The sequence below is a fragment of the Ipomoea nil genome, unplaced genomic scaffold (assembly GCF_001879475.1).
Source record: "Ipomoea nil cultivar Tokyo-kokei standard unplaced genomic scaffold, Asagao_1.1 scaffold1259, whole genome shotgun sequence".
Classification (NCBI taxonomy): Eukaryota; Viridiplantae; Streptophyta; class Magnoliopsida; order Solanales; family Convolvulaceae; genus Ipomoea; species Ipomoea nil.
Window position 1 is genome coordinate 697440 of NW_017617687.1, and position 72089 is coordinate 769528.

At 37.0% G+C, this 72089-nt stretch overlaps 1 long non-coding RNA gene across 1 annotated transcript; it reads right to left on the reverse strand.

Moving 5' to 3' along the window:
* Positions 1-16551: 16551 nt before the first annotated feature.
* Positions 16552-37144, reverse strand: LOC109184293. Its single transcript, XR_002054740.1, has 3 exons — positions 37134-37144; positions 31701-31704; positions 16552-16648 (listed from the first exon to the last, which is right to left on the reverse strand). It is a non-coding gene; the product is annotated as an uncharacterized LOC109184293 (long non-coding RNA).
* Between the last annotated feature and the right edge of the window lie 34945 nt (positions 37145-72089).

The following is a 72089-nucleotide window of genomic DNA, read 5'->3' on the forward strand; positions in this document are numbered from 1 at the left end:
TGATTTATGAGTATTCCTTCCTTCAGTTGTTTTACTTGCAGTCCAAGGAAGTAGTTTAGCTCTCCCATCATGCTCATTTCAAACTTGTTCTGCATGAGCTTAGAAAATTTCTCACATAACAATTTATTAGTACTTCCAAAAATGATATCATCAACATAAATTTGTACTAATAATATATGATCATTTTCTTGAATTTTAAATAAGGTTTTGTCAACAAGGCCTTTGGTAAACCCACAACTAATTAAGAACATTGATAGGGTATCATACCAAGCTCTCGGTGCTTGTTTTAACCCATATAATGTTTTATTTAGTTTATAGACCTTATCAACATTACCTTTTACCTCGAAACCTGGGGGTTGCTCAACATATACTTCTTCTTCGAGTAGGCCATTTAAGAATGCACTTTTTACGTCGATTTGATAGACTGTAAAATTCTTGTAAGCTGCAAAGGCTAGAAAGATTCTTATTGCCTCCAATCTTGCAACCGGGGCAAATGTCTCATCAAAATCTATTCCTTCTTCTTGTGAATAGCCCTTTGCGACTAGCCTTGCTTTTTTCCTAACAACAATTCCATCTTCATTTGCTTTATTTCTAAAGACCCATTTTGTTCCAATCACGTTGTGATTAGATGGTCTTGAAACAAGCTCCCAAACATCGTTGCGTTCGAACTGATTTAGCTCTTCTTGCATTGCTTCAATCCAACTAGGATCTTTTAAAGCTTCATCTATGTCCTTCGGTTCAACCTGAGAAAGAAAACATGAAAATAAGGTTTCTTGTAATGCGGATCTAGTTCTCACGCCATCATGAATATCTCCAATGATTTGATTTTGTGGATGATTTCTTAGCCACTTCAAATCTGGTTGAAAATTGCTTTGAGAAGTAGAGGGTTCGTGTGAGGTGGAAGGATTTGGATTTGCGGTTTGATCCATTTGTTGATCCTCACTATTAGTTCCAACTCCAACCCTAACACATTCTCTTACTTCTTCCCTTATTTCATCTTCCACATCGGTTTCTGTTCCGGAGCAGTTTAGATTGCTATTTCCCTGCAAAATATCTTCAGAAATTTTATTAGTATTATTTTCATTATTGATACCAACTGTTGGAGATTCCTTGCTTTTTGAGAATTCATCAAATACGACATGAATGGATTCTTCAACCACCATTGTTGATTTATTTAATACTCTGAATGCTCTGCTGGTGGAAGAATATGCTAAGAATATTGCTTCATCTGCACGTTGATCAAATGTTCTTAGATAGATTTTGCCATGATTAAGAACAAAAAATTTGCAACCAACTGAATGAAAATAACTAAGGTTAGGTTTTCTCCCTTTCCACAATTCATAAGGTGTCTTGTCGTGCAGCTTGTAGATTAGACTTCTATTTTGGGTATAGCAAGCAGTATTGATTGCTTCGGCCAAAAGCGTTTAGGTAGCTTGGCTGCAGCTATCATTACTCGTGCGGCTTCTTTAAGCGTTCGATTTCTCCTTTCGGCAACTCCGTTTTGTTGTGGAGTTCTTGTGGCTGATAGTTGATGCATAATTCCTTGAGTATTGCAGTAATTTTGAATTACGCTATTCACAAACCCTGTTCCTCTATCGATACAGATTTTGACAATGTTAACTTCCTTTTCATTTTGAAGTTGTTTGAGAAGTTCTGGTAGCTTCTTCTCTACTTCATTCTTATTGCTGAGAAATATTGTCCATGTGTACCTGGAAAATGCATCAACAACAACAAGAGTATATTTCTTACCACTCATACTTACTGGCTCCACAGGACCAAATAGATCCATATGTAGTAGACTAAGAGGTCTTTGACTTGATTCGTGTGTTTTTGTCTTGAAGGATGATTTAACTTGTTTTCCCTTTTGACATGCATCGCAAATCTGATATTTTCTGTAGGTGATGTTGGGTAGTCCTTTGACTAGATTTCTCGTCACGAGCTTGTTAATGGTTTTGAAGTTGAGATGACTCAACTTTTTGTGTCATTCCCAACCCACATTGTTTGAGTTGTTTGCTACAAGACACACAGAGTCTTTGGTTGTGCTCCAGTCTACAACATACATATTTTTCTTTCTTATTCCTTCGAGAACAATCTCGCCTGTGGATCCGTTCTTCACTTAACACTTGTCTTTGAAAAACTCTACAAGATAGCCTTTATCGCAAAATTGACTTGTGCTCAGCAAGTTGAATTTTAATCCTTCAACATAGGATACGTCTTCTATTTTTAGACCATTGCGGGATACTGTTCTATTCCTTTGGTTGTGCCATATCGATCATTTCCTCCAAACACAACTTTTGGTCCTTCGATATTTTTAAGATCCACAAGACTAGATTTATTTCCAGTCATGTGTCGAGAACATCCACTATCGAAGTACCAAATTTCCTGCAAACAGTTTACGCATTTTTAGGTACCCAACTTAATTTGGGTCCTTGAGTGTTAGTCCTTTTTGGTACCCAAATCCACCTAGTTCTTATTGATCCAAGATTAGGTGATTCGTAACCATTGAAAACATTATAATCATACCTAATTTTCGAAAAAGGTTTTGGTGTCGGGTTTTGGAAATTGACTCGATCTTTTGACACTTGGGAAGAGATTTGTTTGAGCCTATGAAAGGCATTAAATTTGGACTTTGTCCATGGTCTAATTTCATCAAACCAATCTTGTTCTGAGAGATAAAGTCTCCCTGCCCCAATCCTTGGAGTTCTTCCCGTTTTCCTATGAGGACTTTGTGCACTCGACTTATTGGTATATTTCCATTTAGGAACAAACTTTTGCCTATTATTTGACTGCATTGGCGAATTAAATTTTCTTTGAGGCTTCGGCCTTGCAGTAGCATTTTTGGCATTAGCTTGGTAACCAATTCCTTGTCTCATTGTGCTATCTTGACCTTTTACAAATTTTACTACTTGAACTTTATTATTTAAAGCAGTAGTAGAATTGGTCAATTTTTCAGAGGCTTGAGAACACGATGGATCATAACCAAGTCCGGTTTTATCACTTGAGGGCTTTTGCATATTTACCATTTTGTCCATTATTTTGGATGAATGTGTAAACGTTGCTATAACCTCTCTAAGATTGTGTTCTCTCACTTCCCTTGATTTACTCTCTTCTTGAAGTCGAATATTTTCGTCTTTCAAGTCTCGTATCTCAGATAGAGCATTTTGCAATTTTTCATTTAGTTGATCTTTTTCAAGAATCAGTAAATTATTGCGCTCCTTGATTTGCGAGTAAGTGTCCATCATGGTTTGACAATCCTTCATCATATGAAAGATAGACTCTTTAGAGAAAGATGAACTTACAGAATCAAAAGATTTAGAAGTTACCTCATCATCATCTGTTTCGTGTGCCAAAGACATAAATCTTGACTATTTGAATTGCTTGACATGCTCATTCCAAATAGTGCATTATCATCTGTAGAACTATCACTTTCATTGCTAGAAGATTCCTCAGACTCACTTGTTTCTAGTGGGTCACTAATAAGAGCTTTTCTTTTGTCTTTCTTGTGGAATCTCCTATCCTTGACTTTGTTTTCCTCCTGCACGGTGTTAGATTGATTTTTGCTCACCTTGGGATAAGGACATTTGGCCATAAAGTGTTCAGGCTTTCTACAGTTGTAGCATAAATTCGAATTGTCCTCCATGGTTTCCTTTTTATGCCTTCGTGACATGCTTGCTTTAGGAAAACTTTTGTGATTGTTTTTCCTCATGAACCTCTTGAATTTCCTGAGAAACAAAGCAAAGTTCTCGTTATTTAATAATTCACTATTGTCTACTGATCTTGCCGTGGATGGTTGTTCGGCAACTAGTGCATTGTTCTTTTCTCCGTGTTCTTCTTCCATCCTTGACTTCATTTCAAACTCATAGGCTTTTAGATCACTAAAAAGCTTATCAGTTGATAGAGTCTTTAGATCTCTATGATCACGCATGGCAGTGACTTTTATGTCCCAACTTGACGGTAAACCACGTAGGATTTTGAGAGAGATTTCCTTTTGATTAATGTTTTTTCCAAGATCATTAATTTCTCCCAAGATTTTGGCAAATCTTATTTCCATGTCGGTAATATTCTCGCCACTTAGCATTTTGAAATCCTCAAATTTATTTAATGCTATGGTGAGTTTATTATCCTTTTCCTGTTCGTCTCCTTCACCAATTTGGATGAGTGTCTCCCAAACTTCTTTTGCTGATTGGCATTTTCGAACCTTTGGAAATATCGTGTCATCGATAGATTTGAACAAAATATCCTTGGCAATATTATCCAAGTTATTTCGTGTTCTATCTTCACGAGTCCATTCCACTTTGGGCTTTGGAACATATTGTGGAATTTCACTTGTTTGTACGGAAGCAGTGTTCACTTGCAAGATTTCAATTGGACCATTAGTGATTACTTCCCACATCTCATCATGTAGTGCAGATAAATGTACCTGCATGCGAATTTTCCAATCATCAAATTTTTCGAGAGAAAATAATAAATTTTGGGCAAGAGCCATATCTCTTTTCATCATCTTGATTTTTCGAGATCTGTCTAGCAGTCAAAATTGACTCAAATAGACAACCGTTCTGATACCAATTGTTCGTATAAGTCAAAGACTGTTTGACCCACGAGTGTCTCGCACAAAGCTACACTCAACAGGGTAGTGTCTTGCACAACGCTACACTCAACCCTCTTTCTACACACAGTAGAGGTAAGATTTAGAGAAAACAAATTTCTCTTCTAATGACTTGAAGAATCTCTCGTGTAAGCTCAAAATGGATATTTTCGAATTTTGCTTTTGTTGGCTTCTTTGTATTGCCTTGCCTTCTCTTTACTGCTCTCTACTCCATGTCTTCAAGTCTTCTTGGTATATATAGCTGAAGAAGCTATATTACCGTTGTAGCATCAGTTGATCTTGATCGTTCATCTTGATCAGCTACACATTATTGCCAACTTGCATTGCGGTGATTTAATGCAAGAGATGGGCTCTCTACAGTGAGTTTGAAAATCCTCACCTGACAAATCTTAAAAAGTCATACATATCGGCTCATCAGCTGAATCTTCTCCGAAAAATAATTACCTTATCTTGACGGATTCAAAATGATGAAATCTTCCAAAAGATTTTCTGCTGATTCTTGCTTGAATAAAAATTATATCTTCGTCCATTTCTTTTTCTGAAGTGATATGAAATTCATAGCAAGAGATTTAAATGAGAAAGAAGATGTGTAGAAGAATTCACGTGCATCTTCCTTATCATGTCCACAAGCTTCCAAACTTGTAGTCAACTTAGCCTTACATGTGTCCACATTGTAGCATGCACTCAACAAGTGTCATCTTTAAAATATATACTTCCAATGGGATTTGAACACAAGTCCAATCAAATCTATCTCCCAAGCTTGTACCACTACGCCATATTAACTCTTTGGTTAATATTTCTGGATTTAATCTTTATTCCCAGAATGGCTTTAGTAGCATTTTAGATTAATTCGTAAATTAATCCGAGTCTGCCTCTTGGTCGTCCCCTTCCTTATCTCTTACACAAAAATGTAAAGATTGAGTCTTGAACCCATGACCTCTAACTTTAGCAACTTTGTTCCTTATCCACTTCACCACTTCATCCTTTAGTATTTTCTAAGGTAAATAAATCTCAAATAGTAACATTCTGGATAAGTATATTTTTCTGAGAATTCGTAGACTTTGTGGCTTGACTTGGGACTTAGGCTAATAGACAACTAGACTCAAAATAAAATATGGGGGTTCTAAAAATACAAATTTGGCTCCTCAAAACTATTACACTTTATTCCTAATAGAGCTTCTAGTACAACACGATAATTATGCTCAAAGGACTATCTTAAGTCAAACTTCTCGTTATACAATCTCTTACGATGCTCTATTCGCATGCAATCACGTATAATATTATGATCATACTTCTTATGCAATCCAATGCAATATAATATATTCATACTCATATGCAATCTCGTGCAATTATATAATCATACTCTTATGCAATCTAGTGCAACAATATACTCATACTTATATGCAATCTAGTGCAACAATATACTCATACTTATATGCAATCTAGTGCAACAATGTGATCATACTCTTATGCAATCTAGTGCAACAATATACTCATACTCATATGCAATCTAGTGCAATAATATAATCATACTCTTATGTAATCTAGTGCAACAATATCCTCATACTCATATGCAATCTAGTGCAATATTATACTCATACACTCTTTTATAAATTAGAGTACTTTCTGTGGAGGTCTCTTTGTTACTTTTTCGAGTCTCTCTTGACTCTCTTTCTTCCTCTCGAGTCTTTATTGACTCTCTTTCTTGAGTCTTTGTTGACTCTCTTTCTTGAGTCTCTGTTGACTCTCTTTCTTTCCCTTATACTCGTAGATGGCTTAGGGTTTCACAGAAGTGTGAATTACCCCATCGGGAACGGCATAATTCCAATCCAATATCTCCTACCGTCTACAGAACCAATCTCGTGGTTCAACTCTGTGGAATCAGGTATCGAACTATTAGTGTGCACGCCCCTAACCAGGATTCCAAGTCAGGCGGGAAGTTTCCAACCTCGTAACGTGGGAATATGCCGCGTTACATATACTGGGACCGCAATGTCCATAAAAATATCTCCCGAGAGGAACATAGTCCAAACGGTATCCTCCAAAACCTCACCGATATAGATAATACATAAATATATCTCTCCTACATCAATCTCATGCATGCAAACAACTCTTCCACTTCTCAATGCATCAAAGAATGATATAGCACATGCTTATGGTTTTTGAAAGTATTCTTGGGCTCACGTTGGCCCCTTATGCATTTTTGAAATATGACTCATGTGAAATGTCAAAATGCTCTATAACATGCTTCTAACCCATATATAAACTAACATGAAGTATTCAAGAATATATCATCATGCTCGGTTTGCAACATTGCACTTTCTATACATTTTACTCAACAAATATGCTTCTATTCTCATTGATCAAATAACACAATTTAATCATGCTTTCATAATAAATCATAATCTCAAAGAATTATGCTTCGATACTCAACACAAAAATATCATCATAACACATAGTCAAGTATTTCTCATACACAGTGAACTAATAAATATACACTCTGTGTAACAATTCTTCACAAATTCCTTCATATCTTACTCATTTTTAATCCAAATTCAACGAAGTCAAAGCCAAAACGTGTGTCGAGACGATCCCGGAAAGCGGAGCCACAAAGGCCCGTAACACTCGGTCCGAAACGATACGTAGCTGAGCCACAAGGGCCCGGCCACTGCACAAAATCCTTCACAGAACAAACTCAGCTGGGACCTGGGGCGGGACTCCTCATGGTCCGCCCCATGAGCCCCAATAAAGCACCGGGACTAGGCAACGGCCTTCCTCTAGGGCCGTGCCCTAGTCCCATGCCACTATGGCTCTAGCCGGCGGCCCTCTTGATGGGCCGCGGCTAGGGCCGCCCTTCTGATCTGGTGCACACTGTGTTGTGCACTAGATGATGTTTCTCCTGCAAAAACTCATCCAAACAAGTCCAAAACAATCTCAACAACTCACAAACAAATACTAAATCACTTCTAAGCATGAACACATCAAAAACACATAGTTTCTACTCATTTATACTCATAACTAAGGCTTCACAGAGGATAAAATTAAAGAGGAATCCATGGGGTCATACCTCTTGTAGTCTATTCTTCTTGCTTGGATTTCAGCCCCACTTCACTCAAGGATCTCTACTTCTTTCACCACCTAAACATCTCAAACAACCACACAAGGCCTAAGTCTCAAACCTTAAGAAGAGATGATATGTAGAGAAACTTAGAGAAGGAGGAAATGAATGGAGAAGAAGCTTACTACTATGGTGTTGGCAGCCAAGGAAGAGATCAGGAGAAAAATGAGGCCAACACTATTCTATTTATAAGGGTTCAAAACCCTAGGATGATTCACAACGATTGGTTGAGGGCAAAGGGGTAATTCCACAATCTAAAAGATGAATTAGGAAGGGATTTTTGGATCTCTTGTGGTCCACCATGCAACATGAACCACATGCTAGAAATGCTATCTTTTATTACTTTGGGGTTGAAAGTGAATTTTTTCCAAATAGGCTAGAAATGCTATTTGGATGAACACTTGTTTAAAATCCTTTTTGAATTCTCCCGGTCTCACTCGGATAAAATTCTCGATTTAAATCTTGGTACGCGAAGTACCCGAAAACTTAGAAATTTTCAAATAGAATCTACTTTTCAGTGCCGAATTAATTTAAAATGCGACGAAATTATTTTATTTAAACACCGATTGATCGCAAAAATTTTTAATGGAGTGAAAAAGCTATTTTGGGATTTCTTAATATCGGATTTATAAAAATGAAATTTTGGGTTGTTACAGAACCACTCTTTTGGTTCTTTATCTTTCTTTCTTGCTTGCTTTCTCTGTGGAATCAGGTTTCGTACTTTTAGTGTGCACACCCCTTAATCAGGATTCCAAGCCTGGCGGGCAATCTCCAACCTCGTAACGTAGGAATACACCGCGTTACATGATAAATCTGTCAGATCGCAATATCCGTTACTTTCTCTTTTACTCCGAAAGGACATAGTCCCAACGGGTCCTCCAAAACCTCACATATATAGATAGATAATATATGTATATCTCTCATGCACCAAACTTATGCATGTCACATCTCAACAACTACTCAATGCAACAAGGTATTGACATACCACATGCTCATGAATTTTGGAAAATGATACTTAGCCTCACGTTGGCTATTTATGCACTTATAAAACATGATATGCTCGAAATGTAAGATTACTGTACACTCATACTTCAATTCTATATATCACTGTGAAATCTCAATAATTCAATAAATCATGCTTGTAAGTCATAACTTGACAAATCTCCCCAACTAACACTTAGCAAGTATTTAACATGCCATTGGAACTCAAAATGCTCGAGGTAACCTCATTCATAGTATAACAATACTCAAGGAAATCATGCTCAGTACATCTTGGTGATTCAAAACAAGGGCAGACAACTCAAATAAACATACTAGACATTTTAGTCATGCTTCTTCTAGCAAAACTTAGCACATAGGGCTCATGCTTTTCTATTTAACAAGTCAGTAATATCATGCTCAACATATAGAGGATCAAAGTCTGATAAACACATCATCTCATTTATTGGACATGCTTCTGCAACATTTTCTTATACAAAAACATTCATAACTAGCTCAAAACTTAACCAAATCCAACGAAATCAAAGCCAAAACGTGCGTCAAGACGGCCCCGAGGTACCGAGTCGCAAGGGCCCGTGACACCTGGTCCGAAACGACACGTAGCTGAGCCGCAAGGGCCCGAACACTGCACAGGGAACAACTCAAGGACCTTGGGGCGGCGCTCAGCTAGGCACGCACCTCGAACCGCCATTTCGCCGGCTCTAGGCAATGGCCCTCTCCTATGGCCATTCCCTAGGCTCGGCTAGCCACGACTCTAGCCAACAGTCCCCTTGTTGGGTCATTGGCTGGGGCTGGTGAATCTACTGGTGCACACTGCCTGTGCACCAGATGATTCCTTCCCATCTGCAAAACATTCTCAGGCAATTCTAGCACATCCAAAACATCAACAAAACATCATAGACAAGTAATAGATCACTTAATAGCTCAAACACTTCAAAAATCTAGCATTTCTACTCATTTCTACCTATGAAACAATGGCTTCACAGAGCCAAAACTTAAGATGGGAGTCCATGGGGTTATACCTCAGCTTCTTTTTCCTCTTCTTTGTGTGGTTACCTTTCCTTCCTCAGATGACACTTCCTAGACTCATCATACAACCATTCAAACCAAGCCTAGAGAGAGAACTTCAGAGATTTAAGCAAAGGAAGATGAAACCTTAAGGGAAAGATGAATGGAATGAATGGTTGAGGATGAAGGTGGAATACTTACTGTGATTTCTCCCATCTACCAATCTGATCTCTAAAGCTTTGGAGTGAAGAGGCACAATAGAGAAATTAGGAGAAGAAGGCAATAGAATGGTATCTATTTATATAGGTTCAAAACCCTAGGTTGCAACCCAATGATTGGTTGAGGGCAAAAGGGTAAATTGTTGGCTCTTTAAAATCATCAGACAAAGGCAAAGGTTTGGGGTCCACCAAGCATTGTGGATCAAGGTCTAGAAATGAGATTTTTAAATAGTTTGGGGGTAAAAATATATTTTCCCAAAAATACCTTCTAGACAACCACTTAGTTTAGGTTTCTCCCGGTTTCACTCAGATTGACTTTTGAATCTAAAACTTGATACGCAATGTACCAAAAAATTTAGGATTTTTGAATTAAAATAAGTTCCGGTGTTGAATTTATTTAAAAGTGGTTCAAAATAATTTATTCAAACACCGATTTTATCGTAAAAATTTTTATAGAGTAAAAAATGGCTATTTTAAAATTTCTTAAAACCGAATTTATAAAATAAAATTTTGGGTTGTCACATTCTGCTCTTTTAATAGCCCAACAATGATATTTGTTTGAGTTTGGTTAGTTAATAAGTTAGCCAGTTATGGTTTGGCTTCTTAAGCTTAGATTCGTGTTTGAACTCAATTTTGAATTGGTGGATTATTGAGCTAGTATTAACTCTCTGAGCATGTATAATACAAGTACTAAAATAACCTTTCAAGCATAACTTTTAGAGTGGATTATATTACTAATAGTTTTTGTAGATAAACCTCAAGGCCTTGAGGCCAGAACCCTTGTTCATAGGTTTGAACCTCACTAAGAGTAATTCTAGATTGCTAGTAGGTTATGTGGGTTATTTGTCTTTTGTTTCTTGAGGTTTATTTATTACGGAGTATTATTTTTGTTGAGAGGAGAAAAGGTCATATGAACATAAAAAGTATTACATATATAATTAACAGTTATGTTTGTCAATATGGAAAATATCTGCTCACAGCTACAATACTAAACCGTAACTTGAGATTCTCCAAGATATTAGGTTTGTTCAGTAAATGAGTCTTTGAATTTGGCTTTCTCCTATTAAACTTGGCAGTAGAGACTTGATCTGAGTTTATCCAAGCCAAGCTGAAGAGGATTCTCAAACATCTTGATTCTTAACAACTTAACATGTTAGCCACCTTTGTCAAGGTTAACATATTCTTGTAAGAAATTTTCCATGAAGTTTTAAGATTATCCTCTTTTGTTTACAGGGAAGCTTTTCTTTGTTGAAATGGCTGTCTATTGTTCTTGCTACTGGGATTTTTCTAGTTGCTGCCAATGTGCTGCAACTGCGTTTTCTGCCATATTTGCCAAATAGGAAGAACCCTCAATGTCAAGAAATTCATTCCCTTCTTTCTTATGACACAAACTACATTCAGAGCTGTTTTATGGAATCTAGCAAGGTATGCCAGAGTTACTAATGTCGTAATTCATAATGTCATACTTTTCTGTTGTTAACTTGCTTTATGGAGGGCATTTTTTATTATTATTATTATTATTATTTTTTTTTTTTTGCATTTTATGGATCATAACTCCGCTGATATAAGAACTCTAAAATTCCAAAATTCTTCTCATAAACATGCTTCACTTCTCTTTCTCATTTCTGTGGTCTATGCATGACTTGTCGATGGAAGACAAAATGGGTCGATAAATGTAAAGGTTCAAAATTAATTGTGTTGGTCAGTAGCCACAAGTGCCATGTATTCCTCTATAGTTGATGACATGAGGTTACATCAATCATGTCATATCCGTTTGCATAATGCATTGTTCAGTACTTCAGTTGAATGTTAATATTGACTGGATAAAGTTACATTTTAAGAATTTGTGTTTTACATTTACATTTTTAGATATATTTATTTATTTTTCTGTTATTGTGAATAGTATTATTATTATGTGAACTGAATGAAAGACTTTCTCTAATCGTTATTAAGTACTCTATCGTAAAGTTTTTTTTTTTTTTTTTTTTTTTTTTTTTTTTTTTGACTTTGCTTAGATCCTTACCTTTTGTACATACAGTTTACTTTGCAGTTGATATTTTGTTTAATAATATCATATGTGAGATATAAGTACCCCAGAAAAAAAAAATCTCATATAGAGATATATTTATTTTCTTAACAAATTATAAAACTAGTTGACTTTCCATGGATCGATCCTTATATTTTGTTTTGTACAGGTCAATTCTGAGTTAATAATTTGCTTAACCATGTACTTTATAACTGTGAACTTTATTTATTTTCTTCTTAAGAAATTGTAAAGAAATTATATATTTTTTGGATACTTACCTTTCTTTTGTGCAATGTAATTTTGATAGTTGTTTACTATTTCTATTTGCATTATGCTTACTACCTTATCATTGTTTATTTGATTTATTTCTATGTTACATGGAGATTCATCTTGTTGGCAAGAACTTTAAATGAGTCTTGACAGACCATAGCATTGGTCTGATTGGGGAAATATGAACCTGCCCAACAGGTCCCTATTGTATGAATAAATAAATAAAAATTATAATACGTGTCCAAAGTTCAGACTTTGGACGCCTATTGTATTTTTTTAAAAAAATAAAACTTTACGGGTCCAAATTTCTTGAACTTTGGACGCTTAAAGTTGTTTTTTTTTTTAAAATACAATACGCGTCCAAAGTTCCCGAACTAAGATTGCCCGTATATTTCTCCTACACCACTCATTGTTCGATTAGCCGACAGGACCGTAAGGTACCCAAGAGGGGTAGCGGAGGTTGTGCTTGTGAAAATAGGTGAAAACATTGTACCTGTTGACTTTTTGGTCATCAACGTTGGAGAGGATATATATGTACCTTTAATTTTTGGTAGACCTTTTTTGGCTACTTGTCGTGCTCTAATAGATGTGAGCATGGGCAAGTTGACTTTGTGGATAAATGATGAAGAACTCAATGAGATGCCAAAAGGTGCAAAAAGAGAATGTTTGTGCAGTGAAAAAGAAGGTCAAGGCGAAAGCCAAGATCAAACCATGGTAGGAGATTGAGAAAGTATCTTGGATACCTAAGTGCTTTAAGACCAATGGCTTTGAAGGATCGTGAAAGAGGAAACAATTCTGTCTAGCCAACTACGGTAAATGTGGCGCTACTTGGGAGGCAACCCAAGCTATATTTTTGATTGTGTTGTTTGCTTTGTTTGAATAAAGTTGCAATTGTAGAACGTGTCTATAGTTTTTGTCTTTGTTTGGTACCATGGAAGCTATGGTTGGACACGACATGGAAAACTGGGCAAAGTGGAGAGGAAACGAAGAAAAGAGCACAAAAAGAAAGAAGGAGGGGAGTCCACCAACACAACCCTCCCACGCACGTTGAAGTGGCATGGGAGTGAGTCAGAAACTTCAACGCACAGTAGGGGCATCTCTAACGCACGTTGGTGATGCATTAGAGAGAACTAGAAGGTTCAACGCACCACTCCGATGCACGTTGGAGTGGCGTTGGTAGAATCCAGAAACTCCAACGCAAAGCTCTAACGCGCGTTGGAGCTACCTTGGAGACTTCCAGAAACTCCAATGCACTGTCCAACGTGTGTTGGCCGAGCAGCAGGGGAATGCGGAAATAAAACCCCTCCTAAACCCTTTTTCTCCCATTCTTCTCCCACTCTACGCAAGATAGCCTTTCTCCAACGTAAGGTACACCACTCTTCTTATTTTTCCTCCATTATTGAAGTTCCAAAAATCAATTACTCTCAAGATGTCTCAAGCTCCAAGAGGTAACCATTCTAATCTTCAATGCTCCATTAATGAGTGTTTAAGCTTTCTCTCTCTAGAATGGAAAATCCTAGTCTACATTCTTGTGTGTATATTGATGGTTGATATCAAGCTTATTAAGGCGACGCCTAGGCGTCTGGGCGGTCAAGGCCGCCCGCCTAGTCCGCTCGCCTCGCCTAAAATTGGCGAGCCGAGCTTGGGCGTCGCCTAATCGTCGAGGCGACGCCCTGAGACGCCTATGTCGGCTTCGACCCGGGTCGAACCGGGTTTATGTTAAAACAAAAAAAAAAAACAAAGAGATGGGCTGAAATTAAACCCCTAAGAGTAAGACCTAGTCTCAGCTTCGCATCTCTTTCGCAAATAGCAACTTCAACGTCTCTTTCACAAATAGCAACTTCAACGTCTCTTTCACAAATAGCAACTTCAACGTCTCTTTCGCGACTTCAAACTGACTGACCGGCGACGACTGAGGGACCGGCGACCTCCTCCTGCTGCAACTTCAGGCGACCTCACAGGTAAACTTTCTTCCTTTTTTTTTTCTCTTCTTTTCTTCTCTTGTGTCTCTTGCTCTGTAGTCGTGTGTGTATAAGTGTATAACTGAATATATATTTTAAATATAAGGCAGTGTGTGTACAGTGTGGCAGTGTGGGTGTGTGACACATGTTTTATTTATTTATTTTTTTTCTTCATATTCATATGCTGTGTTTCATTATTTTCATATACTTTGGATGTGTGGTAGTTTGGCAGTTGCACTTTGGCAGTGTGGGTGTGTGAGATGTTGTTTTTTTTTGTTTTTTTTTTTTCATATTGGTATGCTTGGCAGTGTGGCTGTGAGGCTGTGTTTCTGTTTTATATATGTTGTTTATTTTTTATTTGTCAGGTTATGGAGGACGAAAGTACTTATGATCCATCAATGGATCCTAAAAGAAAAGCTAAGTCTAAAGACCCCGGTTGGAAGTATGGCTTTTGGCCAGATTTAAGTAGAAAAGAATTGATCGAATGTACGTTGTGTGGAAGACAAATTAGCCAAGGCATTAACGGCCCGTTTGGTTCACGAAATAGGCCGGGAATGGCATAGCATTCTCAGTAATAGGCATATTCCTTTGTTTGGTAACCATGTCTATTACTAGGCTTAATATTCCTAATAATAGCCTATTACCTCAAATAAGGTAATAGCTATTACCAGGCCTGGTAATAACTTATTCCTGAGTCCTCAGGAATAGAATTTTTTTTTTATTTTAACCTTTATCATTTTCTGTCCCCCATCTAAGATTCCTTCCCCGATTCTTTTCATCATCAGTATTAATCAAACAATTTCTTCCGGCCATTCTGCATCAATCTTTGCAATTCTTTCTATCATCTACATCAACATCAAATTAAAGCTTCAAACAAAGGTAATTTTTTGAATTTTATTTTTTACAAATTAATTATTATTGATATTTAATACTGAATATTCATAGTAAGTAATCCATGTTCCTGGGCAAATTAAATTAGCACTGCATCAAGAAATTTGTAACAATCAATTCATACAACATCATTTTTCAAATGATTATTATACAGTAAATTAATCAACAATAGTAAAGAATACTCATAATCCCATGCGTTTCATTACTCGTTCAAATTGCTAAAAAAAGATGGTGATAACAATATTGTTTTGCATGAAAGCATACAACAAAATATACAATTATCAGAAACATCCCTCAGGAATGTTTCAGGGAACAAAAAACTCCGTGAACCATTTTTTTTTTTTTAAATACCAGAAAGCTAACCCGCATTGTTCAAAATCATCGTTAACAAAGATCACATCAAGTGCCTAATTTTCTTGTCCTTGAACAAAAGCTTCTTCCAACAATGAACTCTCTTTAATGCCTTTCCCTTTTCTTGTTAAAATTCTTAAATCCCAAAGAATTTGCATCAACCCACAATTCACCTATTCCCAGAAACACAGTTATTAACGCCGCCGACGAACCATGTCGTCCTCTTTCGTCGTGCCGCTCCGTACCGCTTCAAGTGGTTTACATAGCCATGACTTCTATAATATATATATTTTGATCACTAACAATGATAGAATGATTAAACAAATTAATTCTCAGGCTTTTAGAGATAATTATGTGAAATGGCGTGAGGGAGATAGATAAATTAATCACTTGTAATTCCTTGTTTGCTTGAACTAATCACATCTCCTTGTATAGTGAAGATAGGAGTCTTAATTATCTGACAAGTTGTTGTAGAAAGATTCCTTGAATCAAGGATAATCTCTTATCTTGAACAAAACTCCCTGACGCTTTCAAATTCAGTTGTTCTTTCACTTATCAATATATTTGTGTATATATATGTTAATTTTTATAAAATATTGTAGTTGCTATAGAATAACATTATTTAAAAACATATGTAATAATAATAATAATAATAATAATAATAATAATAATAATAATAATAATAATAATAATACATTTTTTGTATAGGGGTATTTATGTCTTTTAAACTCATATTCCATTTCTATTTCTTAAACCAACCAAACACTGAAATAACATTCCTAAACTCTATTCCTTCAACGAACCAAACAAAAGAATACAATTCCTGTTCTACTCCTTGCCTATTCCATTCCTTATGGAATACTATTCCTATTCCTTTAAAATTCATTCCATGAACCAAACATGCTGTAAAAGATTGAAACAACACTTGGCTAAGGGGTATGGAGATGTTGTTGCATGCCCGAATACAACAACAGAGATTATGAAAGAAATGCGAGAGTATATCTTAAAAAATTCAAGGAACAAGCAACTAAATTTGGATTACGATGATGAGGATGATGGTTCACAAGAAGTGTCAATGGAACCAACACAACCAAGATAACCATCATCTCACGACTCAATTACATATCCTAGTTCGGGGACTAGTTCTAAAAAGAGGCAGTCAGCTTTGAGGTTTGCACAACCGGCACAAAAAAACAATTGCTGCAATGGTTAGGAAAACCCCATAAGAAGTAGTGGAAGAAAGGCGCAGCAAGGGTTATCAAAGAACCCTTGAAGATTGTAAAAGAATTAAAGAAGAGAAAGAGAGAACAACAATGCATGTTGCAAACTGTTTCTATGAGTGACATTCCCTTTAATGTCTCAAATGCTTGGAGTTTTGAGGTAACGTTAGAGTCCGTTGCACAATTAGGACCCGGGTGGAAACCTCCTAGCTATCATGATTTGCGGGTCACACTCTTAGAGAAAGAAAAAAAGGAAATGGATGTGTTGAAAGACAAACATAAGGTTGCCTGGAGGAGGTATGGGTGTACTTTGATGTCAGATGGATGGACTGACAGAAGAAATAGATATTTGATAAACTTTCTTGTCAACAGTCCGGAGGGGACCTTTTTCTTGGAATCTCTTGATGCATCAAGCGAATCCCATGATGCCAACATGTTGGCTAGGTTACTAGAGACCAAGATTCAAGAGATAGGCACAGAAAATGTTGTCCAAATTGTGACAGATAATGGTGCTAATTACAAGGCAGCGGGTAAGTTGTTGGAAGATAAGATACCTACACTATTTTGGACTTCCTACGCGGCACATTGCTTGGAACTCATGTTGGAAGACATTGGCAAGTTAGTTGAGTTCAAGCAGAAGATTGAAAGTTCTAGGCGCATCACTACCTTCATATATAGGCATGGAAGGATCTTAAATGCTATGAGGGAGTTCACAGGTGGTAAGGATCCTGTGAGACCCAGAGTTACTAGATTTGCCACAGCCTTCCTTACCTTGCAGAGTTTGTCCAAGCATCAGAAAGCTTTAAAAAGCTTGTTTGTTAGTGATCATTGGACTACTTCTAAACTAGCAAACACACAAGCTGGAAAGAAGATCTATGACTCGGTATTTTCTACTCGATTCTTGACTGGGGTGGAAGATTGCATTAAGGCTTCTCAACCGATTCTTGTTGTATTAAGAATCGTAGATGGTGATGAGATCCCAGCTATGCCCGAGGTTGCTATGGCTATGACTACTACAAGGAGGAAATTGAATGAAGCATTTGCAAGTCAATCAAGGTTGCTGGCAAGATTGATGAATATTGTGGATAGACGCTGGCAAGATCAGATGTGAGTTGACTTATATGGAGCAGCATTGTTTTTAAATCCTTCAAACTATTTTGAGTTGAAAGAAAGTGATAGTGAATATACTTCTAAGCAACGGGCCATGTTTAATGAAGTGCTTGAGAAGATGGTTCCAGATCAACAAACACAACTCAAAATAGCCAATCAAGTTGAAGAGTATGATTATTTGCGAGGAAGTTTTGGGAAGCAATTAGCCATCAAACAACACTAAAAACAAAACTCCTCGTAAGTATTATTTAAAGTTTTAAACTACAACAAGTTTAAACTTTAAACAATGTCTAGTTTTATACTTTTGAATTTTGATAAAGTAACTTACTAAGTATGATATGTATTCATATTTTAGTTGATTGGTGGATGGATTTTGGAGGCAATCATTTTGAGCTCCAAAAATTAGCAATGCGCATTATTTCCCTCTGTTGTTCATCTGCCGGTTGTGAACGTAACTGGAGCACCTTTGAGTTCGTAAGTACTTCCTACTTAGTACTAAATAATAGACTAATACTGTTATTTGTTTCTAAGTTACTAAAGTAGTAATTATTTTTTATTTTCTATAATTTAGATTCACACAAAGAGAATAAACCGATTAGAACATAAACGGTTGAATGACTTGGTTTATGTGAAGTATAACCGGAAGATTGTTAGTCGGTTTCAAAAGCGGCGTGAAGAAGGAACAAACTCCAACCCATTAGTTCTTGAAGAATTTCAATGGGAAAATGAATGGGTGGATGCATGGTAGTAATCATAATGATAATGTTCATGTCGGTGAGGACCTCACTTGGAGTCTTGTTGATGAGGTGCTTGGTGCTTCAGCTAATTTGGAGGGAAGAAATCTTCCTACAAGAGCTCATGCAGGTGAAGGCACGAGTGCACCTATACAATATTCTCGGCGTTGCAATACTTCATCAATGGGAGGTTTGAGGGATGATGTAGATAATGAAGATCTTTTCCCAAATGATGATGAAGATATTGATGATGATGAAGAAGATGAAGGAATTGAGAGTGATGACAATAATGATGGTGGTGAAGGGGGCGGGATTGAATTAATGGATGTTTAAGACTTGGGAGTTTGAGAATTGAGACATTGGATATTTAGTATCATAGTATTGTGTGAATGTGTGATGTTGGTTCTTGACTTTGAATTGAATGTTTAAATTAGTGCATATTAGACAATTTAGTATATATATTATATATTATATATTTATATTATATATATTATATATTACTCATCGCCTAGTTATCGCCTGGGCAACTAGTCGACTAGGCGGTCGGCGGCTTGTCGCCTAGAAAGTCCACCTAGATAACCTTGGTTGATATTGGTAAATATAGACTAGTTTTGTGTAGAAGATCATGATATTGTAAGAAATTTGTTGATTTGATGCTTAGATTGTTGAAGATGAAGTACATGCATGAACCCTAGTTTGTAATTTGGGGATTTTTGAGGGAATTGCATATATCTCTTCTATTTTGTGGAATTGATGATAGACAAAACATGATTGCATGATTTCTAGGATCAATTGTGTTTGAAATTGAGTGCATGCTACTAGTCCTTGAATTTCCACACACCCACTTGTGAAATCTTCCATTGTTAAGTTGGAGAAGATGAAGTTCACTATTTGACCATGAGCTTACATTGTGAAATTGAATGAATGTGCTATAATGATTAGTCTTCTTTGTCAAAATTTGTGAAGGGAATTGATCAAAATATCGGGGAAACTATATCAAAATTTTTGTAAAATTTGTGGTCACATTCTTGAAAGAATTCGAAAAAGAAGAAAAAAGAATGAAAGGGGATGTGTTGTGTTTTGTTCTTAAATAGTGTAGTTGTGTGGTAAAATGCTTTGTTTCCTTCATGGATAATTGTAGAGGACATGTTCTTTCTTGAGTAATTGTAGGAACCATTAAGAGGAGACGAAAGGAATTGGCCAAAAAGGCTAGGCATGACCCCGCTAGCTCAAGCTGTGCACAAGAACATGGTGAGAGCACGGATAAGGAATGATTGACGAAGGACAATCCAGAGGAACACGACCAAGTGTTCGGAAGTTGAAGGCTAAAGCTTAATGTCGTGCAAATAGCAAAGGTGGAAGAGTTAAGGAGATTGAAGGTATCTGGGGGGGAAAATACTTTAATATGCTAATCTTAGACTCATTCGGATGTTAGGAGGAGGTTGGAAACTTAATTGACCATCCACAATGGAGCACGATCTTCGGCATGAGGGGCAACACCTACGCACCGGTGGTGTACAAGTTCATTGCCACTCTCAACATCCAAATGACAAATTTGAATGACAAGAAATCCATCTCCTTCACCGTCTTCGGTAATGAGCATGAGTTATCAGTGAATGAATTGGGATACTACATAGGAACTCACCTCGAGGATGAAATCCACCCTGACTACTTTGAAAAGTTTCGAACCGATTTTTACACCGATCAAGAAATGAGGAGCTTTTGAAGAGAAATTTCGGACGACTCAAACTATGATTCAAGCAAAACCAACCCGAAGGCCATTATGCTCAATGAAATGAAGGCAGTGAGATATGCCTTAGCGGTTACATTAACAGGAAGGAAAACCAACTTGCACAAAGTGTACCTGTAACACCCCGTAATTTACCCTTCAAACCCGAATTAATTATCTAGTTAATTCTTAAGTTGCCCCATCATTATTTTAATGATGCCTGTTAAGTGTGGTTAAAAGGATTTAATCTGGCCCGAAATTCCTTAATTTATTGATATGGTTCATGGTGAACCGTGGACCCTTGTCTGTATTTAAGCCTTTAAGCCTGTTAGAATAAAGGAGGGCCCATTACTAATCAGATTCTAATTGAGAATCCTAAACCTATTTAAAGGGAATTAGAAATCATTTAGAACCCTTATTCACACATCTCCCTCTCTCTCGAAAATCCCTCCCCAGGATATAGTCAAAGAATTCCCCATCACCAAGCTTAGGAGAGATCGATCAAAGGACCTTGAGGAAAGATCTTAGGAGTTGTGAGAAGTTTAATTAAGCTAAAAGGTAACCCATGTCTCACAAAACCTATTTTCTTTGTTATGTTATGATTTATTGGTATCCTTGAATGATGGAATGCGTTGTCTTGTGTTTATGCCTCGATAGAGCTTGTATTTAGGGTTTGTATTGTTGTTTCTTGATATTCTTGATGTTCTTGATGATTCTTGATGTTCTTGAGCGATTGTATGCATATTCTTGTGTTTATGCATGTTTAAAGCTTGTGCCTAGGGTTCAATAGTGTTGTTCGTTGAGTTGTTCTGTGTATTCAAGTCCCTATAATTGTTGATGTGAGTTTGGACTTGAATTTGGCAAGATTGGTGAATTCCCGGAGTGGGGAAAATTGCCAAGGGTGTTCCAGCGGGTAGTTGGCGGGGGGACGAACCCCCACCCGACCACCCGCCGAAAAGGCGTGAAGTTCCAGTGGGCGGCTAGCGGGTGGACGACCACCCGCTGGAACATGGTGGCCAGCTGGCGGGTAGTCCGGCGGGTGGTTGTCCACCCGCCGTACCACCCGCTAGTACGGTGCGTTGCGGTGGTTTTCGGCCTCCGTTTGGTCGATCCCCGTGCGCCGAAGTGTCTTCTTTGATGTTCGTAAGTCTAGAGCGATGTCCTAAGTACCGTAAATAGGTGGTCGATCCCCATGCGTCGAAATTGGTGGTATTGCTCAAGATATTGCGCTGCGGTGCATTTATCTTATGTTAAGGTGTTGGGGTACCTATGTTATAGCACTGCGTGTGCTTAGTTTATTGTGCTGCGGTACAATAAGGTTTATGGCACTGCGAGTGCTCAGATTGGTGGGAAAGTTGGTGGAAAAGCAGGCGGGGAGCATTGCTCCGGAGGGATAAGGCTGATGGTGTACACGGTGGCCTGGACGTATAGGTTGGAACTAATATAAGGTAGGAGCGGTGTAACGGTTGGAACTTGGTATAAGGTTGGAACATGGACGTGTCTTGTGGTCTTATTGTTGTCTGTTATTGTTGTCGTGTCTTGTGGTCTTGGTCATTTATAGTTGTCTGATCTTGTGGTCATGGTTTGCATGCTTGTATCTTGAGGTTGTCTTATCGTGTCGATGTTAACGGTGTGTCATGAGTCCTTATCTTGATTTGAAAGCTAGAGTTGTTTAGGACTATATTTATGTATTCTCAAGTCTCAATGGTTTTGATATATCTATATCCATATCTATATTGTACTCAACTCGTGGGAGTGGGTTACTTAGCATTATTCGCTAACGGTTGCTACACCGCATGTTTTTCAGGTACAGATTAGTTGGCTCGTGAGCATGCTAGACGGAGCTGTGGTTCCTAGCTTAGTTAGTAATTGGCTTTAGTTTGACCATTTTGTATTCGAATGATATTTATGGATTATGATTAGTTAGTTGGTAGCCTATGCATCTAGGTTCTCTAGCTTAGATGTGGCATAGCACCCCCAAACTATTATGTGTAGTTTTCGCTCTATTTTGGGTATTAATGATAGTTTTATCGTATTACGTAACTGTAATTGTTTTTAAAATATGTTGAAAATCGGGGGTGTTACCGTGTTTATGTTAGTTGTTCATATATATATATATATATATATATATATATATATATATATATATATATATATATATATATATATATATATATATATATATATATGGTTGCATTCAAATACAAACCCCCTTAAAATACAAACTCCTCTTAAAATACAAATTTGGGCTCGTGAACACATTAACATACTTACATGCACACAGGGCGCACTGCCAACAATTTCTGGGATTAGGTCATGCACACATTAACATACTTACATGCACTCAGGGCGTAAGAGGAAAAATCACAACCATCCATCAAAGCTCGTGCAAACATTAACATACTTACAAGCACACAACGCGTAAGAGGAAAAATTTACAACCATCAATCAAAGCTCGTGCACATATTAACATACGTACATTTACACTGGGCACACTGCCAACAATATCTAGGATTATCTCGTGCACACATGAACATACTTACATGCACACATTTTGTATTTTAAGGGGGGTTTGTATTTGAAAATAATCATATATATATATATATATATATATATATATATATATATATATATATATATATATATATATATATATATCACTATGTTGGTTGTTATATTATTAGATTTCAAGGTTGTTAATAAACTGATTTGGTAAACGGAGTTATGCCATCCAAACCAATGAATAGTTAATATTTTTTAAATAGAATATTTTGCATTTCTGAGGTGAGTGAGCATCATAGGTGTGAGTTTCAGGGGTCCAGTTTACATTTTGAGACTGCTCATCATAATCATGCTTTAAACTTTAAAGTTATTTAATTGAAATTGTCAACTGGGTTCAGCTGGAGGGGGATAGGTGTAGCCTCCATGTTTGTTAATAGGAACTTGTCTATGGACAATACCCTTTCCTCTCCTTCTGGATCTAGATCTGATGACATGTTTCAATGTTTTTCTCAAAGAAAGAAAGAAATGCTCCATAAAAAAATTGCTTCAAATAATGACACTAATATTGATGAGAATATAGATGTGTTGTATTGAATACTAAAGTCTGAGAATACAAATATATAAAGACACCCAATAGAGTTCTAGTATAATACTAATAATGCAGCCCTAATACCCCCCCCCCCCCCCTCAAGCACAAGGTTGGCTAGCCAAAACTTTGAGCTTGTGACGGAGTGAACTGAAACGAATAGACGAAAGTGGTTTAGTAAAAATATCTGCTATCTGATCTTTGGTTGAAATAAAGTGAACTTGCAACTCCTTCTTGGCTACTTTATCCCGAACAAAGTGATAGTCGATCTCAATGTGCTTCGTGCGCGCATGAAACACCGGATTAACACATAAGTAGGTGGCTCCCAAATTGTCACACTAGAGCTGGTGGTAGGCAAATGCATATGCTGGCACAGACGTAAGATACTGTAGAGCACCTGCAAGACTACGATACTGAGTGGGATCAGCATATGGCATAGGAGAGGCAGTCACGACCTTGGTGGACGAGATTGGCGTGGCCACGGGTTTACAATCCACCATTCTTGCTCGCTTAAGAATGTCCTTCATGTACCGTTGCTGAGATAAGAGCATGCCTACCGACAATGGAACGGTCTCAATACCCAGAAAGAAGGACGGAACATCCATGCGGCGAACATTAAACTCAAGTGCCAATTTATTAATAAGTGTAGCCACGTGATTCTAATCAGAACCCATAATCAAAATGTCATCCACATATGCCAAAAAAATATAACCGAGAATCACCATGCGAATATACAAATAAAGAGACATCAGTTTTGGAAGGCGAGAAGCCTACCGAAACCAGAAAATCATGGAGCCGTGTGAACCATGCATGAGGCGCCTGCTTTAGCCCATACAAAGAACGCTGAAGCAGAGACACGTGATCGGTTATAGTTTTGTCCTCATAGCTAGGTGGTTAGCGCATATACATAGTCCCAGCCAGCTTGCCATTTAAAAAAACATTATGTATATCCAGTTGGCGAATAGTCCACCCATGGGAAATAGCCAAAGACAAGAGAAGACGCACCGTGGTTGGTTTAACCACAGGACTAAAGGTCTCAAAAAAAAATCCTCTCCAACAACCTGATTAAAACCTTTGGCAACCAATCGTGCTTTATGTCTTTCAATGGAACCATCAGCCTTTCTTTTGGTTTTAAAAGCCCACTTGCAGCCAACAATATTCATACCTGATTTAAAAGGAATGAGACACCAAGTATTATTATGAACCAATGCATTAAATTCCAAGTCCATTGCATCATGCCACTCAGGAAACTTGACCGCCTGAGAGTAACAAGTTGGTTCGGGTACTGCGGTAAAGACGAGGGCAAAATGCTCATGTGGACCTGTGCTGCGAGTGGCTATGATGTGCATCCGAGGAGCGGCCACAGCCGCACTACGCCGAGTAGAACCTGTCGGCTGTCCACGTCATTTCACGGGCTGGTCAGAGACAGTCCGCTCGCTGAATGCGGACTGCTCGGCACCAGCCGTAGTGCCCAGAACCTCCTCGGCCGCGCAGTGAGGATCAGTTGAAGCCCCACTCGACTCGTCAACATGCTCGGCGAAGGGAACATCTCGTGTCGAGGCAACAACCGGCGCAACCCCCCATGGCTCAGGAGGAGACTGTGACACCTACGAGGAAACACGGGCACAAAAATGAAAAACAGTCTCATCAAATCGCACGTGGAGATAGATACAAACCTTATTAGTGTTAGTATCTAAGCAACGATAGCCATCGATAAGACGGTGGGTATCCCAGAGAAACACAAGGAGATGAGCGAAACTGCAGTTTATTACGATTATTTGGACGCAGAATGGGAAAGCACAAACAACCAAACACTTGCAAGTAAGAGTAGGACGAGGGAGAACGATGTAAACGAAAATGTGGTGACTCATAAGACAGAACACGAGTGAGCATTTTATTTATAAGATAGACATCAGTTTCAAAAGCATAATCCTAGAAGCGAGACGGGACAGATGCCTGAGCCATTAAAGACAGTCATGTCTCAACAACATGGCGACGCCTGCGTTCTACCCGACCATTATGCTCGTGAGTATATGCGCACGATTGCCTGTAGCGAATACCCAGAGAAGAAAGAGTAGAACCAAGCTTCTTATATTCTCCCCCTAAGTCAGACTGAAAAGAAATAATCTTGCGAGAAAAAGAACATTCGACAAGTGACTGAAACTTATCAAAGATGCCATATAATTCAGACTTCGCACGCATTGGATAATACCACATATAACGCATATAATCATCCACAAACAAGACAAAATATTTAAAACCATTCGCAGAAAGTAACGGCGCAGGGCCCCAAATATCAGAATATATTAATTCTAAAGGTTGTGTACTAGTAGTTTCAACACGACATAACGAAAAACGAGCTGATTTTCCCAATTGACAAGAAGTACAAATATTGGGAAGATCTTTAAAATTAAAACGACTAATAGACGAAGACTCCAAAATTTGACGTAAGACTCTCGAATGCGGATGCCCCAACCGCATATGCCAAACAAAAGAGGACCGCGCAGCAACAAACGCAGCTGGAGCAAGAGAAGATGCAGGCCAAGAATAAAGACCTCCAGATGCATGCCCTTTAAACAGGACTTTCTTGGTCAAAGTGTCCTTCACAAAGAAATAAAGAAGGTGAAACTCAAAGAAAAGATTATTATCCTTGGTAAAGCGCTGGACAGATAATAATGAATTAAAGAGACCAGGGACATGCAAAACATCACGTAACGTGAAAGATCTAGAACTAGTGGCTAACGAACTAGAACTAACATTAACAATAGGCAAACCTGTACCACTGCCGACACGAAGAGTCTCCGGACCATCATAACTCGTCGCAGAGTTTAACAAGGAGGAATCGGGTATAGCATGGTTGGTGGCACCCGTATTCGGAAACCACTCATGAGGATCGCTTGAATCATCACCACCGGAGACAGCCACATTCGCTTGAGGAGCTGGGGAGGCCAAAAAATGCTGCCAACACGAAATTGCAATATGGCCCTGTTTGTTGCAAATTTAACACCTCGGCCCAGAGCCGGAGTGCCCTCATCAGCTCGAGTACATAACTCTACCAGCTTCTTTGGCCAAATAATAAAGTGATGCATTGCAACACCTAAAAGCTGAACCTCATCGGTAGGGAATGATACCTTTGCACTTGAATAAATAATTTTATCCACACTCACATTCACTTGATCTACATTTAATTCTACCCCGTGAACATTTTCACCATTGTAAGTTGTCCTAAATGCCACTGTACGTCTAACGGGATCTTCCAAATACAACTGGAATCGTGCTCCTAACTGCATGAATTCATATTTAAAAATCTGCTAAAATGTTTTAATAAATAATAATAAGATTACCTATAAATGATCACTTATGACCGATAAATAAGCAAAAAGGTCTGGAGAACTAGCTTTTTCACTGTGAAATTGTGGGTCAACATTTACACATATGTCATCTTCCCGCCTTGATTTTGCAGCTTGAGAAATAGGAGTTTGCATACTACTAAATTGCTTCATCATCTCAGCCATGGTTACTTGAAATTCCTCTTTTTGTTTGGCTAACGTCTCTTGCACTTCCATTTTTTGATTGGCTAACACCTCAGCAACTGCAACAATAATCATTCGTTTAACTTCTGGTATAGTCGCTTGGCTTTGACGATGTTTTACATGGCCAAAGAATCTTTTTAAGCCATGTCCTCTTCCCATGGCTCTAACGCGCATGGAATGCTCATTAATACCTAGGGCAGTATACAATATATCTTGTCTTCCCGACTGATGAATTCTCCTTCAGAAGCTTGCAACGCGAGAGAATCTAACATATATAAACAATATTTAATTTTTTTGAAAGGAATATAAACATATTTAATAATGATTACTATTATATTTTGTTCAATTTATTCAACATATATAACTATTAATGTAGAAAATTATACGGAGTAACATATTACTTACACTATTTAATTTTTCATGACCATTCTAGCCGCTTCGTTGTAAATATTTCTGGATTTATCCATTCTTGCCCTCTTCCACTTTTCATGTCTAGGTGGAGGGGATAGAGGAGAAATTGTATACGATGGATCTGAATTTGCAGCTTCTTGTTGTTCTTTCATCTTCTCATCCATCATAATCCTCTCCAATCTCTGATAGCCTCCTCGAGCAAAATTATGTGGATGAATATTCTTAGCTTGTATCTCTTGATTTTTTTTCTTGTTGCCTACATAAAAAGAAAACATAATTTTAATAAAAAGTAGTAATATATATTTAATATATTTGAGTTAATAATTGATAGAAAAATAATGATATATACCTCAAATTTTGGAGTTTTATGAAAAGATCAACATACTTTTCCCGTGTCTCTTGGTCAAGGAATGGGTATTTATCACACGGGTTCTTCTTTGAGCCAATAGTGAATATATATGTTTTGTTCAATCTTATTTTAAAGTCTTTCCACCGTTGACCCGCATATTTCAACCAAGAGTCCTTCATTTCAGCTGTATTAGGAATATCATAAACACTCCACAAGGCAAGATTATTTATTAGTAAAAAATGCCATTATATTAATTTTTTTAAATATATAAATTAAAAAAATAAGTTACATACCAAGATATCATCCCAAATGAAGTCATTAGTTTGTACTAGGAAGTGATGCCATGAACCTATTGTGATAGAAACTTTGCTTCGTCCCAACAATGCAACATAACTTTTGAATTTGATGTTGTTTTCTCTGATAGGATCCAATCCATCAAATTGAACTCCTGCTTCTTCCTGGTATTAGCACGCTCTAAAATGATTTTTTTTTTCATTTGAGTGGCACCCCTTGTGACACCCCGTAAATCTAAATTCTAATTGGGATTAATTAAGGAATTAATTTTAGCCTTCCTTGGTAATTTCTTCCTAAAATCCTGAAATTTAATAGTCGAGGGACTAGAATTTGACTAGTCACTTAAGTCAACCAAGTGTACCTTATGCTTTATGTATTGTACCTTTACCCTTTTGTCTTTCCAACCTTAGTAAGGGTAGAAGTGACCTTTCACCCATGAATTGTTGATCAAACTATCCCTTGCAAGTCATTCCTCTCATTCTCTCATGATAGCCTAAATCCCGAACAGTCCACCATCTCTCTAAAAAGAACCTAGCTTATTCTTCAAGAAAAAAGGATAACATTCTAGCTTTGCAAGATTTCATTCCAAGATTCCTACTTTCTTCTTCCCAAGCATAGGAAAGGGTAAGATTCTTAGCTATTTAGTGTTTTTAGTCATCTTTTGGGTGTCTTTATCTAAGTTGGAATCTTTCTTGTGTTTTGGCTTGTGTAAGAAGTTGGTGGGGAAGAAGAGCAATAAGAAGAGGCTTAGGAGAGAGTAAAGGAAGAAGTTGTGGTCTACAAAGGTAACCCATGCTATACAATTCCTATTTTCTTACCTAAATGATGATTATTGGCTTCTATTTGATGTTCTTGATGTGATTTGTGAGATTTGATGCATGACCTTGTGATAAATGCATGTTTAGAGCTTGTATTTAGGTTTATTGAATGCCATTGCTTGGTTATTTCTTGGGTTCAAGTCATATCATTGTTGTGTGTGAGGTTTTGGGTATTTTGGACTTGAACTTGGCTTTGTTGATGAATTTTCCCGAAGGGAAAATTGGTGTACAGGTATTGTACCCCGCGGGCAGAACAACGGGCAGTGGCCTACCCGCCGCCCCACCCACGGGGAACGAAGTGGATCAGGGTATGTACCCCGCGGGCAGGCCCATGGGTGGGGGTCTACCCGTGGCCCCACCCACGGGGAACAATTATTGTTGATGCGGGGATTTGTTCCCCGTGACTCCTTTCGTCTTGGTGTTGATGTTTTGACCTCCCGTTGTTGAATTATTGAGCTATTTGTGAGTCTTCTTGATGTTTCGTATGTCTAGAATGATGTGTTAGGAATCCATGTTAGGATTTGGTGTCTTGAATCGTGCTAAGGGTCCAACCTTTTGATTCATTAGACTAATATGCGTCTTGAAGGTTCGTTGGAACCATTTCGGTTTATTCGTTTGATGAGCATGCTAGTTTGATGTTGTTATGCTAGAATGTGTGGTTTGTTTCTTCTTGTTGGGGTTGGTAACTCGTGTTGCTAATCATTTTGATGTTGGATTGTAGTCCTTGTTGTTGAGTATTGTCTCATGACTTTGTTGAAATCTCTTGATTGATTTTTATGAGGTTATGTTGTACAAATCGTTGTACCCTTTGTTGATACGTGATTGGGCTATTGATGAGCCTCAATCTTATTGATGATGATGATGACTAGGTGTACTTATGATTGATATTGGTGGTATATTATTGAGTTTTGCTCACGAGATCGGTGGTAATATTGTTACTTTATAGTACCCTCGTGTACTATGAGATCGGTGGTAATTGGGTTCTGATTGGTGGGGAACGACAGTCCCAGACGGAATAAGGTTGGACTCAGAAGTACAGGGTGGCACTAGGAGGTAACGGTTGGAACTAGTGATAAGGTCGGGGGTAGCCATAAGGTTGGAATTTGGTTCTATTATGTGAATTGTCATTATGTGATTGTTGTACTTCTTGCCTTTGGGCATGGTTATGATGAACTCTACCTTGTGAATGGTAGGTTGCATTTAGAGTTGTGATTTCCTTTGTTGTTTGTGGTTTTGTTGTCTTGATTGAGGTTAATGATCCTCGATCTTTGTTGAGAGTGTGATGAGTCTTTGATGTTGATCTTCTTCCGGCTTTCAAATGACTATATACTGTATTCCTCAGTCCAAAACGCTTTTGATTATATCTATCTATATAATATGTTATTCAACGCGTATTGATGGGTTACCAGCATTATTCGCTGACCTGGTGTTATCCCTATGTTTTACAGGTTTTGAGTAGATGACGAGCGCGCTAGATGTGGACACTAGTTAGTGTAGTTCCTGTGGATAGACGTTTTGCTTTTGTTGGCCTGTGTGCCTAGACTAGTGGCCTGTGTGCCTAGACTAATGTTACGTTTTGATGATTTTGATAGATTTATCCTGTGCACCCATATTTCTATGGGTGTGGCATAACACCTTTCCCGGTTTATTATAGCTTCCGCTTTTGTTGATTGATGTTTAGTTTGCTTGCCTATGAATTTTATGTTTTAAATGGTTGGTAAAATCGGGGGTGTTACACCCCTCTTCTTAGCACTGGTATAAGTGGTAGTACTATCAATAGCGGGATCATTTGATGAATTCATATGCCTATTTAGCAAAGAAATTATTAGTAAATGACATAAGAATAATATAAATAAATATAAAAATAAATATTTATATATAGTAAACACAAGAAGAAGTTAAAGCATTACAAGTAATAATAAATGCTCACATATCCTTTCATGATGATCCTCCTTTGATGTATGCACTTCATCTATCTCATTATCTACAATAATTGGCAATAAACTTAAAGAAAATAGGGTATTTTCTCAATATCAAAACTAACATCTTCATTCCCATCACCAGTAATTTGTCTATTTCCGTGAAGGACAACTGACCATTTTTTTATCACAAGGATCAGTAACATAAAATACTTGTTTTGCTTGGGATGCCATTATGAATTGCGCATTTTTGTGACCTTCCTTATTCAGATCTACAAGTGTAAATCATAACACATCAGATCAGCTTTCACACCGTGTTTACTATCTACCCATCTACATCAGAACATCCACACTCTAAACTAAACACAATCAACATCCCATATTTTTTCAATCACACCATAATATGACAACTCTGCAATCACATGACTTTTATCTTTCAATTACTGAAATGCATTGAATTTACAACCGAAGAAACTCCATTGTTTTGCATATTTCTCATTTCAATCCAGTTTGATCTAGCATTGAGTCCATCTTTAGTCTTACCTTTTATGTCTAAAAGAGTTCCAACAAGGCTATCACACACATTTTTTTCCACATGCATCACATCAATACTATGTCTCACATTTAATGTCTTCCAATATGGAAGATCAAAAAATATAGATTTCTTTTTCCATAGACTCTTTTCATTTGGAGGTATCTCAACATTAGCTTTTGACCTCTTACCACTTTGAGATTTAAGATTTTCAGTCTTACAAAAAGTAACATTTATCCCTACATGGGAAAATTGCACTTTTCGTCCTTATGTTATAGGGTAATTGTAGAATTCGTCTGTAAGTGTTGATCATGCTCACTTTTCGTCCCTAAGTTATCATTGGCGTTGAACTTTTTATCCCTAAGTTATACGGTAATTGTAGGATTCGTCCCTAAGTGTTTGTCATGTTCACTTTTTGTCCCTAAGTTACCATTGATGTTGCACTTTTCATCCCTGAGTTATACTAAAATTACAAAATTTCGTCCCTAATCACTACTACATAAATGATATACTACATCACTTAATAAACATCGATTTTTTTAAATAACCGTCGTCTAATGTATTGTGTTATACTACGTCGCTTAATAGACGGCTATTGTGTGACACCCCGTATTTTTCATTCCGAAAATTATATCCCGTAACTATTCTTGTAAGGGCTTTATTCCTTATAATTTAGCACAATTCTTCTAGTATAAATAAATCCCTAACTTACATAAATTCATTAAGAGCCCAAATTCCTAAGAATTAATATTATATACCCAATTTTCTAAGACCAAACTATTCTTGGACCTTAGTATTATTAATCTACTTATGTTATATATTATTAATGGCCCAACTTGTATAATAATGAACCTAATACATACAATCCATATATCTACTATATTCACCCTATCTAAATAACCTAGACTTGTCTTCCTCCCCACTCCACTCTCACTCTTCTCTTCTCACGCCATTCCCCTTCATCTACTATTAGAATTTTATCTTCATCTTCCTCAAGAGGAAACTTACCAAGATCCATATTTTATTCATCTTCCTACAAGATTAGGTAAGGTCATCATTTTATCTTGCATTTTCCCTTCATATTTCGTGATCTTTAATTTATTGCGTGTTCATATTTTCCTACTATACATTGGGGTTTTGGGGTTTTAGAAGACCAAGTTGGAGAGGAGATGCTAGGGTGATCTTTCTTGTAGACTAGAGTTGTTTGGCTAGCCAAGAGGTAAAATTCGTTGTCCTATAAAGCTATTTTCATTCCAATATGTAGATGAATACATTCTTCAATCTATTGAGTATGTTATTGTTGATAATCTTGAGTTATTATGTCTTGATTTGGAAGTATTCTTGTGTTGTTATTGTGTCATAATCTTCATTCTTGAATTCCTTCTTATGTTGGAAGTATTTTATCCTTGTTTCTTGAGTATTCTTGATGATTTTTTGCTATGATTTGGTTATTGGTTCGCTATTGAGTTGTTGATGAAAGCTACTGTTGCTATCCGTGAGACAACCCCGCAAAGGTTGTTGCGGGTGGGATTGGCAGGTTGAAAGTTGTGACACCCCGGAAAATTATCATTTAAACGGAATTAATTGTCTAATTAATTCTAAGGTTTCCTTAAAAATTCCTTCCTAAGTTCTTTGCTAAAATAGTTGGAGGATCTAAATTAACTAAATTCCTTAGTCAATTGCACTAGTCAATGGGAGAGACTTTATGTTTTATACTTTATACCTAGCCTTTGATGTCTTCCTAACCATTTTGAGAACAAGGGAGGCTATTCTAGCCTTTTCCAACTTTTACTTGACCTCCAAGATATTACCCTAGCACCACCACTCTTGTATTTCCCACATTAGGCAAGAAATACATTTCTCTCTACCTTCTCTCTAAAAGCTTAGCTTATTCCCCAAGCTAGACTAAAACCCACCCCCCTTAGGAAAGTTTAAGTTCTAAGCTTGGCTAGTGTTTTTACTTAGTCTTTCCTTATCTTTATCTAAGTTTTGTTGTTTAGTTTGGGTTTGGTTGTGTTTGGGAAGATTTTGAAGAAGAAGACCTCCAAGAGGAAGAGTACAAGTTGGAAAGAGTGTTCTTAGGCTCAAGAGGTAACCCATGTTCTACAAAATCTATTTTATACTTGCCATTGATAATTTCTTGATGATCTATTGATGTTCATGATGTTCTTGAGTAAATTTGTGCATAATCTTGTGTTTATGCATGTTAGAGCTTGTGATTTAGGGTTCATAAATGCTATTCTTTGAGCTATTCTTATGTTCAAGTTCCTGTGTTGTTGTATATGAGTTGTGAGGTGTTTTGGACTTGAACTTGGACTCCTTTGCATTTTCCCCCGAAGGGGAATTGTTCTTTGTTCATGTGTACCAGCGGGTACATGGGCGGGTGGTGTGCCACCCGCCACTCGCCGGTACGGGTCATGTGTGGCAGCGGGGAGGGCTACGGGTGGTTGGCCACCCGTGGTTCCACCTGCTGGTACAGGTGGGAGGAGTGGCGGGTGGTTGACCCCCCACCGTTCCGCCCACCGGTACGTGATGTTTTGGCCTCCGTTTTGTTGAATCGTTGTGCAATTGTGTGTCTCCTTTGATGTTTTGTACATCTTGAACGATGTCCCCATGATAGGATTTATGAGTCTTGAATCATGATTAAGGTCCAACTTTGTGTTTCGTGGGATTAATGTGAAGTCATTGATGTTCGTTTGAACCGTTCTGTTCATCCTATTGATTTGCATGCTAGTTACGATGTTGTTGGTACTAGTATGTGCTTGTTCATTCGTTCTCAATGAAGATTGGTAACTTGTATTCACCAATCATTGTAATCTTTGGATTGAGGTCTATCGTTATTGTGTTGTTGTCTTGAAATGTGCCTTTCATGTCTATTCTTGAAATCCTTCGATTTAACCTTTTGTTGTAAGCTTGTACAAATGTTGTACTCTATTGATTCTTCTTGATTGAGCTATTGTTGAGCTTCAAGTATCTATGTCGATGACTATGTGTTTATGATTGAAAGCTGGCGGTGAGCTTAGCTCAATTAAAGGGGTTATTATATATCATGATCATGATCAATATGAAAAAGCTGGCAGCAAGCAGGCGGTAAAGCAGGTGGGGAGCAATGGCTCCAGGAGGAATAAGGGTGGTGGTTGTACAGGGTGGCCTAGAGGTACAGGTTGGAGTTGAAATAAGGATGGAGCGATGTAAAGGTTGGAACATGGAATAAGGTTGGAAACGGACATTGATTGCGATCCTTGACTTTCATTTGCTTATGAGCATGTATTGCCTTCATGTATTGATATTATCCTTCATGATATGATGTTACCTTTGATTGATATTGATGATCATATGTTGTTGATTATCCTGTGGTCCTTACCATTGTATTGATCTCTTGATTTATCGTTGATGGTCGGTTGATTGAGAGTGTTCTATGATGAGTTATATGTTGTCTCTACTCCTTGTTTTAAACCTAGAGTTGCTAAGTTATATCTATGTATTCCAAGTCTCAAATGATTTTCTTATATCTATACTATATCGTACTCAACGCGTATTAGTGGGTTACTAAGCATTATTCGCTAACGGGTACTACCCCTTATGTTTTACAGGTATAGAGTAGTTCTCGTTCGAGCGCGCTAGAAGAAGACGTAGTTTAGCGTAGCTCTCCTTATCCCTTAGCCTAGAATTTGAGGCATGTGTGCCCTAAACGTTAGACTTGTGAACTTTGATGTTGAATTTTGGTATTAAGTACATTGACTCTTAGCTTGTGCATATAATAATTTAGTTAGATGTGACATAGCATTTCCCGTTTAACTGTTAGCTTCCGCGACTTTTAATACTTAATGTTTGGTTTAAATCCCTATCTCTAAGCTTAATTGTCTTTGTTTATTGCGTAAAATTCGGGGTGTTACAAAAGTGCCCTCCAATCAACCCCATGTGTGTCACGGTAGGGAGGGGCGGGCACTTCACACCCGTCACTCCTACCCACCGACCACTGTGTGCATTCTGCCCAGTGCATCTTCCATTTGGTGCAATGTAGAGTTATTCGAGTACATTGTGTATTCCTTAGCCTCAATTATGGATTGTTATTCTATCGTAAATCCTAACTCCTTGATATTGAATTGGATTGAGTGATACATGTTATATATATATATATATATATATATATATATATATATATATATATATATATATATATATATATATATATATATATATATATATATATATAATTCCTTGGATATGAATTGTTATACTATTGTATCGGTGGCTATGAGCTTCGGTTCCATTTGTATCAGTGGCTAAAGGTTTCGACTCCATTTGTATCGGTGGCAAGAAGCTTAGGGTTCACGTTGGTAGATAAGGTTGGACTTGTGTTCGGATGGACTGGTGTTTCGGATAGACTGGTGTAAAGGTTGGATATTGTATTACTATTGCATTTGGCTATTTGATATATAATCCCTTTGGCTATGTATATATACCACCATATCCTATTGTTGAGTGTGAGTCTCGGAATCCTTTCGTTGGTTAATTGGTTACACCGCATGAGTTACCTATTGTATCTAAGTTGAGGCGAATACCTTTCTCGTTGTCTTTCTTGAATTGAGTCTAATTTGTGTAATCTATTGAGTGAGTCTTTTACTTGTGGCTTGAACGTTATTGATTGAGTATATATCTTTTGAAAACATATGACTGAGTTAGTTCGTTCAAATATATTCTATATGTCAGTCTCAAAATCTACTTGAATATCAAATGTATACTTAATTATATAGTTTTACATGTTGGATTGGAGTTTTACTTAGCATTCTTTCGCTAATATTTTAAATGCATTTCGGGTATGGAATAGATCCCCGTTTGAGAGCACATTAGATGAGCTTAGCTCTATGCCCTTGCTAGTAGTATTCTCTCTTTTGTTAGACTTTGGGCCTGTGAACCTTTTGGTGATGTAATAAGTAGATTATGACTAGCTTATTTAAGTTAATTAGTAAGTTTAAGTTATGAGTTAACTAGGACGCGCAGTGAGATTGTGTGTTTATCATCCCTTTGTTTATGCTTTATCTCTATGTTGCTTTAAGTTATGCTTGTAGCTGTTGCACCCTCTTGGTGTGCATCCCGCTAAGTTTTGCGTTAGTAATAGGTGTTCGCTGTGTAGCAGCTCGAGATAGCCCACCGAGATGTCGCACAGAGACCCCAGGGACACCGGCAAATGAGCAACTAGAACAGAATCTCCAACAGTTGACTCAGATCACCCAAGCGTTGGGCAATGTGTTGTTCAACAACAACCACCATGGTAACCGAGCTGTGGCTAGGCAGGTGTCAGGACATCACCCGCCAGCCTTCGCAGAACAGGAGGATCCGGATGTGTTGGAAGACTGGATAAGAGCATTTGACAAGATCTACCAGGTCATGGAGTGTCTTGAGGAACGCCATGTTCAGATAGCTACGTTCTACTTTCAGCAAGAGGCTGACCTTTGGTAGATTCACAAAGGACCCATGATCCGCCAGGAACCCGAGTTTGGATGGGAAATCTTCAAGGATAGGATGCGAGAGCGCTTCTACCCAGCTCACGTCAAGGCAGCCCGACCTATATGATGAGTTTTTGAACCTTAAACAAGGATCATCATTTGTTCAGGAGTATCACAAAAGGTTCCTTAAGTTGTCTCTGTGACGTCTCAAAATATTTTCTTTAAAACTCCTATTTTATCAAATTTCAAGATAGAATTATTTCTATCATTTTATTCTTACGATGGTTTTACCAAATGTACAAAATAATTTTTATTTTAAAATTCCTTATTTCAAATGAGTTAATATAAAGTAATTAAACAATTATTTATGGTTTTAAAAACCTTATTTAAAGTATATATTTATTTATCAAAATCTTGACCCAAAAGTCTATTTGAGACGAACTTGAGAAACTGATAAACTAGTTTTGACTCAAAATTCGGTTTCAAAATGAACCCAACCCATTTTTAAAAATTTATATCACATTTATACCCAAACTTGATCCAATTTCTCACCCAAAATTTAAGTCTTGAATTTAAAAACCAAAAATGACCCAAATACCCTCCCTTAGTCGTTCGCCCCCCTCCAAAATATCACATAGGGTTTTGAGCCTATAAATACAACACAATTATATTGAAGTTTTCAATCCCTCCCATGTGTCCTCCTCACAAAATCTCCAGGATACTACACCAAGAATAAGACACATAGTGAGTATTTCCATCTTCCTCATTCTTCTTCATTCATTCCACTCTTTCATCTTCTTCCTTCCTTCCTTATTTCATTTTATAATGTGAACATGTGCGTGTGTATGATGTTTGTTCTATATGTTATTGTTTGGGGGTTGATAGGAGGTGAAGGAAGTGGCCATAGTTGAAGAAGGAGGAGGAGGGATTCCTACTAGGAGCTAGCAATCTCAAGGTCTACCCCATGGAAGCCTAAAACTTATCATATTTTCCCTAAGATTTTATATAGTTGCTCATGTGGGATGTAATGTATGTTGTTTGATGTCCATAATGTTGTTTGTTGAGGCGTTGATGCTATATTAATGTTGAGAATTATTGGGCTGTGTTTGTGGTCTTAGGTTGGTGCGTCGAAGGAAGAACAATGAAGGTCGGAGGCATTGCCTCTCCCGACTCGTTGTGAAGGAGGAGGCCAGAGTGGCAGGCTCCTCGAGCGCTGTCAGTCTGTGCCGTACCATGCCGCAGCACATAGAGGTAGGACTGCCTAGTACAACCGCATTGTCCTGTGTGGCTACGGACTACTGTGCGGGGTCCCTTTGGATCTATTAATGTGGTCTTGCTCCGGTTCGGAATTCGTGGGCCTATGTGGCTCGTGAGGCTCAGAAATTTGATGTTGGTTATGTGATATTGCCTAAGTGATATGTGAATAAAAATTCAATTTTCAACCGAAGTCTGAACTACGATTTTACTAAGCGTGATTTGGGATTCAATCTCCCTTTCAACCTCGAGTCAGTTCCAAACAATCTCCGTCCATCTTCCCCTCGCTTCTTTCAAGGTAGCCCCTCTCTTCTCCTTCATTTCTCTGCAATGTCATCCTCAGCAACCCCCACTTTTTCGTCTTCCGGTCGTCAAGGCATCTCTTCCAACCCTCCGACCACTACTTCCCAGCCAGTGAATGTGCCGAGAACCTCCTTGGTTGCACCCGTAGACCCTTTCATTGAGAGGGAACCAGGTTTCTTTGAGGAGCTAGAGTGGCCAGTTAGCCGTCGTTCTACCCTTTCCACCATCGACTACAACCATGCCCATCGCCTGCTCGGCGTGGCGGCAAGCACTCGCCACCCAGGTGAACCACTGGTCACTAACCCCCTGGAAGACAGTTTTGTGGGAATCCACTACTAGTCACTGACCCCCTGGAGGACAGTTTTATGGGAATCCACTACTAGTCAATACGCCGTAGGTTCCGAGTGCCCGTCTTCACTCATCTTTCTCTTCTCCTCCGCTACTATGGCTTTGTACCCGGCCGACTAGTGCCCAACTCTTACCGCCTCATTGTTTCTCTCCTAACTTACTACCATCACCTCGAGGAGGAGGCTTCCCTTCCACTCTTCCACCAATTGTTCCGGCTGAATGCCGTTGGATCCGCCACCCCGAGCTATGTACAGATTCTTGCTAGGGAAAGTCGTAAATTCTTTGACAAACTGGAATCCTCCCACAAGGGCTGGAAGGAGGAGTTCCTCTTTGTCCGCCCGGATGCTCCTCATGCTGACATCGACCTCCCCACTACATGGTAGTCATCTTACTATCGCCTTGAGAGAAAACCACCCTGCCTAGATGACCTAGTGGATCTAGTCAAGCAGATCGTTTAGGGTGACCTAATCTCAGCCAAACACTGGTTGCGACTGCGGGCTATGCAGAAGGACATTCTTCCTGTCGGCACAGCCAGCACAAGTCTACTTTTCTTCCGAACTCCTAACTGTCTACTTATTTCCGTGATACTCATACTCCTATGCATTTTGCAAAGAAAGCGATATAGAGGAGTCCACAAAGGATTCAGACGAGGACCAACAGGACGACGATGGAGCGCTAGTCATTCTTCGTGCCTCTACTGCGAGAACTATTGACCTTGTCTTGGACAATGAGCAGCTCGTCGAGGAATCTTTTTCTAAATCAATGGTTGATTGTCGCGCGCACCTAACCGCCGTTGACAAAGGCAAGGGCGTAGCCTCATCCGCCGAATCCATCCCCCCACAAGTTGCACATAGTGCGACCACAATGGTCATCGGTGTGTCGCCGACTATCGCAATCTGGTCAACCGCAGATAACAGGCGGAAGGAGTCAGCTTCCCCGTTTGCGACTACATAAGAACCATGCTCGTCGGGGACCAAGCGGCCAGCAGAGACCCATATCAAGGTGCCTGCTGCCAAGAGAATAGTGGTCGGCCCAAAGGCAAACGAAACTGCGACCATTCACATGGGGAGCTTCTTGGTGAATGAATGGCTCGAGAAAGTTGTTGTAACACCCCGTGTTGCGCCCTTTAAACTCGGATTAATTATTCAATTAATTCCGTTAAAGAATAATTAAGAAGGAATTTAAGTAGACAGAGTCCCTTAATTAATTGGTGTGAAACCGTGGACCCTTGTCTATGTTAAAGCCTTAAAGCCCGTTAGGATGAAGAAGTTGGGCCCAGTATTAATCAGATTCTAATTAGGAGTCCTAAACCTATATAAAAGGATTTAGAAAGCCTTTAGAACCTTCCCTCTCCATTACTCGAAAATCCCCTCCCAGAATTCAGACAAAGAATTCCCCGTCACCAAGCCTGACTAATAGGAAGAAGACCTTGAGGAAAGATCCTAGAAGTCGTAAGAAGATTAATTAAAGCTACGAGGTAACCCATGTCTTACAAAACCTATTTTCCTTGCTATCTTTTATTAATTGGCTCCTTTGAATGATTGTATGTGCGATGTGGCATTTATCCCTTGTTAGAGTTTATCTTTAGGATTATGATGTGGATTCTTGTTATTCTTGATGTTCTTGATGATCTTGTGTGGTGGTTTGCATATTCTTGTATTTAATTATGTTTAAAGCTTGCCTTTAGGGTTTTATATGATGGGTTCTTGAGGTTCTTGATGCTCTTGAACTGTTGGTGTTTAGGGTCCAAATTGTGTTGTTTCTTAGCTTATTCTATGTGTTCAAGTCCCTATTGTTGTTGATATGTGTTTGGGCGTGTTTGGACTTGATTTTGGGTAAAATTGGGGAATTCCCGAGATGGGATGTCAAGAAACATTGTTCCAGCAAGTAGTCGGTGGGGGGACGAACCCCCACCGGACCACCCGCCGGGACCGGCCACTGTTCTAGTGGGTGGCCGGCGGGTGGACGACCACCCGCCGGACTGCCCACTGGAACAGGGCAGCCCGCCGACGGGCGGTGGGTGATGTCGTGGGTCTTCGTTGGTCATTCCCCATGCCCCGTTGTACCCCGTTTGATGTTTATGAGTCTAGTGCGATGTCTTAGGTACCGTAATGTGAATCATGAGTCGTGTCTTTGCATGTGGCCCATACTAGCTTGTATCGTGTGGTGTCAGAATATGATCTATGTTTGTCTTTAGGTGTCTTGTGGTCTTGTTGTTGAGAGTCAATATGCATGATGTGCCCTTCCCCTGATTATCCCCTTATGAAGTCGTTATCGAGTCTTGCTTGTTGTGTTGTTGTCCATGATGAGAAAAGATATGAGCTTGGCGGAAAATATATGATTGGTGTGCACTGTGCGTGCTTGTGTGTGATGGTACTGCGGTACTGGTGTGTGATTTAATGGTATCGCGGATGCTAAGAGATCGGTGGTTATGTAGGAGGTCATGTAGGCGGGGAGCATGCGGTGCTCCGAAGGGATAAGGATGTGGTGTGTAGGGTGGCCTGGAGGTACAAGTTGGAACTGATATAAGGTTGGAGACGCGTAAAGGTTGGAACTTGGTATAAGGTTGGAACATGGACATGTTTGTCGTTGTTATTTGTCATTGTTGAGTCTGATTGTTGTCTTGTCTTGTGGTCATAGTTTGCATGCTTATGTCTGTATGTGTCTTGTTGTGTCAGTTTGCTGATGTGTCTTGAGTCTTATTCCTGGTTTTGAAGCTAGAGTCATTTAGGACTATAGCTATGTATTCCCAAGTCTCAAAATGGTTTCTTATATCTATATGTATTGTACTCAACGCGTGGGAGTGGGTTGCTTAGCATTATTCGCTAACGGTTGTGATACCGCATGTTTTTCAAGTACTGATTAGTTGGCCGAGAGCGTGCTAAAAGTAGTTGCGCTTCCTAGCTTAGTAGACGGCCTGTGAGCCATGCTTGTATTTGGATAATGACTATGGTTTATGATTTGTTTAGTTAGTTGTAGCCTGTGCATCTAGGTTCTCAAGCTTAGATGTGGCATAGCACCCCAACACTTATGTTTAGCTTCCGCTCTGTTTTGGGTATTAATGATAGTTTTGTGTTTATTTCGTAAGCTTTAATGATATTAAATTATGTTGAAAATTGGGGGTGTTACAGTTGTCTTCCCCAAGGACTTGGAGTACATTGAGGGAGTTGACGCCGACCTGCTGCTGGAGGGAGTCGCTCGTTGCACCTACTAGGTACACTCCGTCTACACTTCACCCAACATCTTACGCCTTTTTACTTAGGCTGATTTGTGTACCTGTCTTGCAGGCTCTCATGTGTCAACTCGCCCTTCGTCAATGTCAAAAGGTCATGATAATCGAGTTGAAGGATTTCCATGCCATCTATGACAACCATTCTTGGCAAATCGACGAGATGAACCTCAAGCTTGGGAAAGTGGCCTCGACTTTGAAAGCGGAGCAAAGAAAGTATGAACAGCTAATGGTGGAGTTGTAAACTGCTTGTGAGGTAGCCTTGACCACGTACAAGGAGTCGGTAGATTTTCGGCGGTAGGTAGCGGAGCACGCCCAGGCTAATGCTGAGGAGATAACCATGGGCTGGCTGTCGACTTTTGCTGATCAGGAGTACCTGGAAAATGTCAGCACGGAGGACTACTAGTTGGGGATGGTTGATGTGCACAAAGAGATCTACACCATCCTGGCTGCCCGATTCAGCGACTTCAGTCCACAACGTTATTGGCTCCCAGCTGCCTTGGGGGGATACGCCAGTGCCCCAGCTATCCTCGGACGTGACCAGGGGACAGTCGACCTGGACTAACTGGCGACTGGACAAGGTAGCGACCAACATATCCCGCTGGACACCGAGTATCTAAACTCGACCGCTAACAGAAGCACTCTGGCTAGGGTTCTTTAGACTGCATTGCTAGACTTGGATGGGGAGGATGAGGGTGAGCTGGTCAACTAGCTACAAAGGCATTGCTCAACCCCGACTACTGACACCGCAGCTCCGACTGATTTCTCCTCTTGTCCGACGGAGGAGACTGCTTTCCCATCAGCTAGTTAGAGTAGCTGTTAAGAACTCCCTCTCCCCTTGTATGATGTAAATAACTACCCTCTCAAGGGCTTTTTGAATGAAACGTTATACTTTACTGCCTTGCTTTCTTTTCGCTACTTGCAAACTTTCAATATTCTAGCTAAGTCCTCCAGGGAGCAAGGCAGATTACCTACGAGCCCCCGAGTGCCAACGACTTGAACCGATTCTAAAACCTACTAAGTCCTTCGGTGGGCGAGGCAGACTGCGTACGAGCCCTCTAGTGCCAACCATTCGAACTAACTCCAAAGTCCTACTAAGCCCCTTAGCGGGCGAGGCAGACTGCCTACAAACTCCTGAATGCCAACTGCAACGAACCAAATCCAAAATCTGCTAAGTCCTTCAGTGAGCGAGGCAAACTGCCTACAAGCTCCTGAATGCCAACCGCAACGAACCAACTCCAAAATTTGCTAAATCTCACAGTGGGCAATGTAGACTACATACGAGCTCCTAAATGCTAACTGCAACGAACCAACTCCTAAATCTGCTAAGTCTCTTAGTGGGCGAGGTAGAATGCATACGAGCCCTCGAGTGCCAACTACTCGAACCACTAACTGCATGCAGCATAGCTGCCCCCTTAACTTCATGCATGAAAAGGCTTGCCTAAGAAAGCAAAGTCAACTGACCTCACAGGGAGGGGTGACTACGAATCCCGACTATATGCAGTGTGACTGCTTGCCCAAACTCCATGCCTGAAAAGACTAAGTCAGCAACCTCGCAGGGAGGGGTGACTGCACCTCATGATCGCACGTAGCGTGGCTGGCCACCCAAACTTCATACCTGAAAAAGGCAAATTCAACCGACCTTTCCGGGAAGGGTGACTGCACTCCTGATTGTCTGACCGACTAAATGTAGGATGCTAACACGAACTAACCGAACTTTGTTTCTAATCGACTAAGTAACAAGTGAAGTAATTTGGCCGCTAAGTGCTTACAATGAATAACGAAAGAAAGGGGAAAAACCAACTAGCATATTGATAAAACTTCTTCAAGTGGTGTGCATTCCACGTGCGCTCCACCAGTCTGCCTTCCGTAGTATCTAATTGATAAGTTCCCGGGTAGACCACCTCCATTATCTTGTAAGGCTCTTCCCACATAACCCTAGCATGACACGTGGTGGACAAATGAATCTAAATGTTGATCCGCATGATCCATCGTAGGCCGGCGCTACATGTAGTCTCAGCCTAGTTGAGGATCCTTAGACTTCAGTTTCCACTCGGATTCTATAGTTCGAGCCCCTGTAGACGTTAACCTATCTAGGGACACGAACTAGGGGGGCTACATGATAGGGAATATACCCCAGCATACTAACTCGTATATGCTGAATACCTGCTCGGATCTGGCTCCACAGGTAGTGGAGGACCATTCCCGACCTGATCCGACCTGAGAAGAGCGCCTAACCTACCCGACCTGGGAGTTAAGCAGAGGATTGGCTTAGTGAGCTTCTGCTTTTGCCCTATTGGTCTTAGTCCCAATCTCTCTGATTGGCTAGGGCCCCGATTCAATGATATAATCCCTTTAAGAGGTACATTATTGATAACCGAGCCCGTTAGCTATTGGCTAGATAGATATCCTTCGACACATGAATACCTTTCCCTAGCTTCCGAGGCCATTGAGTGCATGGAGGACACGTGGCGTACATACCGGCCTCCTGGCATGTGTCCCCTCCAATCTCCTATAAATACCCCGCTAGATGTTTTTAGAAATGACCTTTGGCTCTGTCTCTAGAATACTTATGTGATCGGGACCCTCCGACCTTCGGTCATTATATCCCGAACCATTGTATCCTCAAATACTCATTGCATAATACAGTTATGAATACGTATATCCGGTGAAATTTACCACATCAAACAACATTTTAAATATTAATACAATACCCGATTACACAAAACAAATTTGGGGGTGTAGGGGTACAATAGTTATTGTGTGGACCATGATCCACATAGCTATGTGGACCATGGTCCAAAAACGACGTCACTTCGTGCAAATTTCATGCGACCCGCTGCAATATACATTTTTATTAACTCATAATGTACAGTATTCTAACACATAATGTACATTATCTTACCCTAGAAGTTTCATTATTTTAACTCATAATGTACATTATTCTAACTCATAATGTACATTATTCTAACTCATAATATACATTATTCTAACACATAAAATACATTATTCTAATATGATGTACATTATTCTAACACATAATGTACATTATCTTACCCTAAAGTTTTACTATTGTAACACATCTAAAATAGGTCCAACCTGGCGAATGGGACTCGTTTTGAGTCCAAGCTTGCGGGTTGGTGTATTGGCGAATTGGACTCGTATTGAGTCCAAGTCAACACCAATAGCCCGCAAAGCGTGCAAGTGTACACGAGTCAAGCTAGTCTTCTTAGGCTCATTTTGGGATTTGCTTTGCGCGCAAGGGATTTGATTTGATTTGCACCCCTTGCGCGCAAGAAAGAGCCTCTATGCTATACAATTCAATAAGTTTTAAAAAGGCTCTTGTATAAATAGTGGTGCAACCTCATTTCTCAAAAAAATGTGGGACAATAGCTTCTTCAAAGCCTTTTTCCCTTCTACTACAAGAATGGTAACTTCACTTACTTGTAACTCCTTTAGCCTTAAGCATGCTATTAGCCACTGCGCAACTTACCAGTCAGGTAAAAGCTATATGTGTTAAGCATGCCACTAAATACTGGAGTAGTGGAGTGTCTTCACAGATTGCTTGCTTACAACCTTCCCCCTTTTGACATCTACCGTAATCCTCTCAAAAAGATTTTTATTTTTATTTTAAAGAACTATGTTCTTAGTGTCAAGCTGTAGTATGCTATCATCAGAACAACATAACAATCTCTCTAATGGTTTTCTATGATGATCAAGTCACTGTTGTTCTTGAATTCCAATACCTTCAACTCTTCAAATATAAGCATTTGGATTTTTGTGTAACTGTTTTTAGAGCTTTGAAAACAGTACTGTGTTATATTAGCTAGGTTTGTATGGGCTATGCCTCTGCAATAGAGATGTATTGATGCCTTTACTTGTTGGTCATGATTGCAGGGCAATGGTTTGCATTGGACAAAAGCAATTTCCTAAAGCTTTGGAGTTTTTTCCTAATGCATTTCTAACATTTGACTGAGGAGGGAGGGAGAGGCCCATGTTTCCTTCTGATCTGTTATCTTGTCAATCCCATTGCAAACTCTGTTTTACCTTGCAGATGGGACTAATGTAATGAAAAAACATCCTTCAATAATACCTTTCATGATTTATATTAATAGTATTCAATTACTCCTTATGCATTATTTTAGAATTAATTGTGTTTTATTATATCATTGTAGTTTTATATTAATTTTCTAAAAGCTCACATTACTATTTGAAAAAATATATTTTAAATAAATTTTAAGAAAAATAATTAAAAAATGCGATGGAATATTTCTTGCGCTAAATGCGACGGAAAACAATTCCGTTGCCAAAATGCGACGAAATCGTGACGGAATAACAACGGAAAAAAATGGCGATGGAATATTTGTTTCCAAAATGGCGACGGAATTGTGACGGAAAAAGTTCCGTCGCAAATTTGCGACGCCTTATTCCATCGCAATATTTTGCGACGGAATTATTCCGTCGCGAACAAAAATACGACAAATCGATAGACGACGGGACGAATTCCGTCGCAAAACGTGATTCGCGACGCAATGTTTCCGTCGCGATTCGCGATTTTGCTTGTAGTGTTTACTTTTCCAACTCAAATGGGTCTACTTTGATAATCAATTTCTCATTCACCAATTATCCATTTTGAGCTTACAATATATCAATCTCTTCGTCTCACAATGAAGAACCCGAATCCACTTTGATGACCAAAATCGGAAGTAAACCCCACTAATATTTGTACCACAAAATAATACTTAAAATGCCATTTTTACTATTTTATGCTAGTTTTTTCCACAAAATTGAAGTTAACTAATGACAACAAAAGATAGTGCTACAAAGTAACCAAATGTCTAGCAGTCACGTTCTTCCTAATACCAAAATAAAATACTTCTTTTCGTTTATAAAAGTTGAGTGTTAATCACGTATAGTTCTTTCTTCTTCATGTTTCGTGTTTATGTGTATAATTGAAAAAGTCAAAAAGATAATTAATTTAACATTTTATAATTTTTTTTAGGTAATTGGCAATAAAATTAAACGTTTCTATCGTAACCGTTTTTATTCCACTTTCTAAATTTGATGTAACGTCCTTTTTTGTATTATTTTAATCAATTTTGTTATTCGATTAACAAAACTTTTACCATGTCAATATTAAGAGTTCAATATGTTTCCCAAAAAAAAAAAAAAAAAAAAAAACAAAAAAAAAAAAAGAGTTCAATATGATTTTTTAATGACGAGGGAACTCCACAGTCAATGTACAGGGAGTAAATTTTGACTTGTAGCTTAAGTTGCTTATAACTTATTGGCTAGCTCAAACAAAAAAGTTAAATCACATCAACTGAGGATGGAAATTCGAGACTTGTGGTGTTGCAAAAATCCTGCATAGGCCACCGATTAATCGGCGTCTAGGCATTAGGCGTTGGTCGGCCGCCTAGCGTATCACCATAATCTGTAGTTTAGGTGGCTAGCTAGACTTCCTAGGCGCCTCCTATGCACCGACGAGACACCGAATAGGTTGCCTAGTCAGACAATTAATTAGCTATTATTCCGTTCTTTTTTAAATGGATTATTTTACTCAAAATTACATCATTTTGTGCGAAATAACTATAAATTGTTTAAATTCTAGATGTTTTTTAGGTTAATATTTAATGTTTTTGTATTAACTATTAAAGTATTAAATAGTTTCTAATTATCAAGTTTTAAAAATTTTAAAAATTTTAAACAATTTTAAAAATAAATAAAAAATATATATACATTAATACTTAAGCGATGAGCGCCTAACAATTTTTTCAACCATGACTTATCACACTAACCATCCAACCAGATTTTGATGACTTGAAACAGATATTTATGTTTCGTTATTTATTTATTTACTTTTGTTGGTGAATTGAAAATTATTAAATATAAGATTCTATGATATTAAATTATTAATAACAATATTAAATATTATTATTATTATTCTTTTAAATACTTGGATGCAACATGATAAAACAAAACAACATTTGATATTCATTGTACACAACAGATTGATGTATTTAATAAGTGAATTGCCAATATAATTGTAAAGTCGAAAGTTCACACTGACCTACATTTTATTAAGTCGAGTAAGAGTCAAAATCGCACAATATTCATTTTTTATTTTTTTTTTTGATAAAAAGTTAGACCAGAAATGTACTTTTTTTCTACTATATAATATTACAACCTAAATTTGAATTAATTAAATAATCACAAAAATAACGACAATAGTAAGTATATATTTTCAAATGTTAGTTTCATTAAATAATTTGCTCTTTAATATACTTTATGATAAACGTATTACTTACTATATCCCATTCTGTATGTGTTGGGTAGGAATGAAAGTTAATTCGTTACTTATATTTGATTTTTACATGAATATATATATATATATATATATATATATATATATATATATATATATATATATATATATATATGGAATGGATCAGGTGCGGGTGGGGCTTTCCGTGCGGTTGTGCGGGTGGACGCACATTAAGCATTAATCTGACGCACTTAAAGTACAAAACACACGCACATTAAGCACAAAAACAAAACACCTTAAGAACACAACTACATGTACGTTAAGCACAAGTTTCACGCATGTTAAGCACAAGCCTTACGCACATCAAATACATCACTCGGGAACCTTTTAAGTTTCAACAACTACTCACATTAAGCATATATATATATATATTAAACATTACAGACTTAAACTGTAAACCATGTCAATCAAGTTTAATTATATGAGTAGATTATATGTGAAAATATTACCATATAAATCATTCACAATACATGCTCCCTAATATATAAATTCTAAGGCGCCAAATCCGCCAATTAACAATAGTGTCTTTTGCACTTAATGTGGCGATGGAATCTTTAAGTTTCTACCAGAATCCATATGATATTATTAGAAACTGCAGTCACGTGATACCAAAAAAAAAAAAAGAAACTGCAGTCACCTTTTTAGTTAGTAGGACTAAATCCAAACGATGGTAGCGAGCTATAAATACCTCCCTATCACTCCCAATTATTTCCACTCTAATCTTAAGCTACAAAAATCACATTCTTATTATTATATCAATCCAACGAAGATAGCTACACAATGGCAGTCGTCGGAAACCGAAAGCAGCTGATGTCATTGCTCTTCCTATGCGTCATCACTTCCGCCGTTATCCCGCCTTGGGCGGAGGCGCAGGTAACATGCAGTGGCTTCAACACTGAAATTTCACCATGCGTAGCTTACATACTAGGTGGCAGGTGGATACCGAATGATTGCTGTTGGGGCCTTCACACAGTAGTGCAAGGTTTACAAACAAAGCAAGATAGGCAGAGCGCGTGCGAGTGCATGAAAGCGGGACTTTCTAAAGCCACGGCGGAACAGATCAAACGGACTCAAGGTCTCCCGGATTATTGCCAACTCCTCCCTTTTCCATTTGAGATTAGTCCTACTGTCAACTGTTCAGCGGTTCAAAAACAAATTGATTAAAAGAAAAGGGTATTTGAAAATCTGTATTATTAACATCTTTCACTAAAGATAGATGTTGATTGGCATCATATATGATATTTGAGAAATAATTGAAACTTTTCTTTTTAAAAATTAATTATTATGTTTTCTGTTTCCTGTGGGGTGGTAACCAAAATTTGTTAATCTTATAAACCATTCAAAAGATTTTGCATATAACCCAGCAACTTGGCAGTTGGTGAGGGATCAGATTACTAAAATAAGAGTTAATACCATTTTTTGTCCTAGACTTATGGGGACATGGACACTTTTCATCCTCCATAATAAAAATTGACAATTTGTAGCCACACTTATGGATTGTTGGACATTTTTAGTCCTCCCTCAGTTTCTACGTTTTCTTACTGTTAAAATGAAGGGCTTTTTAATATTTTCAAGTGGTCTTCTTCTTTATTCCAGAAATAAGAACCATTGGAGACAAAAATAAGGTTAACTGAACAAAATACCTTGGATTATCATTCAAAATGTTCATCTATTTATTGTAAGAGAAAGAATGGTGGCCGCTGGAAGCAATGAATTGAACTGTGAGGATGCGGCGGTGGCGAATAATCTCTGTTGCTGAAGAGCTTTCATCCGGACCCATCTGTGAGGAGGTGGCGGTGGCGACGAATCATTGTAGCTGAAGAGCTTTCATCCGGACTCATCGACGGAGTCATCAATGCAGCCACTGCTCCCATTATTTCAAATTCCTACGCCAAATTAAAGTACAGGTTGTGAATTAGATGGTCGCCGGAGTAAACCATCTGGGTTTTTTCATTTTTGCAGTTCCCTGTGCTATTTTTGAATCAGATGGTCGCTATGAATCCTATTTTTGCAGTTCCCTTGTTGATGCTTGATTTTTTTTTTTTTAGCTTTTCTTGTTTTATTTCTGCGAATTTGAGCCTCAATTGATAAATAACAATTTTCGTATCTAGAGTTGCGAATTTGAACTCTGTGAATCAACGAGATTTCTCTATAGAGATAAATAACAACAAGGTAGAGGATGAAGTTGATGTTATTGATAAGAGCGGCGGCCGTGAAGTTTCAATAATGAAAGGCTAAGTGAAGTTCTAGAAATTTCGGCCACCCAACCAGGATTAATGCAAAAGAAGGGTAGAAAAGGGTTGGTGGCTATTTTTGGAGGATTGGTTGGTGGAGTTGCTACGTTGTTCATCGCACGCCAACCATCTGTTGCTCATCACCGCTGCCATGGGATCTCCTTGTTGCTGCCGTTGTTCACAATCGCAACTACCACAGCTGTCACCGCCGGAGAAGACCTCCACTTCCGATGTGATCTGCTTAGGGAAAAGAAGACATAAAATGACATACACGCCCTTCAATTTCATGGTCAACAAACGGCAATTCTGACGAAGGACTAAAAATGTCCAACAACCAATAAGCGTGGCTATAAATTGACAACTTTTATTATGAAGGATGAAAAATGTTCAAGGATGAAAAATGGCTACTATTATTTTTCTATGTGCTGTGCAGAAATATCGTTACCCTGTATTAAAATATTAGATTTATTTATATTTTAGATATAATAATAATAATAATAATAATAATAATAATAATAATAATAATAATAATAATAATAATAATAATATAGACTATATATTGCGAAATTGAAACAATTTAAATTATAATCTGAACAACATTTAAATTAGAGATTAGCTTGTGAAACCATTGAAATTATACATTTATACTGTGAAAGCATTGAATTAAATTAAATTATATTGTGAAACCATTAAAATTAGATTATCTTTGTGAAACCATTTAAATTAAATTATACTGTGAAATCATTTAAATTATACCGTAAATAGATTGTGAATATATTAATGAATCATTTAAATGTTTATTTGTTGGTGTATAGATTGTATATTGTGAAACCATTTAAATTATTTAATTATATAATTTTTGCCTATTAAGACTTATGGATTTTAATTTTTTATTTTTAAAAAAATTGAACCACACTTTGACTATGGAATTGACCGGGAATAGGGATTCCCCGTGGGGACGGGGACGGAAAATTTTTTCAATTTCCCGCCGGGAACGGGGACGGGGAGTATACTTCCCGCCCCCGCCCCGCCCTGTTGCCATATCTTCCCTGTTGTCATCCCTAAAGATAATCTCTCTCTCTTTTTATTTTATTTTATTTTTTATTTTAAATACAATTGACCATGTTACATGTATTATCTGTTCAAATATACTTTCTCAACCTATTGAAGCCCAATGAGTCAATACAATCTCTACTAAGACTCAAATCCATGACTTCCCATGTGAGCAATGAAAATAATCTTTTAACTTCCTCAAAAACTTTTTAGGTTGCACTCAAAGCAAGAGATAATAGTTTCAATCTGCACCTTAGACTTTTCATATATATATAAGGAAAAAAAAAAAAAAAAAAAAAAAAAAGACCTTGAGTTTCTTATAGTAAAATGTATTTTCTCTAATTAATTTAAAATCTAGTTACTCTAAAATTTTATATGAACAACTCAAATTACTATATTTAATTTGAATTATAATTCCACTTAAATACAAAATTATTCATCTAAAATAATTAATCTATTTACCTTGAATTAAGATTTTACTTAAATAACATATAATAAAAGTTAATATTATATGAGGTCCTCAGAATATAGTGGTTTTGCCATGTTTAGTGTTAAACTTTTAAATTAATCATCTGTGGTCTTTCGACTTTCAAATTGTTATCATCCGTGATCCAATAAGTTAACTATCAATAGTTTTTCAACTATCAACTTTTATTCAATCGTGGTTCTTCTAGAGGACCTGGCTGGTTATATTTTGAAAGTTGAAGAACCATGAATCGTTAACTTGAACCACAGATGATAACAATTTAAAAGTCGAAGGCCATGACTGATCAAATTGAATATTTAGAACTAAAAGTGATAAAGTACTATATTCGGAGGACTCATATGATATTATTAGAAACTGCAGTCACCTTTTTAGTTAGTACGTACTAAATCCAAAAGATGGTAGCGACCTATATATACCTCCCTATCCCTCCCAATTATTTCCACACTAATCTTAAGCTTGCTACAATATAATCACATTCTTATTATATCAATCCAACGAAGATAGCTACACAATGGCAGTCGTCGGAAACCGAAAGCAGCTGATGTCATTGCTCCTCTTATGCGTCATTACCTCCGCCGTTATCCCGCCTTGGGCGGAGGCGCAGGTAACATGCAGTGTCCTCAACACTGCAATTTTACCATGCATGGCTGGGCTACATATTAATTGGCGGGGAGATACCGCTGGAGTGCTGTTGGGGCTTAAAAACAGTAGTAGATGGTTTAAAAACAAAGCAAGACAGGCAGAGCGCGTGCGAGTGCATGAAAGCGGGGCTTTCTAAAGCCACGAGGGAGCAGATAAAACAGCTCAAGGTCTCCCGAATTATTGCGAACTCCTCCATTTTCCATTTAAGATTAGTCCTACTGTCAACTGTTCTTGAAAGATGTTGATTGGCATCTTTTACTAAAGAATTGATTAAAAGAAAAGGGTATTTGAAAATCGGTATTAACATCTTTTACTAAAGATGTTGATTGGCATCGATATTTGAGAAATAATTGAAACTTTTCTTTTTAAAAATATATATCTATATATATATAAAAATAAAATCATCCTATTTCATTTTCTCACCAAAACTTTTGTAGTAAAACTTATTTGGTAACCAAATGTAAAATAGAAATTAATTAAAATCTATTAATTGATAATATTGTTTCGATATTCACATATTAACCTAATTGGTAATATTGTTTCCTTATATTCATTTATTTATATTGATCAATTATATATAGAGATATAGATATGTATACTAACATACAAATGTTATGGCTCCAATGTTTATCCTTACTCGAGATATTTCTCCATTGAAGACTTGCAGAGCTATTATGCTGCAATTGGTGCGCACCTATATGAAGTCTCATAGAGAAAGGGGAGTGATTCCATAAAATCTAGAGAGTGCATGTTTCACGATCAAGAGGTATTTTTTTTTTTCAATTTTGCTTGTTTCTACGACTCCAATGTTTATCCTTGCCCATGATATTTATCCATTGAAGACTTCCAGAGCTATTAGATGGTGATTGGTGTGCACCTATATGAAGTCCCATAGAGAAAGGACCGGAGAGTGATTCCATAAAATCTAGAGAGCGCATATTTCACGATCAAATGGTATTTTTTTTTTCGATTTTGGTTTTTTCTAGAACTCGTATTGTATATGAAATTGGGAAAAAGATGCATTACAAAGTTGTTTCCTATACTGCAAAAATCTATATTATATATATATATATATATATATATATATATATATATATATATATATATATATATATATATATATATATAAACAAAATCCTCCTATTTCATTTTTCCGTTCAAACTTTTGTAGTAAAACCGATTTGGTAAGCAAATGTAAAATGAAAATTAATTAAAATTTATTAATTGATAATATTACATAATTACACCTTTCCTTTTTGAAAATTATACAAGTTTATAATTCTCATATTTTATACCTATAAATACAATGGATTGGTGAGTTTGGAAATCATAATTTTTCCTTGGGCATTGTTTCCCTCTTCTTCCTGTTCTCTCGGTGGAATCATATCTTGGTGTTGCACTCATGAAAACGTAAGTATTATTTTTACAGTTTTCAAGATTATTATTATTATTATTATTATTATTATTATTATTATTATTATTATTATTATTATTATTATTATTTTGCAATTGTAGCTTGAAGTGTTTTTAGTGCCTCTGGATCCAACGGATTGGGCGTTGATGGAGACCCTAGTAACATTGACTACAAAGCTGATTTCTTAATTTTCCCCGACAGCAAGGAAGGGCCGACGTTTTTCTTATCAAAAATCAAACTCTTCTTCCCCTCACAGGCAACGAAGCGCTTTGCCGAACCGGAAAGTGATTCTTTTTTTCTTTTTTATCTTTATTCCTCTGAGATAATTACAAGATGTATACGAAAAACGAAATAGAACCCTGGTTTCAACACCAAAAACACATAAGTTAAGGATAGAGATCGAGGACTAAGTCACGGATCTAAACTAACAAATAATGTATAATATTATTAGTACAAAATGTAAAAATATTATAATTAATATAATATACACTTAATATGTGTGTGTGTGTGTGTGTATACACTTAATGTATAATATTATTAGTACAAAATAAATAATACTTGCCTTAATAATTAATTATTAATATTATTGCCTAATAAATATGTATTGTTACCTTTTTCGGTGTAATTATTATGGTAATCTATATGCATATATATATATATATATATATATATATATATATATATATATATATATATATATATATATATATATATTTATACTTAATATATAATATTATTGGCACAAAATAAATTATTATTACCTTAATATATAATTAATTTTTAATATAATTTCCTAATTTTTATTAATGGTAATTATTCGAATAATTTTTATTTCCTTCTTTCGTGTAATTATTATGGTAATGTATTTAAATATTGAAAGAGAACAAGTAATATAATTAATATGAAATTATTATGGTAATTGCCACAATATTTGTTAATTATAATTAATGAAGTTGAGAAATATAAGATTTCTTCTGTGAAAATATTTTTGACAATTTCATTAAATTATAATTAATAAAATATGAAATATAATTAAGGAAATGAAATTATAAAATTAATAAAATATAAACATTTATAAAATTTTTAAATACATACATACATACACTTATGCACTATACTATTCATACAAAATTTAAATGCTACTTTTTTAATTTCTAAATGTAATTTTTAAAGTATAAATCTATCAATATAAGTCTACACTATTATTAAAAACAAAATCCCCCTTTCCTACTTTCCCGCCCAAACAATAAAAAAGTGAAAAAAATTTACCAATTAATAATTAATAAAAACGTAAGTAGTAAATTAAAAAAATATCCTTAATTCACGAAAAATAGAAAAGGAAATGGAATTCACTGATTAATTAATACTAACAATAATTAGTAAAAAAAATGTTGTAAAATAGGAAATAAAAAAAGGATCATTAATTCACTAAAAATGGAAATATAAACGGAATTTACCGATTATTACTAATAATAATAATCAATAAAATAGGAAAATAAAAATGGAGTCTTAATTCAATGAAAATGAAAAAAAAAAAAAAAACAAACAAACAAACGGAACATTGTGAAAAAAAAGGTCATAATAAGGATAACAATAATAAAAGAAATCCTACCAAAAATTAGAAACATAAAAAAGATTCTTAATTCACGAAAAATAGAAAAAGAAACAAAATTCACTGATTAATTAATACTAATAATAATCAGTAAAAAATTTAGCAGTAAAATAGAAAAATAAAAAACGATCTTTAATTCACTAAATTCTATACTATTATTAAAAAAAATCATCATTTCTTACTTTCCCGCCCAAACAATAAAATGGGAAAAAAATTATCAATTAACAATACTAATAATAATTAGTAAAAAAGTTAGTAGTAAAAAAAATAATCATTTCACAAAAAATAGAAAAGGAAACAGACTTCACTAATTAATTAATACTAACAATAATCAGTAAAAAAAAAAGTTTGAAGTAAAATAAGAAAATAAAAAAGGATCCTTAATTCACTAAAAATGAAAATATAAACGGAATTTTAATAATCAGTAAAATAGGAAAAAAAGTCTTAATTCAATGAAAATGAAAAAAAAAAACGGAAGTTTGTGAAAAAAGGGGTCATAATAAGGATAATAGTAAAAGAAAAAAGAAAATCCTACCAAAAATTTAAAAAAAAAAAAAAAAAGATTCTTAATTCACGAGATGATGGTGATGGTGATGGTGGTGGTGGTGGTGGTGGTGGTGATGATGATGATAATAATAAGAGAACAGGGTCAAATGGGCAATTAGGCCCCTGAACTTTATAAAAGAGCAATTAAGCACTTGAACTTGTCATTTTGGAGCATCTAAGCCCAGTAGCCGGTTATTTACTTGAAATAACAGGTCATTTAAAATTCCGGCGAGATTTCGGCGAAAAAAATAAAATTTCCGGCGACGGATTTTTTTTTTTTTAAAGCCTTCCACCGAAGAAGGCGACCAACACCTCTGGTCGTCCTCTCCAATGGAGAAGGCGACCAGATCTGGTCGCCATCTCTATTGGAGAGGACGACCAGAGGTGCTGGTCGCCTTCTCCACTGGAGAGGACGACCAGTCCGGTCGTCTTCTCCATTGGAGAGGACGACCGGACAGTCTTCTCCAATGGAGAAGATGACCGGAATTTTTTATTTTTTTTAAAGGTTTTTAGCGTGGTCAACCATGAATTCCGGCGGTAACCTGTTGGTTACCGGTAACCTGTTGGTTACCGGTAAATTGGACTTATTTGACTCAAAATGATAAGTTTAAGTGTTTAATTGCACTTTTTTTTTTAAGTTCAAGGGCCTAATTGCCCTTTTGAGTAAAGTTCAAGAGTCTATTTGACCATTTTCTCTAATAATAATAATAATAATAATAATAATAATAATAATGTAATAATAATAATAATAATAATAATAATAATAATAATAATAATAATAATAATAATAATAATAATAATAATAATAATAATAATGTAAACCATTTTTATAAATTTAGTACTTATAATTTAAGAAATAACTTATATAGTACTCCAATATATAATGTCTATATATTATTTTATTTTTATAAATTTAATACGTATAATTTAGAAAATAACTTATATAGTACTCTAATATATAATGTGTATATATTATTACTATTGAAAAAGATAAGAAAATATATAGTGAGTGAATGTGCTTGAGGATCGAACTCACAATCTTCTAAATAAAAGTCTAATCCAGGTACCATTAAACCACATAGTCTTGGTAATAGTTGAAAAAGATAATGTATAAAAAAAGTAATGAAAAATGGACATACATGAAATATATAACTTTCCTTCACACTTATTAATTTTTACTAGTTTTTTACGCGCATTGCGCGATTGAGATAATGCTCAATGATTTATTTTTTAAAAAATAAGTACTTTAAAGTATATCAATGCAAGATTATATTGGAATTGTTCATGCATAGATAATTGAATGTTAAATTTGTGTATTTAAATAGGCAATTCTAAGTTTACAAATGCAAGATAATATAGTCAAGATTGATTATAATTGTCAATAAAATAATTGTATGGGTATGGTTGAAACCAAATACGGGACATAAGGGAGAGCAAATAAAAATTAAGGCATAAAATAATAAATATATACTAATATTGAAGAGCTAACTGTTGAATACCAAACAAGGACATTGCAAGATAGTTTCCCACTTGTGTGATTTGAATACTTTTTTTTTCAATAAATTCCCTAAGTAGTTAATGTGATTGGCTTATTTTTTTTTTTTTAATTTTTTTAAACAATTATTATTATTATTATTATTATTATTATTATTATTATTATTATTATTATTATTATTATTATTATTATTATTATTATTATTATTATTATTATTATTATTATTATTATTATTATTATTATTATTATTATTATTATTATACCCTTAGGTCATTTTATATGTGAATCTAAACAACTAATTTTTTCAAATATCTTTTTACCAACTGTTGATATAATTCGATGGTCAAATTCGCTAATATAATCCGCTAACTCTAACCGCTAAATGCTGATTGTCAAACAAGGACATTGCGAGGTAGTTCTCACTTCAATTTGTTGTGTGATTTGAATACTCTATTTGTCAACAAATCCCTCAAGTAGTTAATATGATTAGCTTTATTAATTATATTTTTTTTAATTTTTTCATGGTATTAATAAAATACTTGGTAAATAAATATATAGCGTTATTTGTATTATAACTTTGATATTTAATTAAAAAATAGTGCACAAAAAAAGATAATAGACAATGTAGTGAATATAATCAATTGATGAATTTGAATGTAAAGAATTTTTATACTGAAGAAATATAAAGACAATATAACTAATAAAATTATTTCTCTTAATTAATTTATTGATAATGAATAAATTTTTTTTAATAAAGACTATAGGGATAATGTAGCGAATATAATCAATTGATGAATTTGAATATAAAGAATTTTTATATTGAAGAAAAATAAATACAATATAACTAATGATTATTTCTCTTATTTAATTTATTGATAATGAATAATTTTTTTTTGAATAAAGACATTTGTAGACACATAATTCTAAATTAAAGAAGTGCATATGTATTATTTTTTGTTGTAGCTACTAAATTATTATTTCTACTATACTAATAAGAGCCCAAGAGAGTTAGGCCTATAATGGGTAGAAAAAATGGCGGCCAAATTATTAAATCAAATGAATGGCTCAGATTGATCAGATTCTAATTTTTCGTTAAGATTTCCTAATTTATCCCTAATGAATATGATTATTTCTACCATTGAGCTAAGCCCGTGCGGGTTAAATAGGTAATTCTAAGTTTACAAATGCAAGATAATATAGTCAAGATTGATTATAATTGTCAATAAAATAATTGTATAGGTATGGCTGAAACCAAATATGGGACATAAGGGAGAACAAATAAAAATTAGGGCATAAAATATTAAATATATACTAATATTGTTTGAGGAGATTTCGACATTAGGATTTGTGGTTAAGTTCTATTAAGACTTTAATATTAGAATTAGATTAATGGTGTAATTATAATTCTATATTAGACGTTAATATTAGAATTAGACTAACGGTGAATTAACGGTATTTAACGAAAAAGTTAAATGGATAATCATATAATTAAGGATAAATTAGAAAAACTTTAAAAAAAATTAAAACCTGAACAATTTGAATCATTCATTTGATTTAATAATTTGGCGGTCATTTTTTCTACCCAATGTTAATAATTAAATAAATTCGTTGGTCAAATTCGCTAACTGCTGATTGTCAAACAAGGACATTGCAAGGTAGTTCTCACTTCAATTTGTTGTGTGATTTGAATATTCTCTTTGTCACAAAATCTCTCAAGTAGTTAATATGGTACTTTGATTGGGATGAGGTTCGAACCTAAGACCATTTTTTTTTATTGAAATCAATGAGTAAGTTAACGGTGAACTAACGGCAATTCTTAAAATTTTAACGGAATTAGTAACGGTGTGTGGGTGTAAAATTTAAATCTTATCAATCTTTTAATCAATCTGAGCCATTCATTTGATTAAAATCTGTGACCGCCATTTTTTCTACCCATTATAGGTCTAACTCTCTTGGGCTCTTATTAGTATAGTAGATATTAGTATAGTAGATATTAGTATAGTAGATATCATGAAAAATTTTAAAAAATATAATTAATAAAGCGAATCATATTAACTACTTGAGAGATTTGTTGACAAAGAGAGTATTAAATCACACAACAAATTGAAGTGAGAACTACCTCACGATGTCCTTGTTTGACAATCAGCAGTTAGCGATTAGCGTTAGCGGATTATATTAGCGAATTTGACCAGCGAATTATATCAACGATTGGTAAAAAGATATTTGAAAAAATTAGCTGTTTAGATTAACATGTAAAATGACCTAAGGGTATACATATATTTAATAATAATAATAATAATAATAATAATAATAATAATAATAATAATAATAATAATAATTATTATTATTATTATTATTATTATTATTATTATTATTTAAAAAAATAAAAAAAAAATATAATTAAGCCAATCATATTAACTACTCGGGGGATTTATTAACAAAAAGAATATTCAAATAAGTGAATCACACAACAAATAATTGAAATGACAAACTACCTCGCAATATCCTTGTTTAGCAATCAGCAGTTAGCTCTTCAATATTAGTATATATTTAATATTATATTTCCTAATTTTTATTTGCTCTCCCTTATGTCCCATATTTGGTTTCAACCATACCTATACAATTATTTTATTGACCAATTATAATCAATCTTGACTATATTATCTTGCATTTGTAAACGTATAATTACCTATTTAAATACACGCATTCAACATTTATCTATGTATGAACAATTCCAATATAATCTTGTCTCGATATATTTTAAAGTACTTATATTAAAAAAAAACATTGGGCATTTTCTCAATCGCGCAATGCGCATAAAAAACTATATATATATATATATATATATATATATATATATATATATATATATATATATATATATATATATATATATATCTACTATACTAATAAGAGCCCAAGAGAGTTAGGCCTATAATGGGTAGAAAAAATGGCGGTCACAGATTTTAATCAAATGAATGGCTCAGATTGATTAAAAGATTGATCAGATTTAAATTTTACACTAAAATTTCTTAAAATACCCACACACCGTTACTAATTCCGTTAAAATTTTAAGAATTGCCGTTAGTTTACCGTTAAATTACTCATTGATTTCAATAATAAAAAAAAAGTCTTAGGTTCGAACCTCATCCCAATCAAAGTTGGCATAATTAGTACTCTATTTTACTCTTATTAAATTATATAAATAATAATTTAGTAGTTACAACAAAAAATAATACATATGCATTTCTTTAATTTAGAATTATGTGTCCACAATGCCTTTATTAAAAAAAAATATATATATATATTCATTATCAATAAATTAAATAAGAGAAATAATTTTATTAGTTATATTGTCTTTATTTTTCTTCAATATAAAAATTCTTTATATTCAAATTTATTAATTGATTATATTCGCTACATTGTCCTTACAATGTCTTTATTCAGTGAAAAAAAATTATTAATTATCAATAAATTAATTAAAAGAAATATTTTCATTAGTTATATTGTCTTTATTTTTCTCAAATGTAAAAATTTTTACATTCAAATTCATCAATTGATTATATTCACTACATTATCTATTATCTTTTTTGTGCACTATTTTTCTAATTAAATATCAAAAATATAATACAAAATAATGCTATATATTTATTTACCAAGTATTTTATTAATACCATGAAAAAATTAAAAAAATATAATTAATAAAGCCAACCATATTAACTACTTGAGAGATTTTGTGACAAAGAGAGTATTCAAATCACACAACAAATTGAAGTGAGAACTACCTCGCAATGTCCTTGTTTGACAATCAGCAGTTAAAGGTTAGCGTTAGCGGATTATACTAGAGGATTTGACCAGCGAATTTATTTAATTATTAACATTGGGTAGAAAAAATGATCGCCAAATTATTAAATCAAATGAATGGTTCATATTGTTCAGGTTTTAATTTTTTTCTTTTAAGATTTTCTAATTTTTCCTTAATTATATGATTATCCATTTAACTTTTCCGTTAATTCACTGTTAGTCTAATTCTAATATTAAAGTCTAATATAGAATTATAACTACACCATTAATCTAATTCTAATATTAAAGTCTTAATAGAACTTAACCACAAATACTAATGTCGGAATCTCCTCAAACAATATTAGTATATATTTAATTTTTTATGCCCTAATTTTTATTTGTTCTCCCTTATGTCCCGTATTTGGTTTCAACCTTACCTATACAATTATTTTATTGACAATTATAATCAATCTTGACTATATTATCTTGCATTTGTAAACTTAGAATTACCTATTTAACCCGCACGGGCTTAGCTCAATGGTTTAGTGGGTAGTATTTGGGAGAAGAGACCAAGGTTTGAACCTCAGCGGCGGCAGTGCGGGAATTATGTCCAAAGTGGCAAGATTCCTTGTGCGTATCAGCATTTGGCCCTATCTGTTGAACCATTGAGTCACCATGATTTACAACTTCCCACAATGCTCTGTCGGGTCGGAGTGTGGGGGGCCCTTGGGGTTGGGGACTCAACCTTTGGGAGAAGAATTACCTATTTAAATACGCAAATTCAACCTTCAATTATCTATGCATGAACAATTTCAATATAATCCTGCCTTAATATACTTTAAAGTACTTATTTAAAAAAAAAAGCATTGGGCATTATCCCAATCGCTCAATGCGCGTAAAAAACTAGTATATATATATATATATATATATACACACACACACACACACTAATAAGAGCCCAAGAGAGTTAGGGCTATAATGGGTAGAAAAAAATGGCGGTCAATTTTTTTAATCAAATGAATGGCTCAGATTGATCAGATTTTGATTTTTCCTTGAGATTTCCTAATTTATCCTTAATGAATATGATTATCTGTTAACTTTTCCGTTATCTTTTCCGTTAGTTTCTGTTAGTTCAACGTTAACTTACTCATTAATTTTAATAAGAAAGGTCTCAGGTTCGAACCACATCCCAATCAAATTAAAGTTGGCATAATTAGTACTCTATTTTACTCTTATTAAATTAATTAATTAATAATTTAGTAGCTACAACAAAAAAAATACATATGCATTTCTTTAATTTAGAATTATGTGTGTACAATGTCTTTATTCAAAAAAAAATTATTCACTATCAATAAATTAAATAAGAGAAATAATTTCTTTAGTTATATTGTCTTTATTTTTCTCAAATGTAAAAATTCTTTACATTCAAATTAATCAATTAATTATATTCACTACATTGTCTATTATCTTTTTTTGTGCACTATTTTTTAATTAAATATCAAAGTTATAATACAAAATAATGCTATATATTTATTTACCAAGTATTTTATTAATAGCACGAAAAAATTAAAAATTAAAAAAAAACATATTAATAAAGCCAGTCATATTAACTACTTGAGGGATTTGTTAACAAAGAGAATATTCAAATCACACAACAAATTGAAGTGAGAACTACATAGCAATGTCCTTGTTTGATAATCAGCAGTTAGTGTTAGCGGATTTGACCAGCGAATTATATCAACGGTTGAAAAAAAGATATTTAAAAAAATTAGTCATTTAGATTAACATGTAAAATGACTTAAGGGTATACATAATAGTAATAGTAATAGTAATAGTAATAGTAATAGTAATAATAATAATAATAATAATAATAATAATAATAATAATTGTTATAAAAAATAAAAATATATATAATTAAGCCAATCATATTAACTACTGAATTAAGAGATTTATTGACAAAAAAAGAGTATTCAAATCACACAACAAATTGAAGTGGGAAACTATCTCGCAATGTCCTTGGTTGGCAACCAGCAGTTAACTCTTCAATATTAGTGTATATTTAATATTTTATGCCCTAATTTTTATTTGCTCTCCCTTATTTCCCGTATTTGGTTTCAACCATACCCATACAATTATTTTATTGACAATTATAATCAATCTTGACTATATTATCTTGCATTTGTAAACTTAGAATTACCTATTTAAATATGCATATTCAACATTCAATTATCTATGCATGAACAATTCCAATATAATCTTGCATTGATATATTTTATAGTACTTATTTAAAAAAAAAAACATTGGGCATTATCTCAATCGCGCAATGCGCGTAAAAAAACTAGTAATTTAATAAGAGTAAAATAGAGTACTAATTATGCCAACTTTGATTGGGATGTGGTTCGAATCTAAGACCTTTCTTATTGAAATCAATGAGTAAGTTAACGGTGAACTAACAGAAATTAACGGAAAAGATAATATTTAACGGATAATCATATTCATTAAGTATAAATTAGAAAGCTTAAGGAAAAATTAAAATCTGATTAATCTGAGCCATTCATTTGATCAAAAAATTTGACCGCCATTTTTCTACCCATTATAGGCCTAACTCTCTTGGGCTCTTATTAGTATAGTAAACAGGCCCGGCCTGGGCAAGGACAGGCTGGGCCCTTGCCCAGGGCTCACGCTTGGAAGGGGACCCCACCCCACCCCACCCCACCCCACCCCACTATGTTTTATTTATACTATTACAGTTATTGCATAAGTATTTAATATACATCTTTATTACTAAATTGTTAATTAGCTTAGTTGGTATGGTTCTTTGTTTGTGTGTTAAAAGTTTTGGGGTCAAATCCTTTCGCGTTCATTTAAATAAAATTTCACTCTCTACTATTTAGATATATTATCATCGAGTATTAAAATTGTTAATTATGAATTTTATTTCTATTTTTTAAAATTTTGTAACTTTGTGATTTTTTTTTTTTTACCTTTCTATAATTATTATAATGAGATTTATAATATAGACCGAAAATATTTTAAAAGATAGTTACTTTTTATTTTTTTTTATATATATATTTTTTATTTTTATGAATTACCTAGTTAATGTAGTTTAGAAGTTCTATTGTGTGTCATCGTATATAAATTAATCTAAAATTTTTTGAAATTGATCTAACTAAAAGAAAAAGTATTTATAAATATGATATCAATATAGAAGATATGCGATTTATAATGTGTTTTCTATTCGAACTATTTTATCAAATTAATTATGTTTCATATTTTATTATGAACATCTTTTATCACATTTAAAGTGTTCTGATTTATTGTTCTCAATAATAAATATTTCATGCTCTATTCTTGTTTATAAGTTCTGTTTTATAAATTTTTAATAATAATTACTTTATTATTTATTATTTTAATAATGTGATTGTGTATAAGCTTGTTTTGTTTCAAATTGTTTATTTGTTTTTATAAATTATAATTGTTTATTTATGAAGGCACTGATGCGATTATTGATTATTTTGAATTTAGGAAAACATCTAGAATTGTTTTCATGTGTATGTAAAATTGTTAAAAAAAAAAAAATCTTATTAAGTTATTTGACATGGTATTTTCATTATTTAATTTAAATTTTTGTTATAAAAATGTACTCCCTCTGTCCCATTTTGTCTGTTCTACTTACTATTCATTGGTCAAACCAACTCTTTCTTCTTTGTTTATTTTCTTTAGTATATTTTACTTATTTTTAATTTGTTTTTTTTTTTGTTTTTTTTGTTTGTTTGTTTGTTTTTTTTTTTTTTTTTTTTTTTTTTTTTTTTTTTTTTTGTGTTTAATAGTACTTTTAGTGTAGTTTCTAAATATATAAATTTTGTATACTAATACTAAACTTAATATTATGAAAAATTGAATTAAAAATAATTTCAGTCAAGCCTCGTTAATTGAACCAGACACATAAAATTGAACGAAAGGAGTATATTAATTTCATATAGGGCCCATCTTTATTGCTACACCCCGAACCTATAAAATGATAGAACCGGGCCTGATAGTAGATAGTAGATATATGCGACAAAAATAATAATTTTGCGTTGTATTATATTTGACGAGTGAAACACGGTAAAATATGATTAGTTAATAAGTTAATTGATTGTTTTTCAAAAAAAAAAAAAAGTTAATTGATTGGATTTCATCCATTATAAAATGCTAATAGTTTATTTTAAACTTAATTATATATAGAAGTTAAGATTTATAAACCACAAGATAAATAATATATAATATTTTAAATACAAAATTTTGAAAACTATTCTATTTATCCCATTCATTATTGTGTGGACCTTGGTCCACATATCCACATACGTGTATGGACCATGATCTAAAAACACATAAAATACATTATTCTAACCCATAAAATACATTGTTCGAGCATATAAAATACATTATTCTTGATAGGGAGTGTACCTCGGACCCGATGCCTGCACATATCGCATACATGTTCGGTATTCGGGCGGACCTTCAAGAGGAATCATTCGCGAGCATTTACCGACCTGATGCAGTCTGACCCGACCTATCATAAAGTGTCGAGCTGAGGTAAGATTGATGGCAGTAACTCGTCGCCTTCGATGTTTTCCCGATCATCTTAGATCGGGGTGAAATGCCCGATCACCTCCACTTAGAGAACGAAACCTCAACCTCTTACTTGTAACTCCTTTATCCTTAAGCATGCTATTAGCCACTGCACAACTTACCAGTCAGGTAAAAGCTATATGTGTTAAGCATGCAATTAGATACTGGAGTAGTGGAGTGTTTTCTCAGATTGCTTGCTTACAACCTTCCCCCTTTTAACATCTGCCGTATCCTCTCAAAAAGATTTTTATTTTTATTTTAAAGAACTATGTTCTTAGTGTCAAGCTATAGTATGCTATCATCAGAACAAAATAACAATCTCTCTAATGGTTTTCTATGATGATCAAGTCACTATTGTTCTTGAATTCTAATACCTTCAACTCTTCAAGTATAAGCATTTGGATTTTTGTGTAACTGTTTTTAGAGCTTTGAAAATACTATTGTGTTATACTAGGATTGTATGGGCTATGCCTCTGCAATAGAGTTGTATTGATGCCATTACTTGTTGGGCATGATTGCAGGGCAATGGTTTGCATTGGACAAAAGCAATTTCCTAAAGCTTTGGAGTCTTTTCCTAATGCATTGGTAACATTTGACTCAGGAGGGAGGGAGAGGCCCCTGTTTCCTTCTGATCTGTTATCTTGTCAATCCCATTGTAAACTCTGTTTTACCTTGCAGATGGGATTAATGTAATGAAAAAACATCCTTCAATAATACCTTTCATGATTTATATTAATAGTATTCAATTACTCCTTACTTATGCATTATTTTAGAATTAATTGTGTTTTATTATATCATTGTAGTTTTATATTAATTTTTAAAAATCTCACATTACTATTTGAAAATACATATTTTAAATAAATTTTAAGAAAAATAATTAAAAAATGCGATGGAATATTTGTTGCGCTAAATGCGACTGAAAATAATTCTGTTGCCAAAATGCGACAAAATCACGATGAAATAACAACGGAAAAAAAATGGCGATGGAATATTTGTTTCCAAAATGGCGACGGAATTGTGACGAAAAAAGTTCCGTCGCAATTTGCGACGCATTATTCCGTCGTCATATTTTGCGACGGAATTATTCTGTCGCGAACAAAAATACGACAAGCCGATAGACGACGGAACGAATTCAATCGCAAAACCTGATTCGCGACGCAATTTTTCCGTCACGATTCGCGATTTTGCTTGTAGTGTTTACTTTTCCAACTCAAATGGGTCTACTTTGAGAATCAATTTTCATTCACCAATTATTCATTTTGAGCTTACAATATATCAATCTCTTCGTCTCACTATAAAGAATCCGAATCACTTTGACTCGACTCAAATCGGAAGTAAACCCCACTAATATTTGTACCACAAAATAACTACTTAAAATGTCATTTTTGCTATTTTATGCTTTTTTTTTTTTTCCCACAAAATTGAAGTTAACTAATAACAACAAAAGATAGAGTGGTACAAAGTAACTAAATGTCTAGCCGTCACGTTCTTCCTAATACCAAATGAGGGGTTATATGAACCCGGGGGTCCGGATTATACAACCCGAATATATATTGAATACGAAGAACGGATAATAAAACGGTAAATATTGTATATTTGTATTGATTGGATATAAAACGCTATTACAGAGGTTTGGGACGTGTAATAACAAGGCAAATGCTGTAGGAAAAGTCCGAGATGTCTCCCTAGGACACCGGGGGGTGTTTATATACCCCTGACTACTACGGGCCCCGGGCCCGCGGGAGGAGCCGCGGCCCGCGCCGCAGGACTCGCTCCACGCGAGGACCCGACCATTGGCCGAGCACGGAGCTCGGCCGAGCCCATGTGGCCGAGCCCAAGGGGCTCGGCCGAGCTCTGGGGGCTGGCCCGGGGCCGCCCCCCACTGGGCCGACCCCGGGGTGGTCCGTCCTGCTCCGGGTCTGACCCGGCTTGTACTGCGTTGCTCCGATCCGGCTCCGTGATTATTCCATCATTAGTCCCCCACTCTCGAGGCTGCGAGGAGTCGTCAGCGCGAGAGAGTAAAAATAACTTTGGTAATTACGGGGCCCTGAATCATGTCCCCAAAAAAATTCACCCCTTCCTCTCACAGAACTCTTGATGCGATAGGACTCTTAACCGGATTGGGATTCAAGCCTGCATAAATTCTTATCAGTTAAGAGTCCTCATTCTACCATAACTCTTCCACTCCCCCTTTAAATACCCTTTCCCTCTCTTCAAACCTCCTCACCTTCTCCCCATTTCACATTTCCCTCTCCCCAAAATTTCCCCCCTTTTTCCCAAAAAATATCTCCTCTTTTTCCCCCCCTTTTTTTTTTCCTCTCTCCTATATAAAGTAGCTTTCCTCTCATCTGCCACACACACACAAAGCCCCACAAATCTGAAAATTTTCTCTCCCTCTCCTCTCCCCACTTTCCGGCCGACCTTGCCGCCGACCGCCGTTCGCCGCCTGCCATCGACCAGTATCCCGGCCAACCCCAGCCCCCTGCCGAGGCCGACCCCCCAACGCCGACCCCGAGCCCCCGCGCCTCCTTTGTCATCCTTGCTTGAGTCGGGTGAGTCTCGTGCAAACCCCCTTTTTAGAGTTCCGTAGCTATCTTTTATGAGCGTAGTGCCTTTTGTCGAGGCCACGCACCCGGTAGACCTACCTTTGGTCATCCATTATTGGTCCGTCTTAGACTCTGTTGACTACGCGGACCTCCCGCCTAGCGACGACGAGTCTATTGATTTAGACCGGTTTCCTTCTCTGGAGGGGGAGATTGACCCTTTTTATCTGGAGTACCCGTATATAGATCCGCTAGCTACACATCCTCCCTACATGTTGACTCCCACGCCACTCCCGGACCCTTTTCCTTTGAGCCAATACACCGTACTAGACTCTGCCATCCCTCGGGGGTTCGGGTCTTCTTTGACGGGTCACGACATTGCCGTGGCGAGGGCCTTAGTTGGCCCGTCGGCCGAGGTCCATGTTCCGCCTCTCGGGACAACCATACTAGAGCCCCCTGGCCCCAACTTCTTCGGGGTCCATGTTACATCCCTCCTTATGGGCTTAGCCTTCCCTCTTCACCCCTTCCTCGTCGAGCTCTTGAACTACCATCGCGTGTCTGTGGGTCAGCTAGTCCCCAACTCCCTCCGGGCGGTGGCGGCTTTTATCGTCCGATGCGTCGAGGTGGATATTCGCCCCACCCTAGAGCTTTTCCACTCATTCTTCATTGCGACCAACTCTTCGTCTAAGGAGAGCAAGGGGTTCATGGCGTTCGCGGCTCGGCCGGGGACGAGGATCATGGATCGCGTACGGGACTTCAACAAGGGGTGGAAGCCCAAATTCGTGTTTGTTTCTGCTGGCGCGGCGCTCCCTTTTGCGGTGCCGTGGGGCGGCTATTTCCGTAAGTGTCGTAGCCCGCGGTGCACCCCGACGCTCGAGGTTCTGATCCGGGATTTCTTGGGCGGTACGGCTGACATGCTAGACTCTGAGGCTCTTGTTGACCACGCGTCCTTGGTCAGGGCGGGTTTTTCTCGGGACCCCCCTCCTTTGCCTCCTCATGGCACTCCTGCCCCTCCCCCCGACTCTGCGGGGGAGACCGAGGAGGAGTCTACTAGTGACGATTCGGAGGACGACATTATAGAGATACGGGCCGACCCCTCGACACCTCCTCCCGCCAGCTCTGGTCTGTCACCTCGTCGACGTGCTTACTTGCTCATGCTTTCTTGTTTGAAGTGCTCATTGGCTTGTCTTGGTGTTTAGGTATGGCTCCCCGTCGCGTCACTCATGGAGAGTTTGAGGAACCGTGATGGCGAGGACCCGAAGCGCCGCAAGACCGACGAGACCAGCCATGCTACCTCAGACGTCCGGGCTCTCCCACGGGTATCACGCCGCCGCGAGGCGAGGTCCGCCTCTGACGCAGACCGCGTGTCGGACGGTCCCCCGGTCGACTCCACCCTTCGAGCACCGATGCCCGCGGCGCCTCATCAGGACGCCTCGACTGACTGGTCCGTCCACTTCCCGCCCGTAGCCTCGCTGCTCAGCGGGGATGTCCCCCCGGAGGCCTTTATGCGCAGCCTCGTCCAGCCGCGCGATATGGCCCTGCACGAGGACCACGCCATCATCCGCCCTTTGTTTGAGGTATGTTCTCTCTCTTTGTTGAATGACGCTTGTGTTTCCTTGTTTTGTTATCTTGTCCTCTACTCATGCTTGTCCTCGTACAGACGGTTGTTCGTGCCATGACCCTGGAGAGAGCCATAGGGAGCGTCCGCGAGCAGCTGGAGACCGAGACACGGGCTCGCCAGGTCGTGAGTGATAGACTTGCTGCGCTAGAGGATCAGCACGCCGCGTTGATTGACAGCCGGTCGCGGGAGCGTAATGCGCATCAGGTGGCCCTGAAGGAGGCTGCGAGGGTGGCTGTTTCAGCTTACAAGGACTCCCAGGCCTTCATCCAGGATACCCAGGCCTAGATCCCTGCGCACCCCCAGGAGACCCTGACTCATCTTACGAGCTTCCCCGCGGGGAATGAGTGTTTGGGTCGGCACGGGATGGAGTTGTTCGAGGCGGGGGAGTCTGCCATGCAGAGCAGAATCTATGCAGTCCTTCGCACCAGAGATGCGTCCTTTGACCCCGTTGCATGGGGCCTGCCCGAGGAGTGGGAGGAGGAGCCAGGTGATCCCATGGACGTGGCCGTGGGTGAGGACGGCGAGCGTCCACCCTTGGACTCGGCGGCCGACCGCTCGTCGAGTGCGGACTTCGCAGCCGACCTTCTTCGCTTTGCCGGCGTGGGTGCCCCCGAGGAGGAGACTCAGGCTGCCTTGGGTGATGATGACGGCACCCGCGAGGCCACGCAGCCCTGACGTCCTTCCATGTTGGCGGCCTCTCATCTCTGTTCAGTTGCTGCATAGACTATCCTTCTATTTTGCTTAGACTGGCGTTACTTCGTTGTTATTTCGCTTAGACTGGTGTTACTTCGTTGCTTGGGTTGCCGCCCCTATGCTTCTTTTGTTTATTTTGCTTGCTTTGGACTTATTGGCTGGGTTATGACGTTGCTTGCTATGATACTGCTCTTCTATTTCGTCTTATGCTTTGTCTGTTTTACTTGTGTATTCGTCTTGATTGCTCCTCGTCTCCACTTGGGACTAATGAATTCTGGTACCGCGGGAGTTTAACTACCCGCCATCGCGGTGTCAGCTAGCCCGGGGTCGGCCAGCAGACCCCTCGGGGTCTGCTGGTGGGTTGTTCATCTGGCGTCGAGCGAGGTTAGACCTCGTACCGCCTCTGGGGCGCTGGGATTGCGTTGCGCCCGTCCGGCGACAGGTGAGGTCGGACCTCATGTCGCCCCTAGGACGCCTTAGCGATTCTTGGGATGGAGTCCAACGACTTGCGCCCCGAATCCTTCCGTTCGGCGGTAGGCAAGGGCGGACCTCGTGCCGCCCCTAGGGCGTTTGAGGTTGTGTTGCGCCCGTCAGGCGACAGGTGAGGTCGGTCCTCATGTCGCCCCTAGGACGCCTTAGCGATTCTTGGGATGGAGTCCAACGACTCGCGTCCCGAATCCTTCCGTTCGGCGGTAGGCGAGGGCGGACCTCGTACCACCCCTAGGGCGTTTGAGGTTGCGTTGCGCCCGTCCGGCGACAGGTGAGGCCGGACCTCATGTCGCCCCTAGGACCTCTTAGCGATTCTTGGGATGGAGTCCAACGACTCGCGTCCCGAATCCTTCCGTTCGGCGGTAGGCGAGGGCGGACCTCGTACCACCCCTAGGGCGTGTGTTATATCCGATGTGGTTGCCGACCTCCAGGTCTGGCTGACCTCGTGCCGGCCGACCCCTAGGTCTGGCCGACCCCATGCCGGCCGACCTCGGGTAGGTCGACCTTGGGGTGCCTTCGCTTGTCCGCCATTCGGGACAGGGTAACTTGTTAAAAAACTTCTTATTCCATTGCGAATGTAAACAAACATTATTATGGGGAACCTGGCCTTTTATTGGGAAGGGGGACAGGCCATACAAATGAATGTCTACTGGTAGAACTTCAACAAGTGCTCTGAGTTCCAAACCCTGTCTACCACCTTGCCCGATGTGGTCCTTAGCTTGTAACTGCCCGGTCGTACTATGGCCTCAATAACATACGGTCCCTCCCA